This window comes from Dasypus novemcinctus, chromosome 9 (assembly GCF_030445035.2).
Source record: "Dasypus novemcinctus isolate mDasNov1 chromosome 9, mDasNov1.1.hap2, whole genome shotgun sequence".
Lineage (NCBI taxonomy): Eukaryota > Metazoa > Chordata > Mammalia > Cingulata > Dasypodidae > Dasypus > Dasypus novemcinctus.
The window spans coordinates 17319822-17391910 of NC_080681.1; positions in this window are offsets into that span (position 1 = coordinate 17319822).

Below are 72089 nucleotides of genomic sequence, written 5' to 3' on the forward strand. Positions count from 1 at the left end.
TGCATGATCTTGTGGAGCACTTCCATTGCCCCACAGTTACAGTGATTCCATCTATTCAATACCCCTTTCCCCTTCCCTTCAGGGCCCACAGTAACAATCAATCTTCATTATTTGAAGGACCATATTCAGAGATACTTGTAACAATTTTGTGGGCTTGATATACTTGACTGTTCTAACCTATTGGGAGCCACCAATTATCTTGAGAGACACAATTCCTTCTGTTTGAGAACATCAGTCTTCTCCAGGGTGTGGGTATACCATCACTCTCATTGTATGGGTCTCCACCTAATGATATAACCCACTATGACAAAATGAGCACTCACAACTCCCTAGAAGCCTGCCCTGTGTCAGATGTCCCCCTTAAGCATCTTAAACAGGTAACCTTCCTTATTATATTTTCTAAAGAATTTTCTCAACAGTATAGTTTCAACCACATACTGACAACCTCTTATGTTCAAATGTTCCCCACACCCCCCCCCCATGACTTGGGCCATCTTACTCATCCTCCCATCCTTAGCCCCCCTCAAGCCTGCAAAGCCCCACCCAAAAGTATCCCTATGCTCCCCATTTTATCCCTTCCTTGTACAAACACTTACCTCCAGCTTATCATAGATTTCACCCATGTAGGTGACAGCTCGCAACCTTCCTCTATCCCCCAACTTCCTTTAAGCCTATCATCCAGTCTCTAGTTCTCTGAGACAGCTTGGTTTACTTATTTCATAACAGAGAGGTCATGTAATATTTGTCCTTCAATGCCTGACTTGCTTCACTCAACATAATGTTCTCAAGATTCATCCATGTTATCATGTGTGTTTGTACTGTATTCCTTCTTATAGCTGAGTAGTATTCCATTGTATGTATATACCACATTTTATTGGTCCATTCATCTGTTGATGGGCATTTGGGTTGATTCCAACTTTTGGCAATAGTGAACAATGCTGCTATGAACTTTGATGTGCATGTATCGGTTTGTGTCCTTGTTTTCAGTTCTACTGGGTATATACCCAGCAGTGGAATTGCTGGGTCATATGGCAAATCTATAGCTAGTTTTTTGAGAAACCACCAAACTGTCCTTCAGAATGGCTGGATCCTTCTGCATTCCCACTGGCAGTGAATGAGTGTTCCCATTCCTCCACATCTTTTCCAGCACTTGTAGTCTTCTGATTTTTTGATAGTTGCTGGTCTCATGGGAGTAAGATGATATCTCATTGTTGTTTTGATTTGCATTTCCCTAATAGCTAGTGATTTTGAGCATTTTTTCATGTGCTTTTTAGCCATTATGTATCTTCTTTGGAGATATGTCTGTTCAAATCTTTTTCCCATTTTTAAAATGGATTGTTTTTCTTTTCATTTTCAAGATATAGGAGTTCTTTATGTATACAGGATATAAGTCTCCTATCAAATATATGGTTACCAAATAGTTTCTCTCATTGGATAGGCTATCTTTTCACTTACTTGACAAACTCCTTCGAGGTGCAGAAGGCTTTAATTTTGAGGAAGTCCCATTTATCTATTTGTTCTTTTGCTGCTCGTGCTTTCGGTGTGAGGTTCATGAAGCCATTTCCTATTACAAAGTCTTTTAGATGCTTCCCTACATTGCTTTCCAAGGTCTTTATGGCCTTGGCTCTTATATTTAAGTCTTGATCCATCTTGAGTTGATTTTTGTATAAGGTGTGAGCTGGTAATCCTTTTTCATTCTTTTACATATGGATATCCAGTTCTCCATTTGTTGAAGAGGTCATTCTTTCCCAGTTGAGAGATTTGGTGGCCTTGTCAAATACCATATGACACTATATATGAGGATCTATATCAGAACTCTCAATTTGGTTCCATTGGACAGTGTGTTTATCCTTGTGCCAATACCATGCTGTTTTCACTACTGTTCTTTTGTGGTATGTCTTGAAGTCAGGTAGTGTGATTCCTCCAATTTCATTTTTCTTTTTCAATATGTCTTTGGCTATTCGGTGCCTCTTTTCTTTCCAAATAAATTTCATAGTTTCTCTAGTTCATTAAAGAATGCTGTGTTGATTTTTATTGGGATTGCACTGAATCTGTAGATCAGTTTTGGTAGGATAGACATCTTAATAATATTTAGTCTTCCTATTCATGAAGAGGGAATATTCTTCCATTTATTTTGGTCTTCTTTGATTTCCTTGAACAGTGTTGTGTAGTTTTCTGTGTATAAGTCTTTTGCATCTTTAGTTAAATTTATTCCTAGGTATTTGATTTTTTAATTTACTATTGTAAATGGTATTTGTTTCTTGATTTCCTCCTCAGATTGCTCATTATTGGTGTATAGAAATGCTACTTATTTTTGTGCATTGATCTTGTAACCTGCAACTTTCCTGAACTCATTTATAAGTCTAGAAGCTTTTGTTATAGACTTCTCAGGGTTTTCTATGTATAGGATCATATCTTCTGCAAGGTGTGAAATTTTGAACTTCTTCCTTTCCAATTTTAATGTCTTTTATGTCTGGTTCTTGCCTCAGTGCTCAAGTATGTACTTCTAAGACTATGTTAAATAGAAGGGGTATTGGCATTGTAGAATGAATTAGGCAATGTTCCTTCTGTTTTGATTTTTTGGAAGAGTTTAAGCAAGATTTGTGTTAGTTCTTTCTATAGTGTTTGGTAGAATTCACCTTCTTAGTTGGGAGGTTTTTAATGACTGATTCTATCTCTTTACTTGCGATTGGTTTGTTGAGATCATCAATTTCTTCTTTCATCAATGTAGGCTGTTTTTGTGTTTCTAGGAATTTGTCCATTTCCTCTAAATCATCCTTCTTGTTGGCATATATTTTTTCAAAGTATTCTCTTATGATAGTCTTTATTTCTGTGGGGTCAATGGTGATAGCTCCTTTCTCCTTTCTTATATTGTGTATTTACATCTTCTCTCTTTTTTTCTTTGTTAGTCTAGCTAAGGGCTTGTCAATTTTATTGATCTTCTCAAAGAACCAGCTCTTGGTTTTGTTTATTTTTTCAAGTGATTTCTTATTTTCTATTTCATTTAGTTCTGCTCTGATGTTTGTTCTTTCTTTCTTTCTTCTTCCTTTAGGCTTAGTTTGTTGTTGTTTTTTACAAATTCCTCCGGGTGTGCAATTAGTTCTTCAATGTTATCTCTTTCTTCTTTTTCCATGTATGAATTTATGGCTATAAATTTCCCTCTCAGTACTGCTTTTGCTGCATCCCATATGTTTTGATATATTGTATTATCATTTTCATTAGTTTCAAGGTAGTTGTTGATTTCTTTTGAGATTTCCTCCTTGACTCACTGTTTTTTTAAGAGTGCTTTGTTTAACCTCCATATCTTGTTGCCACATCTGGGTCTCTAGTCCTTGCCGATTTCCAGCTTCATTCCACTGTGGTTAGAGAAAGTATTTTGTATGATTTTAATCTTTCTGAATTCATTAACACTTTTTTTGTGGTCTAGCATGTGGTCTATCTTGAGAAGAATGTATATCCTACTGCATTTGGGTGTAATTTTCTGTATTTATCTATTAGGTCCAACTCCTCTAATATATTGTTCAAAGTCTTTGTGCCTTTATCGATTCTCTTTTGAGATGTTCTGTCCAAAGTTGATAGTGGAGTATTAATGACCCCACTATAATTGTAGAGGCATCTATTCTTTCACTTAGTTTTTCCATTGTTTGCCTCACATATTTGGAGTTGTCCTTGTTAGGAGCATAAATGTTTATGATTGTTCTTTCTTCTTGAAAGATTATCCCTTTCACTAATATGTAGTATCCATCTTTGTCTCTCACAATTGTTTTGCATTAAAGTCTATTTTGTCTGATATAAACGTAGCTACTCCTGACCTTTTTTGGTTGTTGTTTGCTTGTAAGATTGTTTTTCAGCCATTCATTTTTGACTTCCTCAAGTCCCTGGGTCTAAGATGTGTTTCTTGTAGACAGCATATAGATGTGTCATGTTTTCTTATCCAATCTTCCAGTCTGATTTTCTTGATGGGTGAGTTTAATCCATTGACATTCAGTGTTGCTATTTTCAAGGAATGACTTATATTATCTGTATTTTCTTTGGATTTGTGTTTGTTATATTTTGTTTGTTTGTTTTTTCTCTTTGTGTCTTTTTAGTTGCTCTTACACTCTCCTCCAACTCTGTCTCTCTTCTTTTTTTCTTTCTTCTTGCAGAACTCCCTTTAGTATTTCTTAAAGGGCAGGGTTCTTATTGGCATACTCTGTTAGTTTTCATTTATCTGTGAATATTTTGAATTCTCCATCATTTTTGAATGCCAGCTTAGCTGGGTAGAGTATTCTTCATTGGAAATTTTTTTCTTTTAGTACCTTGTCTATGTAACACCACTGCCTTCTTCTTGTCTCCATGGTTTCAGATGAGAAATCAGCACTTAATCTTAAGAAGCCTCCTTTATATGTGATAGTTCTCTTTTCTCTTTGTTTTGAGCATTGGATAATTTGAAAAGTATATGTCTTGTGGCAGGCCTGTTGGGATTTATGCTGTTTGGGGTGCATCATTGTGCTTCCTGGACATGTACATCCATCTCCCTCTGTAGGTTTGGGAGGTTTTCAGCCATTATTTCCTCCATCACCCCTTCTGTCCCCTTTCCCTTCTCTTCTCCTTCTCGGATGCCTATAATGTATATGTTTGTGCTTTTGCATCGTCATTCAGTTTCATAAGTCCCTGTTAGATTTTTTCTGTCTTTTTACCAATCAGTTCTACCATCTGTTTGATTTCAGAGGTACTGTCTTCCACATCACTAATTCTTTCCTCTGCCTCTTCAAATCTGTTGTTATTTGCTGAGTGTATTTTTGATCTCTTGAATTGTTTGTTCATCGCCATCATATCCATTATCTTTTTGTGTATGATTGTTATTTCTTCTGTATTCTGTCCAAGTTTTCTTCATATTCTTAATTTCTTCTTTCACTTCATCAAATTGGTCCCTAATATATGTTTTGAGAGCTTTAATTACTTGTTCAATGTTCTGCTCCTCTTCCTGGTTTTTAGTTTGTTCATTGGATTTGGGCATGTTTTACTGATTATTAGTTTTGTTTGTAGTTTTTGTTGCTGTCTGGTCATCATTTTATCTTGATGTGTTTAATCAGTTGCTTAGCTTCTTTGTCTAGTCTTGGCGTTTAATTAATTGTTGTTTTTGCATGCTTGTTTACTCTTTTCTTTGTCACTTGGTCTTCTTATTCTATTTACTTGTTGTTGGCTAAGTTTACTTGAATGAAAATATTAGGGCCAGAGAAAGCAAAAGGAGTAAGGAAAGAAAATGTATAATGGTAGTCTTGATAGTAAATTTTAACAGAGGAACCATGTGTGGTCTAGGAGAATGGATATTAGACTCATGTAAGCTATGTAGAGTTACAACAGTAAGAAAAGTAGAATACCTATAATGAGAGAGTAAACTGAATATGGGGAGGACTATAGTATTAATTAAAAGGGCAGTGTGTTCAGGGAAGAGGTAAAGAGAAAAGAAAGGTCAATAATATAAAGAGTGACTAAAAGACAGAAAACATAACAAAGGTATTAGAAATAAAAAGTCAGAAAAATTTGGGGCCAAAAAAAGAGTGGTGTAATGTAAGAGAGACAATAAATGATGGAGGGTAGAATGATGGAGAGGAAAGGGGATAGGGTTGGTGGCCAAAATCAATACACACAGAAAAGAGGAAATGTAGAATGAGGAAGCACAGCAAATGTGATGTGCTCCTTGCAGCACCTAATATAAAAAATAAAATAAAAAAGAAGAGAAAGAAAGAAAGAAAAAAAGGAGGGAGGGGGGCAAGCAAGAAAAAGTAAAAGAGAAAAAAAAAATAAAGAAAAGAGCCTTGTGAGGATAAAGAGGAAGGAAAAACAAGAAGACAAACCAACAAAAAGACCAGACAAAGTTTTAAGCAAGGAATCCTCTTTGCAGTTAAATAAAATGCTTAGGAATCTGATATTCCCCCTTTCTCCCTTCCTCACTTTCCTCTTTCCCAGGGCAGCAGGAAAACTGCTGGTAGGAGGTCCATTAAAAGATTCAAGTGAGTCTTTGTTTACCCAGCTCTGCACAGAAAACAATGACTCATTTTTTTTTAAAGAGTTATTTTTTATTTAATTCTCTTCCCTTCCCCCTATCCCCCAGTTGTCTGCTCTCTGTGTCCACTTGCTGTGTGTTCTTCTGTGTCCGCTTGGATTCTTATCAGCGGCACGGGAATCTGTGTCTTTTTGTTGCGTCATCTTGCTGTGTCAGCTCTCCATGTGTACAGTGCTATTCCTAGGCAGGCTGCTCTTTCTTTCACGCTAGGTGCCTCTCCTTATAGGGCACACTCCCTGCCCATGGGGCTTCCCTATGCGGGGGACACCCCTGCGTGGCATGGCACTCCTTGCACACATCAGCACTGCACGTGGGCCAGTTCCACATGGGTCAAGGAGGCCTGGGGTTTGAACTGTGGACCTCCCATGTGGTAGACAGGTGCCCTCACCACTGGGCCAAGTCCACTTCCCAACAATGACTCTTAATTTCTAGAGAGAGAGCACCCACACCTCACCAGGAACCCCAAGTATGCTATTGGAAGCTTGGAAAGCTCATCCTACAGTCCCTTTCCCTTAGGTGTGCTACAGGAGGGCTAGCTGATTTTCTGACTCCACCTTCTCCCAGACCAAGTTTCCTATCCCAGAGTGTTTAGGTAAATTGGACTTTCTCAGCAGATTCACCACTCCTTTCTTCCCAGGCTCTCCCCAAGCCTGTTGATATGCTCCTCCAAGCATATAAAAAAAGAAGGGGGGCAGAAAATTGAACCCACATTCGTTTGTCCCCTCTGCAGCTCCCACTGAATCCCTCCCACTCACAGAATCAGTCCAAAACCAAAGGGTTAGTGTAATCCCAGATCGCTGTGAGCACTGGATTTGGGAAAGAAAGTCCAGGATATTGTGGACTCAGGGCATGTTGATCTGTGGAACATGGGCTACAGGGGCTTAGGGGACATAGACCTGGGGACCATGCATCTGGGTATCATGGGGCTTGGGAATGCTGCTGCACAACCAACAGTTTTCAGGGAACACTGTGACTGCCAGCCCTAGGGGGAAGAGTCCCACCTCCCCGCAACTTCCGACCTCTGTGCTAGTAATCTGCAATTCTACCTTTAGCAAGCACTACTTTTGTCACAGTCTCTCCAAATCGATGTCCATACACCTCCTGCCTTGCAAGCCCCCAAAACGGCCTGGTCCAGCAAGATTCCAACCCTACTCCACTGCTTCTTTGCAGGAGAGATTATGAGATGCATACACTCAATGCCATCTTGCCCCATCTCCTGTAGGCTTTTAATTGGAGAGCCTCTTGAGCTTCCCAAAAAAGAGATCCCAGTTGGGTGACCCACTTTAACTCTCTAGCTTATAATTAAATCCCTATTAAGAAATGTTCTTTTTTGTGTTGCTTTAGAAGATTCCAAGTAATCAAAATGTCACATTTGTGGACTTTGGGGCTAACCTATTTTTTCCTGTTCATTCACTTCTTCAAGTATCTTCACATCGTACCTGACTCAGGGCAGATCTGTGCAGGGGTTCCAACTTCCCAAGACTACTAACCCAAAGGAAAAAGGAGACACTAATCAAGAAAATTCAAATGCTTTCTACTCAATGACTTTTCTTCTCAATAGTTCACGATTTCCACAGGAGGGAAAGACTCTTGCACCAAGACTTGAGAAATGTAAATTTGTAATGGTTTACAGGTGTTTACACACATCATGTATTGGAGCAGTTGTAGCATGTAAGCAATATTCAAATAGCAGATTATTGGCAAAACAGTTTTGGAGGTCTGAAAGCTTTCATTAGAGGATTTTTAGGAGGTGAATACTGGAGAAAATGAAATGCTCTTTGGAGGAAGGTGGTTATGAACAAAATACCTGTGATTTCACATGTGGAAAATGTCTTTGTGTTTAAACTCTATGAAATTGGAACCCCAGTCTTTCCAGGGAAAGATCCTGAAAGGAGTGAAAATATGCCCTATGTACCTTATTATATCTCTTGTACTTTGTTAATTTGTTATCTTGTATTTTCTTTTGGTATTGACTATTAGGCTTTTCATATGCCAGTGGGAAGTAACTATTTCCCAATCTCTAAGTCTTACAGTATTCAATATTGTGCAGATATGCACTGGGAAACAAAGTATTTGCATAATGATATTTTAAGGCTGCAGTTAATTCTCAGGTGATTATGCATTACTCATAGTGTGGACTTTGGGTGAAATTTATCTTCTCTTCCTATAGTTATAGGTTATTACAAAATGGGTATTGTAAATTCCCATTCGATGTAAGGTAATTGTGTCATTACCAATATCAAATTGTCTTTTATATATTTACCATATATTTTTACCAAGCCATTTCTATTAATTACTAATATTTTCAAGATTGTATAGTGCCCTAAATCTTGCACATTAAAGGAAAAGTTGTTTAAATATGACTCATTAAATGAAAATTAATGAATAATTTTAACTAATTAATTACAATGTTTCTAAATTCCATATTTGCTATAATCTCCATGACACCAGACATGTGTACATGCTTGCTTCACATTTAAGTTTTAGTCTTTATCCTAGCTTGTGCTTCCCCAAATAGTTCTATATCTCTACCTTGAATTCTTCCCAAAGATTTTAAAGTAGGTTTCTATTGATTTCACTATGACTTAGATGACTTTCTCAAATTACTTTTCAAATCTTGGCTCCTAGAAAAATCTCAATAGCTTGATTTGCATTTTCTTTTCAAAGCATTTTGAAAATAATTTTGTTTGTTTTCAGTGCCAAAATTTGTTCTTATATTTGACAAAAAAGCCCACAAAAACCCACTAAAAACTAATTATATGACATTTGTTATAAACATAGGGAATAATTTTAGGCACATGTACCCTTTTACTCATTTTTTATTTGCTATTATAAATAAAAAAGCTATGATGAATAACCTTATGCATAAATTTCTGTGCATATTTCTTCTTAATTCCTTGAAATTAACTTTTAGTAGTTGTAACACCAGAACAAAAGTTTCTGTTTAGGCAAATTTTTATCTTGACCTAAATTTGATAGTTGAAAAATGGTCTCAATCTCCATCCCCCCTCCCCCAGCTTTACACAACAGCATTTTTTTGTTTATTTGGTGGAATTAAATGTTTGTGTATATTTACTGACCACTGGTATTTATTCATTTATGAATTGCCTGTTTATTATCTTTTCATCCATGGAACTATAGAATTTCCATCTTCTTTTTGATTTTGTAAAAGGTATCTATAAATTTGCATAATCCAATGACACATTCTTTTCTATTTTATTTGATCTTTAATTTTGTTTCTACAGCTTTTGGTAAACTTTACTTGGTCAAATCTATTAATCTGTTCTTTATAATGCCTTATTTTTATGTTAAATAAGAACTTAAAAAATCTCAAGATCAGATTAACATTTACCTATATTATCTTTTACTTTTCTTTATTTTTATTTTCCCCATTTTCAATCTCAATACAATTGTAATTTGTTTTGTTTTAATAAAGTTGACCCATTGTCCTGACATCATTTCTTTCTTCATTGACCTTCATGTAGAGTATACAATTAGATTTGCCTGTTGTAGAACTAGAGTAATTTTATCCTCTTACTTCTAATAGTCATTCACCTCTTTTTCTGGCACTAGCAGTTTTGATGCCTTGACTCCAACTAGTGCCCAGCATAAATCACAAGTACAGAATAAGGTTCCCAAAAGATGCCCGTGTGCTATATGGCAACAGGAACTTTGAAGATGAAATTAAAATTGGAGATCTTAATTGAGAGAAATTATCTTATCTTGGTGGGCCCAATGTAATCACATAGGCCCTCAAAAGTACACAGAGACAGAAAAAGTAGTCAGAGCAATATGATGGAAGAAGAGGAAGGAGAGAGTCAAAGCATGAGAGGAACTTGACCTTCATTGCTGATTTGAAGATGGAGATAGAGCCATGAGCAAAACAATGTAGGTGGCTTCTAGAAGCTGGTGAATGGCCCTCAGCTAACAGCCAGCAAGGAAACAAGAACTTCAGACCAGTAAGCAGAAGAAACTGAATTCTACCAACAACCTGAATAAGCAAGGAAAGAGATTCTCCTCTAGAGCCAGAAATGAATACAACTCTGCTTAAACTTGATTTTAGCCCGGTGAGATCTGTGCTGGATTTCAGATCTGATCTGATCTTATCTAACAATAAATTTGCATTGTTAAAAAACTGCTAGGTTTATGGTTATTTGTTACAACGGCAACAGGAAATTAATACCCAATGCCTTATGGTGTTGGTGGTAGGCATTTCTGGTTCAAATTCTGGCTAAGTCTTTCAATAGCTGAGCAGCTATAGAGTTTTATTTATCACTGTATCATGCAGCTGTTATGAGCCACAGAGAAGCTAGGATAATGATAATGATAACAATAACAATAACTTAACAATATAGCAGTATATTATACATATGCCTATATTTATTAAGCAATATAGGCAACATTTACTGTCCACTTACTATGTGCCATCTAATTTTCTAAGTATGTAATATAGATTATTATTCCTTTTAATCTTTTCATAAATCCCTGTTAGATGATGTTATTATAATCCCCTCCTTTTTCTTTTTACACCTGAAGAACAGAGTTGTGTGTTGTTTTTTAAAGAATACATGGCAATACAGAGAGACTGAGTAACTTGCCTAAGGACATTAGTCATGTAGTATTAGTACATCAAACCCAGGCAGCATGGTCCAGAACTTGCTAACTTAATCATTTTGCTGTAGCTGTTCAGTTGTTGTTGTTATCACCTTAATGATTAGACCTTGGCTGCTCTGTTGTTATCATTATTTTCTCATTTTATTATATTATTATTCCCATCCTAATTATCAATAAAAATCACATGGATTATCTGTATATGGGGTTTTGTGTGTTTGTTTTTAATGTTTTTTATTAGAGAAATTATAACTTCTCAGAAAAATCATGTAGAAAATACAGAGTTCCCATATAACTCCACATGCGCACATTTTCCCTATTATTAACACTTAACTTTACATTATTGTACTACTCATTTTACAAATGATGAAGCAATATTATAATTATACTATTAACTATAGTCTGTAGTTCACAGTAATGTTTACTGTTTTGTGTTGTACAGACCTGTTTTCTCTAAAGTTTTGTTCCAATAACATATACAACCTACATTTTCACATTTAGCCACATTCAAACAAATAATTCAGTGGTGTTAATTACATTCACAATATTTTTCAACCATCACCATCACCCATTACTAAAATTATTCTACCTCTGCAAACAGAAACTCTACTATTTAAGATTAACTTCCCCATTCCTAGTCCCACCCCAATCCCTGATAACCTACATTGTAGGTTTTGAATATATTAATTTGCATTTTCTACTTATTTCATATCAGTGAGATCATACAATATTAGTCTTTTTGTATCTGGATCATTTCACTCAATATAGCTTATTTTACTCAACCTTATTACATCAAGATTCACCCATGCTGCCACATGCGTCAGAGCTCCATTCCTTTTTACAGATAAATAATATTCATATGTATATAAACATATATATACATACACACATACATATACAACAGTTTGTTTAGTCATTCATCCATTGATGGACACTTGGGTTGCTTCCATCTTTTGGAAATTGTAAATAACACCCCTAAGAATACCAGTGAGAAAATATCTGTTTGAGTCCCTGATTGCAGTTCTTTTGGGTATACTTGTAGAAGTGGGATTGTCAGGTCATATGGTAATTCTATAGTCAACTTTCTGGGAAACCACCTGTATTAGTCAGGGTTCTCTAGGGAAGCAGAATCAACAAGGGATATCTGTCGATAGTAAGAGATTTATCACAGTCTCTCACACAGCCGTGGGGGATGCACAAGTCCAGGTTCTGCAGGCAGGCTGCAACCAGGAGCTCCGATGAAAGTCCAGTGAAGATTCTGGATGAGTTCTGGGAGATTTTGGCTGTTCAAAGACGAGCTGGGAAATTCTTTCTCAATACTGGAATCACTTCCCATTTTAAGGGATTCAACTGATTGGGTTAAGTGTCACTCACTGCTGATGGCAATTTTCTTGATTGATGTAATTATAACCAGCTATTTGCGGCAGCGGCGGTCTGAGCCTGGCCGAGGGACGGGCGGCCGTGGGCCAGGCGACTCTTCCCGGAGGCGAGGGCGAGGCGGGAGACTTGGCCGAGTCTCCGGTGGAGGCGTGCAAGGTGTGGAGGGCGGCGGGGACGAAGGAGACGAGACACCCTTGTGGAGCTGTAACAGAGCCATTTATTGAGGAATGTACAGAGATTATATAGGGCTGTGGCGGAGGGGCGGGCAGAGTTCTTGCTGGAATGCCGTATAAGGCGTGCTGGAGAGACTTTCGATGAGGATTGGTAAGGAGCAACACGGAACTGCTCGGAGGGGGAACGGGAAGGGGCGGGAATGGTGTCACAGCGAGGGGGGGCGGGAAGAGGAAGGGAAGGGGGAGTGGGGGAGCCGTCCGGATGTTGCTTTTCGGCGGGAACAGTGGGTGTAGCCTAGTTGATTGGGCGGGCTTTGGAGCCCCGTATACCAACGGTCCGAGGACGTGGCATCCGTACCGGCCGTCTCGTAGTGGGCCTGGGCAGGCTGAGGGCTTGCGCCCGTACCAGCCCTTCCCTTGACCACTGGCTCCAGGTTACGCGTCTACCTTCCGCCAGGGCTGGCCCCTACTGAGGAGGAGGCTATCCCACAGCTATTTATGATTTACTACTGCAGTAAAGTCAATGGTGACTAAAGTCTATAAATGCCCTTTTATTACTGTTAGCCCAGTGCTTGCTTCACCAAACAACTAGGCACAATTACCTGACTGAGTTGACACAATAGCCTAACCATCACACCACCAAATGCTTTGCCATGGTAGTGGCAGCATTTTAAATTCCCACCAATAATGAGCAAGTGTCCCTGTTTTTCCACAACCTCTTCAACACTTGTTACTTTCCATATAAAAAAAAATTGGAACATTTCTAGTGTGTGTGAAATGGTATCTTACTGTGGTTTTAATTTCTATTTTCCTAATGGAGATTTATGTTGAGCATAATATTGAGCATAATATTGGCCATCTGTATATCTTCTTTAGATAATTTTCTATTCAAGTCTTGCCCATTTTAAAAATTGGTTTGTTTTTTGTTGCTTTTGAATTATAAGATTTCTTTATATATTCTGGACATAAAACTCTTATTGGATGTTTGGTTTCCAAACATTTTCTCCTATTTTGTAGGTTGCCTTTTTATTTTCATGATGAAATCCTTTGATGCACAAAAATTTAAATTTTGAAAAAGTCCCATTTATGTGGTTGTTTGTTGCTTTTACATTTGAGGGAAAATCTAAGAAACCATTACCTATAATAAGGCTCAGAAAATGCTTCCTGATGTTTTCTTACAGATGTTTTACACTTTTGGTTCTTTTATTTGGGTCTTTGATCCACTTTGATTTAATTATTGTATATGATGTGAGGTAGGTGTCAACCTTCATTCTATTGCATATGCATATCGTTTTCCCAGTACCATTTGTTGAAGAGACTATTTTTCCCCTTAGAGTGGACTTGCCATCCTTGCCAAAAATCAATTGGGCTTAGTTGTGAAGATTTATTTCTGAACTCTCTATTCTCCTCTATTGGTTTATACACTGTTATTGTGCCCTTACCATGATGTTTTGATTGCTGTAGCTTTAGAATAAGTTTAAAAATCAGGAAGTGTGAATCCCTCAACTTTATTCTTTTTCATGCTGACTTTCGCTATTTGGGGCTTCTTACCTTTCTGTATAAATTTGATGATTGGTTTTTCCATTTCTGCAAAGAAGGCTGTTGGATTTTGATTGGGAGTGCATTGAACCTATAAATTGTTTTGAGTAGAATTGATATCTTAATCATATTTAACTTACACTCCATAAGCACATCAGGTCCTTCTATTTATGTAGGTCTACTTTTAGCCCTATTTCATAGTGTTCCATATACAAGTCATTTACAACCTTGGTTAAAATTATTCCTGGATATTTGTTTCCTTTAGTGATTGTTTTTTATTTTTCTTGATTTACTCCTTACATTGTTCATTACTAGTTCATAGAAAACTACTGTATTTTTTATCTGTACACCACCAGTTTGCTGAATTCATTTATTAACTCTACCAACTTTGTTGTAGATTCTTCAGAATATTCTATACATAAGATTATATCCGCAAATAGGGAAAGTTTTACTTCTTCCTTTCTAGTCTATATGCCTTTTATTTCTTTTTTTTGACTAACCTCTCTGGCTAGAATTTCCAGTACAATGTTGAATAACAATGGTGGCAGTGGGCATCCTGGTCTCATTTCTGAAATTAGAGGAAAGCTTTCATTCTTTCATCATTGACCATGATGTTAACTGTGCATTTTTCATATATGCACTTTATCATGTTGAGGAAGTTTCCTTCTATTCCTAGTGTTTTAAATGTTTATTATAAAAAAAGTAGACAGAATTTTGTCAAATGTCTTTTCTGCATCAGTTGATATAACTGTATTTTTCCCTTTGTTCTATTAATGTTATGTATTACATTAAACTGATTTTTTACTTTTGAACCACCTTTGCATACCTGTATAAAACTACTTGATCATGGTATATAATTCTTTTAATGTGATGTTGGATTCAGTTTGTTAGTATTTTTTTGAAGATATCTGCATCCTTATTCTTAAGATATATTAGACTGTAATTTTATTTTCTTGTGGTATGTTTACCTGGCTTTGTTATTAAGGTGATTTGGCTTTGTAATAGGAGCTAGTGGTCCTATTACACTAGTGGTCCCTCCTCTTCAAATTTTTGGGTGACTTTCAGCAGGATTGGTGGAAATACTTCTTGGAATGTTTGGTAAAATTCACCAGTGAAGCTACCTTTTTTGGAAGGCTATGGATGATTCAATCTCTTTACTTGTTCTTGGTCTGTTGAAGTCTTCTATTAATATTTCTTGAGTCAGATTAGGCTAAGTTTGTATATTTGTAAGAATTTATCCATTTCATCTAGGTTTTCAATATTTTTGGCATCCAACTGTATAATTGTATACAGTATACTCTTTTTTTAAAAAGTATACACTGAGAGTTTATTTTTATTTAATTTTATTCATTTTATTACCCTTGGCTACCTTCCCTGTTCTGCTTCTCATATTACTCTTTTCTATCTCAATAAAATTCTACTGGTATAGTTCAGGGTGTCTCCATCTCAGCAGTGCTGAAATTCAAGGTGAGATGTCAGTGTTGTCAATGCTCTCCTGTGCTTTGTAGGATGTTTAGCATCCCTTACGTGCACCCACTAGATGATAATAACATCCCCTGCTGTTATGACAAGGAAGGAGGTCTGGAGACAATACTAATTATCTCCTGAGGGACAAAATCAGTCCTAGTTGAGAACAACTGTGGTATTAGGTTGGTGCAAAAGTAATTGCTGTTTTGCATTGTTGAAATTTGTCCTTTGATATTGGCACACACTCTTAAATAAATGTAGTTATTTTATATATCATTTTAATGTGCATTTCTTGCTTTGTGTTTTTTTGCTAATTTATTACTTGCTGCTTATTTTATATTTATTATAGACTATGGAAATGATGTTAGACAAAAAGCAAATTCTAGCGAATTTTTATTTGAGTTCAAAACGGGCTGTAAAACAGCGAGTCAACTCACAACATCAACTATGCATTTGGCCCAGGAACTGCTAATGAACATACAGTGCAGTGGTGGTTCAAGAAGTTTTGCAAAGGAGACAAGGGCCTGGAAAATGAGGAGTGTAGTGACTGGCCATTGGAATTTGACAATGACCAGTTGAGAGCAGTCATTGAAGCTGATCCTCTTAAACTGTTAGAAGAGAAGTTGCTGAAGAACTCAATATTGACCATTCTATGGTGGTTTGGCATTTGAAACAAATTGGAAAGGTGAAAAAGCTTGATAAGTGGGTAACTCATGAGTTGACCAAATATCAAAAATAATCATCATTTTGAAGTGTCATCTTCTCTTATTTTACACAATAACAATGAACCATTTCTCGATTGGATTGTGACGTGCAAGAAAAAGTGGATTTTATACAACCAGCAATGACCAGCTCAGTGGTTGGACTGAAAAGAAGCTTCAAAGCACTTTCCAAAGTAAAACTTGCACAAAAATTGGTTATGGTCACTGTTTGGTGGTCTGCTGCCACTACAGCTTTTTGAATCCCAGTGAAACCATTACATCTGAGAAGTATACTCAGCAAATGGATGAGATGCACCAAAAACAGTAATGCCTGCAGCTGGCAATGGTCAACTGGAAGGGCCCAGTTCTTCTCCATGACAATGCCCAACCGTACTTTGCACAACCAAGGCTTCAAAAGTTGAATGAATTGGGCTAGGAAGTTTTGCCTTATCCGCCATAGTCACCTGACCTCTTGCCAACTGATTACAACTTCTTCAAGCATTTAGACAACTTTTTGCAGGGAAAATGCCTTCACAACCAGCAGGATGCAGAAAATGCTTTCCAAGAGTTCATCAAATCCCAAAACATGGATTTTTACACTACAGGAATAAGCAAACTTATTTCTTGTTGGCAAAAATGTGTCAATCGTAATGGCTCTTATTTTGATTAAGAAGGACATGTTTGAGCCTAGTTATGATGATTTTAAATTCACGTTTCAAAACCATAGTTCCTTTTGCACTAACGTGTGGGGAGCTGCCCAGAGCTACATGTATTTGCAGTCTCCAGCAACATGGCTGTTTTCATAAGTAAGCCTACTCCACCCCTGTGCTTCCGCCTTCTTCTGCCCCTTTCCCCAGTTTCCCGAGCAAAAAGTGTCGCGCCTGCGCAACAAGATGTTGAAGCCATGACCAGCATTGAAGACTCACAACCTATAGCAAGTGGTGTAACAGCATTTTATTGCCTTATATGGAAGAGCCGCTTCATCAGCCTATCACCCCCTGCTAATACCCTCCCCTTAGTATATATTCTGATGCTCTACCCTCAATAAATGGAGACTTGATCAGAATCCTGTCTTGTCTCCGTTTCTCTCGCCTCTTGTCCCCCAATTCCCACTCCCTCTTTCAGGTGCCGGTTCGTTTGACCTGCGGGCCGGGTCAATTGGCACCCGGACACAGGAACCTGAAAACGAGGGATCCAGTGAGGAACGCCGACAGACAGTCCGGCCGGACCAAGTGTAATGTCCAGAAATCAAAAAGGAGAATCAGAGAGTAATAAGAGGACGCCACGAGGGAACCTGCCTCCCAGTTGCGAAGCCTCGGTAAGTGATCGGCGAATATGGGACAAGCAATGAGTGAGCACGAACTTTTTATTAAGAGCCTCGGAGAGGCGTTAAAGGTGAGAGGAATAAAGGTTAAATTTAAGGAGCTAATAGAATTCTTTAGATTTTTGAGAGAAGTCTGTCTGTGGCTTCCTCAGGAAGGGACCATAAATGAAAGGTGGTGGAGTAGAGTTGGGGATGCTCTACAAGACTTTTTTTAAAACTTTGGCCCTGAGAGAGTTCCCGTAACTGCTTTCTTCTACTGGAATGTTATCAATGACCTCTTCGTGATCCGCAACACCAACGTATTGGCTGCACAAGTAGTTGCTAAAGGCGAGGAACTCCTAGCACAGGACAGGTCTAAATTCCCCCCGGCAAAAAGTCCTGCTAAATACCACCCCCCCCATTCAGACTCGGTGTCTATTAAAATAGATAGCGATGATGAGAGTGCCCCTTCCCCTTGCAAAAATAATATCTCTAAGGGAAGAGCTGGCCCTAATCAGAGGAGGAGAGTTATTAGTAATCCAAACCCTAATGCCCCGTGTACGGATTCCTGATAACTCCAACCCTGAGGCTGAAGAACGCTCTGTTGGTTTCCGCCCACCCCCATATGCACCCCCCGCTTCCGCCCCCGCTAGCCTAGACCCCAATGCAGATCTAAAGTATGGCTCTCTCTTTTAAAAGAGAGAAAGGATCTACAATCTCAATGCGCAGCTCTGCAGCGTCAGCTCAACTTAACCCCTCCTCTAAAAAATCCCCTAACTGCCAAGTTCCACAAACCACCCCTTTTTTCATTCCCTGTTATCGAGAGGCCTGGGAGCCCTAATGAGGCTGGTGAGGGGAGCGAGGTTGCTGTTGAACCTGAGCCTGAGCGCATCTATAACCCTTTCCCTTTCAAAACCTTGAAGGAGCTTAAGTCCGCGGTCACCACCTATGGCCCTACTGCTCTATACACCCTCTCTCTGTTAGAACACATTGCTGATGGGTGGCTCACCCCCCATGACTGGCACACCCTTGCCCGCTCTGCTCCCAGTGCAGGAGATTATCTCCTCTGGAAGTCAGAATATTGTGAGCTTTGCAAGGAAACCGCACAGCAGAATCTCAGAACTGAGAATGGGTGGACCGAGGACATGCTTCTCGGTGAGGAGGTTTTAAGCAGAACTCAAGTCAGTTGCATTATGATGCCGGACTTTTCGAACAAGTCCATGCCACAGCCCTTAAGGCCTGGAAAAGACTGCCTACCAAGGGACAATCCCTTACCTCCTTAACTTCTATCCGTCAGGGCCCTGAGGAACTAGTCACCGACTTCGTAGGTAGACTTTGCACCACCGCTGAGAGAATGTTTGGTGATGCAAATACTGATGCCGACTATGTAAAACAACTTGCCTTTGAAAATGCTAATGCAGCCTGCCAAGCAGCTATCCAGCCCTATAGAAAAAGGGAAAATCTGACTACATTAAGCTTTGCTCAGACATAGGCCCCACAAAGCAGCAGGGCCTGGCTATAGCTGCTGCCATAAGGGAGGCCACCTCTGAACAGGCCCAAGCCTTCGCACGACCTTGAGAGAAGTGCTTCCATCCCCGGTGCCCCGTGCACCTAGGGCCTGTTTCTCTTGCGGCAACCCTGGCCATCTAGCCAGAGATTGTCGTCGCCGCCCCCCTGCTAGCCAAAAGCCACCCCCCCTTCCCAACTCCTGCCCCCGTTGCCACAGGAGCAGACACTGGGCTAATGAATGCAAATCAAGAACTGATTCTTCAGGTCGCCCACTCCCTCCTTATCAGGGAAATGGGAGGAGAGGCCAGCCCCAGACCCCGACAAACAATCAGACTTATGGGGCAATCAGCTTTGTCCCCTGCCAGCAGCGATCTATTTCCGACCTCTGTAGAGCCACCTCAGGGAGCGCAGGATTGGACCTCTGTACCTCCTCCCACACAGTACTAACACCGCCTATGGGAGTTCAAGCCCTGCCTACAGGCGTGTTTGGCCCACTACCAAAAGGCACTTTTGACCTCATCATTGGGCAAGGCAGCTCCCTTATTAGTGGCCTCCACATTTCCCCTGGAGTCGTGGATAGTGATTTCACCGGAGAAGTAAAAATTATGGCTTCTGCTCCAAAAAGCATTATTTCCTTCCCTGCCAGACAGCAGTTCGCTCAACTACTAATACTCCCCCTAATACCCACCAACAACACTGCCATTGATAGTGACCGCAGGGGTAGAGCATTCGGCTCCTCTGATGCATACTGGGTACACCCATCACCACCCATAAACCTACTATGTCTCTTTGGCTTGACGGTAAACAATTCGAAGGCCTAATAGATACAGGGGCAGACGTCACCATCTTAAAAAAGGCTGATTGGCCATCCACCTGGCCCCTTTCTCCCTCCTTAACCAACTTACAGGGCATTGGGCAAACCCGAAACCCCAAAAGAAGTTCCAAGCTCTTGACTTGGAAAGATAGGGAGGGAAATCAAGGAACTATACAGCCCTGTGTCCTCCAAAGGCTCCCTGTCTAACTGTGGGGACGAGACTTACTTGCCCAAATGGGACTCTGTATGGGTAGCACCAACGATATATTCACAGCTCAAATGCTTTCCCAGGGATTTAAGCCAGGAAAAGGCTTAGGAAAGCTTGAGACAGGCATTACTCAACCGATACCGGCCACAGGACACACCCACAAAAAAGGCCTGGAAAATTTAGCCTAGGGGTCGTTGATCTTCCTGTACCCCATGCAGTCCAAATCACCTGGCTTTCAGATGAACCTGTATGGCTTGATCAATGGCCTTTATCCTCAGACAAGCTACAGGCCGCCCAGCAGTTAGTGCAGGAACAGCTAGCGGCAGGACATATTACAGAAAGTGACTCTCCCTGGAATACTCCTATTTTTGTCATTAAAAAGAAATCTGGAAAATGGCGATTATTGCAAGACTTAAGAGCAGTAAACAAAACAGTGATACCTATGGGAGCCTTGCAGCCTGGTCTTCCAACCCCTGTAGCCATCCCTTTTGGATATTATAAAATTATCATAAATCTAAAAGATTGTTTCTTTACTATCCCATTACACCCGATCAAAAATGCTTTGCATTTAGCCTCCCCTCTGTGAATTTCAAAGAACCTATGAGGAGATATCACTGGAAGGTTTTACCCCAAGGCATGACAAACAGCCCTACCTTATGTCAAAAATTTGTGGCTACCACCATAAGAGAAGTAAGGGCAATGTGGAAAGACCTTTATGTTATTCACTACATGGATGACATTTTAATGGCTGGTAAAAAGGAACAAGATGTTACCATGATATGAAAACAGCCTTAAAGGCACACGGGCTTCAAATTGCCCCTGATAAAGTACAATTACAAGACCCTTATACCTACCTGGGGTTTCATATGGCAGGAAATAAAATAACCACCTAGAAGGCCAACCTCAGACTAGATAGACTAAAAACCCTAAACGACTTCCAAAAGCTCTTAGGCAACATAAATTGGCTCCGTCCCTACTTAAAATTAACCACAGGAGACTTAAAACCCCTATTTAACATATTACAAGGAGACTCTAACCCTAACTCCCCTAGAAGTCTTACTCCGGAAGGACACCAAGCCCTTAAAATAGTCGAGCAAGCTATACAATCACAATTTGTCACTACCGTGGACTATAGCCAACCCTTGTTTTTTTGTCATATGTAAAACTTCTGTCACTCCCACGGCAGTATTCTGGCAAACAGCCCCCATAATGTGGGTGCACTTACCTGCGTCACCCACTAAAGTAATTTATCCTTACTACCAAGCTGTCGCAGATATTGTCTGCCTAGGGAGAGAACAAGGCAAACGTTATTTTGGTAAGGAACCCGATACCATTATTGAGCCCTATACTAAGGAACAAATCAGCTGGCTGTTGCAGACAACTGACAGCTGGCCTATTGCTTGTGCATCTTATGCCGGACAAATAGATAACCATGACCCCAATGATAAGCTACTACAATTTTTGAGTACGCATGACTTCATTTTCCCCTTCACCACTTCTCTCCAACCCATCACTGGAGCCCTATCAGTATTCACCGATGGGTCCTCCTCGGGAATGGCTGCTTATGTCTTTAATAACAAAACTGTCCGGTTTCAAACCCACTCCAAATCTGCACAGCTTACAGAGCTACAAGCTGTCATAGCTATATTCTCTGCATTCCGAGATGCCTCTTTCAATCTCTTCACAGATAGCGCTTATATAGCTCAGTCAGTCCCTTTGCTTGAAACTGCCGCTCAAATAAAGAATGTCTCGGAAGCGACAACCTTATTTACTCAACTACAATCTCTTGTTCAAAAAAGAACAAGATTGTTCTTTTTGATTGGTCACCTTAGAGCTCATTCCAATCTTCCCAGTCCCCTTACCCTAGGAAACCATTTAGCCGATCAAGCCACTTGGCTACTGTGCTATGTTAACCAGGGCATGCATAACAACTCGGATAACTTTAACAAGGCTGTTAAAGCTCACCAATTACATCATATTAATGCACATACTTTAAGGCTTATGTTCAAAATTACCAGAGAACAGGCTCATCAGATTGTTAAAGGATGCCCTTCCTGTGTAACCCTTTTACCTACACCTCATTTAGGAGTGAATCCTCGAGGTCTCATACCCAATGCCCTCTGGCAAATGGACGTAACTCATATTCCTGAATTTGGTAATCTAAAATATGTGCATGTTACTGTTGATACCTTTAGCGGCTTTATTTTCGCCACCCCACAAACAGGGGAAGCAGGAAAAAACGTTATTGCACATATGTTAACTGCCATGTCAGTATTAGGAATCCCACAACAAATAAAAACAGATAATGGCCCCAGTTATACCAGTCACATGTTTGCCACCTTCTGCCAACATCTGGGCATAAAACACATCACAGGCATCCCATATAACCCCCAAGGCCAGGGTATAGTCGAAAGAGCACATCTGTCTCTAAAAAACATCATAGAAAAAATTAAAAAAGGGGGAGTGGTACCCCGTCAAAGGATCCCAAAAAAATCTATTATACATTCTGCAGCTGGCCACTTCTGGCACCCTAATACCAGCACAAAACATGCCACAGTCCTATGGAAAGACCCAATGGATAATACCTGGCATGGACCCGATCCCGTCCTAATATGGGGCAGAGGATCAGTTTGCGTCTATTCCAAAGAACTGGATGCAGCCAGGTGGCTGCCGGAACGATTGGTAAAACAAATAGATAATAACAACCTATCCAGGGTAGAGAACTCTCCCTGAGATGAACTCTGCTTTCTTACAGGAGAGCAACCAACGCTAAAACCCATGCGGCTGTACAGCCCCCCTGGAATCCTTCTGTGACGCTGGCACTCCGAGTCTTTAGTACAACCTAAGGTTGTATCGGCCAACGCCACACACCACACCGCCAGCGCCAGCTGCTTGTGACTGAAGAGCCCATCCTTGATACAGCCCCCTCATGTTTCTCTCTCCCCCTCTTGCTTTCACCTCCCCAAACCTCCATTATGAAACTGCAGTAAGAAAACACGGTGCGTACCGCACCTCCCTCTGGCCTCCACACATTATAACCAAAATGGGAGCACCCTGACTGCTGGCAGCGGTTCTCAAATACATATGAACCCTGTCAGGTTCTGAGGTGATGAACTGGATAGCCAATGGCGGGCAACTGGGCGTGATCAGTTCCATGGCAGAGCCACCTAAGACAGAGACACAGCCTTTCGCCGCTGTTGCATTCTCCATGACGGGTAAGGCAATCCACCTAACCGTTTGCACGCCCTGACCTAAGACAGGCACAGTTCCCCCCGAACTCAGGGTGCTTCATAAAATATAATAAAGAAGGGGGACCTGTGGGGAGCCGCCCGGAGCTACGTGCATTTGCGGTCTCCAGCAACATGGCGGTTTTCATAAGTACGCCTACTCCACCCCTGTGCTTCCGCCTTCTTCTTCCCCTTTCCCCAGTTTCCCTGACAAAAAGTGTTGTGCCTGCGCAACAAGATGTTGAAGCCATGCTGAGCATTGAAGACTTGCAACCTATAGCAAGTGGTGTAACAGCATTTTATTGCCTTATATGGAAGAGCCGCTTCATCAGCCTATCACCCCCTGCTAATACCCTCCCCTTAGTATATATTCTGATGCTCTACCCTCAATAAACGGAGACTTGATCAGAATCCTGTCTTGTCTCCATTTCTCTCGCCTCTTTTCACCCAGTTCCCACTCCCTCTTTCAGGTGCCGGTTCGTTTGACCTGCAGGCTGGGTCACTAACCTAAACTTAATACCATATTGATTAGTTCATAAACTTTAGAGTTAGAAGACCGTATGTTGAAATATTGCCTTAGTCCTATCACCTGTTAAATATACCATATATATATACATATATATATATAAGATTTTTAGAGAAGTTGTAAACTTACAAAACAATCATGCATAATGTTCAGAACTTCCATACAACACTCCTCCACCGATACCTGACATTGTTGTGGAACATTTGTTACTGATTATGAGCGAATACTGTCATATTATTACCAATAACAATGGTCTCTAGAGTATATTTGGTATATTTTTTTCATACCCTCTTATTTTTAACCCGGTACCTTCTTGAACATTGATGAAAGTATATTACAAAATTGCTGCTAACCATTGCTCATAAATTGCATTAATTGTATTTTCCCATGTATCTCCATAATCTTACCACCTTGTAATTGTGATGTACAATTGTTCTAATTCTTAGAAGAACATTCTTTTATTTGTACTATTAACCACAATTCTCATTCATCTCTGGGTTTACTATGTTACTTAGTCCCTAGAGCATTCTCTAACTTTCTATCAATTGACATTTACATCCATAGACTACCCCTTTCAGACACAGTCCCATTTGTCAATCAGCTGTGTTAGTTCTACTCACTATAATGTGTTACTATCAACTCCATTTCCAAACTTCTAATTAAAAATTTTGCATACATTAAGCATCAGTACAGATTCTCAGTCCTCATCTTATATCCTAATATCCTATTGTCTAGGTTTTGCATCTATGTGCTTATTCTTCATATATAGTTCATATTAGTGAGACCATACAATATTTGTCGTTTTGTGTTTGGCTTATTTCATTCAGCATAATGCCTTCAAAGTTCATCCATATTGTCATATGTGCCCCAACTTCATTTCTTACAATAGTATAATATCATATCATATGTATGCACCACATTTTGTTAATCTGTTCATCAGTTGATGGACCCTTGGATTGTTTCCATCTTTTGACAATTGTGAATAATGCTGCCAAGAACATTGGTGTGTGAACATCTGTTTGTGCCACAGTTGTCAGTTCTTCTGTATATATTTCTAGAAAAGGGATTGCCAGATCATATGACAGTTTTATATTTACTTCCTGAGGAATCACTAAACTGTCTTCCACAGAGGCTGCACCATTTTACATTCTCTAAATCAGTGGAGTATTGTTCTTTCTCCACATCCTTTCTAGCACTTGCAGTTTTCTGAGTTTTTTTTTTTTTTTAATAATGGGCATTGGATGAGCTATGAGATGATATCTCCTTGAACATTTTTCAAGTGTTTTTTTTTACCCATTTTTATTTCCTCTTCGTTAAAATGTCGATTTAAGTATTTTGCCCATTTTTAAACTGGATTGCTTTTTTATTGGTTTGTATGGGTTTTCATATGTGTTATATGATCTCGCTATATAGCATGGAAATCAAACCCTTATCCAAATATGTTCACCTATTGAGGGGCTGCCTTTTTAGCTTCTTGACAAAGTCTTTGAAGCACAAATGTGTTAAGTTTGAGAAGGTTCCATTTATCCATTTTTTTCTTTGATTACTTGTGCTTTTGGCATAATGTTTAAGAATCCACTATGTACTACTATGTCTTAAAGATGTTTTGCTCCAAAGAGAGTTTTATGGTTCTAGCATTTATATTTACATCTTTGATTCATTTTGAGTTTATTTTTGCATAAGGGGTAAGATAGGGGTCCTCTTTCTTTCTTTTGGCTTTGGATTTTAGTTCTCTCAGCACCATTAGTTGAATAGACTGCTCTTGACCAGATGATTAGGTTTGACAGCCTTGTCAAAAATCACTTGATCATAGATGTGAGGGTCTGTTTTTGAACCATCAATTTGGTTCCATTGCTTTATATGTCTTTCTTTATGCTAGTACCATGCTTTTACTACCACTATAGCAAGGTAATATAAGTCTGGACGTGAGAGTCCTCCAACTTCATTCTTACATTTTTAAGATGTTTCTGGCTATTTAGAACCCCTTTCCCTTCCAAATAAATTTGATAATTGTGTTTTGCATTTCTTTTAAAAAGGCTCCTGGGATTTTTATTAGGATTACATTGAATTTGTATATTAATTTGGGTAGAATTGACATTTTAACAATATTTAATTTTCCCATGCATAAGCATGGAATGTTCTTCCATTTATTTAGGTCTTTCTCTTATTTCTTTTAGCAATGCATTGCAGTTTTCTGAATACAACTGCTTTACATACTTGGTTAAGTTTATTCCTAAATATTTGACTTTTTTAGTCGCCATTGTAAATGGAATTTTTTTTCCTGACTTCTTCCTCAGATTATCTATTCCTACTCTATAAAAACTCTACTAATTTTTGCATATCAATCTTGTACCTTGCCACTCTGCTGAACTCGTTTATTACCTCTAGTAGCTTTGTTGAGTTTTTTCCCCCTAGATATAGGATCCTATCATCTGCAAATAGTGAAAGTTTCATTCTTCCTTTCAAATTTGGAAGCCTTTTATTTATTTTTCTTGTCTGATTGCCCTAGCTAGAACCTCTAGCACTATATTGAACATCAGTGATGATAGTGGGCATCCTTATTTTGTTCCCGACTTCAATGGGAAAGCATTCAATCTTTCACCATTGAATACAGTGTTAACTGTGGGTTTTTCATGCATGCCTTTTATCGTGTTAAGAAAGTTTCCTTCAATTCCTGTCTTTTGTAGTACTTTTATAAAGAAAAATGCTGTATTTTGTGAAATGTCTTTTCTGCATCAAATGAAATGAACAGGTGATTTTTCTTCTTTGAATTATTAATGTGGTGTGGTACACTGGTTGATTTTCTTGTGTTGAACCTTCATGCCTGGTATAAAACCTACTTGATCATGATGAACAATACTTTTAATGTGTTGTTAGATTCAATTACAAGTACTTTGTTGAACATTTTTACATCTGGATTCATTAGGAAAGTGGGCTGATGATTTCCTTTTTTTGGTAATATCTTTATCTGGCTTTGGTAGTAGGGTGATTTTGGCCTCATAGAATGACTTTGGTAGTGTAGCAGTTTGATATGGTTATAAATTCCAAAAATAGATATTGGATTATATTTGTAATCTGGTCTGTACCTGGGTGTGATTGAGTTATGATTGGGGCTTTGATTGGGCCATGTCATCACAGATAGAAGGCATGGCAAAGGATAGAGTTGAAAGGTTTTGATGTTGGGGTTTGATGCTGAAACCTTAAGCTGGAGCCCTGTAAGTAAGCTCACAGAGGAAAGAGAAGCCAGCGCAGGAGGAAAGGATCCCTGAGCCTAGGAAAAAAACAAGTCCTGGAAAGAAAGGAAACTTGAACCCAGAGAGAAGCAAAAACCTGGAAGGGAGGAACCTAGGAAGCCTGAACACTCACAACTGTCAGCAGCCATCTTCTTCCAACATATGAAAATAGACTTTGGTGAGGGAAGTAATTTATGGTTTATGGCCTGATAACTGTAAGCTCCTACCCCAAATAAATACCCTTTATAGAAACCAACCAATTTCTGGTATTTTGCATCAGTACCCCTTTGGCTGACTAATACAGAATTTGGTACCAAGGACTGGGGAAGTGCTTTTTCAATTACCAAAATGCTGGAATGGTTTTATAAATGGGTAAGGGATATTTTTTGGAGGAATTGTGAGATGCTTGGAAGAAAAGACCAACAGTGCTTTAAAGAGACTGGTTCAGTAATATGAATGCTAAAGAGACTTTTTATAATGCCTTAGAATTAATGATGAAACTATTATTGGAAACTGAAGGAAAGGCAATCTGTGTTTTAAAGTTGCAGAAAACTCAGGAAGATTAACTCCTGGTGTTTTATGGGAGGCAGGATTTGAAAAGTAAGCCCAGAGAATGTGACTTGGTTTCTGCTTGCAGCTTATAGCAAAATACTAGATGAGAAAGATATCCTGAGGACTGAACTGTCAGGTTCAAAGAAAACAGAAACTGATTCTGGAAATTCCAAGCCTCTGGAAATCAGTCTCCCAGATGAAAGTACCCCATTGGAGGACTTACCTGAACTTGGAACTTTTAAATCAGGATTGAAGATGTAGTTATTTTTGAAAGATTTGTGTAAAGTCTTACTGTCTGATGGCTTGGACCCCTGCTTTTTGCATGCTAAACTAACAAGGTTTTTGAGAAAGCTGAATGAACAAAACCACTATCAGCTTGGACTAAAAGGGACATGGAAAGGAGATACTGAAGGAGAAACTGCTTTAAGAGGAAAACCATGGAAGCTGAGATCTGGAATTGAGACATCACCTTGGGCCAAGAGAGGAACGTCACCCATGTGTAATGAGAGGGTGAGTTTGCATGAGCAGCTGAAGAGGGCAGATGTTCCTACCCAATATTCTGTGAGAGTTTTGCCATCCCAGGGTTCAAAGAGTGTGGAAAACATTCCCCAAGGATTATGGCAGTGAAGGTCAGCACCCCACAGGTCTGAAAGGGGTGGACCTGTCCCTCATGGATTAGGGAAGGCCAGGTAGTCAACGCATTGCTCTGAGAAGGTTGACCCTGTATGCCAAATGTTAGGAAAGGCCAGGTGGTCAACTCATTGCTCTGAGCGGGTTGAGCCAGTATGCTAAAGGTTCGGGGGAATGTTGTCTTCACTTCACTGTACTAGGGGAGTTAAGACTCTAACCCAAAGATTGGGTAAGGTGTGGCAATCACCTCAACACTCTTGGAGGGTGAGGTCTGGAGCTTGGTCGACACCCAGATGTTTGATGAGGATGGAACCAAGAAAATGGCTGTTGGGCAAGCCTGTGGAAAGTGTGGGTTCCCATAAGGTACCAAGAAGAAGAAACCATCATCTTAAGAATGACTCTCAGACTGAAATCAAACGAAAGATGACTTGCATGTTTACTGAACTGTAAAGGACCCATGACTGTAACTCATGTTTTCCTCCCAATTTCTCCTTATTGTAATGAAAATGTTTATCTTTTGACTGTCCATTTGTGTATTGGAAGGAGATAAATGGTTTTGTGTGTTTCAGAGGTCTATAGTGAGACAGAACTTTGCCCCAAGACAAACTGTTTTTCTTTAAATTGATTGTGATATGATTTAGTACTTGTGTTGTTACTGATTTAAGATTTTTGTCAACTATTGTAATGTCTTTTTGGAATTCGGAGGATGGAGTGTAACTGTTTGATATGGTTATTAATTCTAAAAATAGATATTGGATTATGTTTGTAATCTGGTCTGTACCTGGGAGTGATTGAGTTATGATTGGGGCTTTGATTGGGCTATGTCTTTAGGGTATGGCAAAGGACAGAGTGGAGGGCTTTTTGATGTTGGGGTTTGATGCTGAAACCTTAAGCTGGAGCCCTAGAAGTAAGCTCACAGAGGAAAGAGAAGCCAGCCCCAGGAGGAAAGGATACCTGAGCCCAGGAAGAAGCAAGTCCTGGAAAGAAAGGAAACTTGAACCCAGAGAGAAGCAAGAAATGTAGGAAGCCTGAAAACTCACAGCTATCAGCAGCTATCTTGCTCCAACACATGAAAATAGACTTTGGTGAGGGAAGTAACTTCTGCTTTATGGTCTGTTATCTGTATGCTCCTACCCCAAATACCCTTTATATAAACCAAGCAATTTCTAGTATTTTGCATCTGCTCCCCTTTGGTTGACTAATACAGGTAGGATTCTTTCTTGTTCGATTTTTCAGATTTTGAGTAAGATTTGTGTTAAATCTTCCTTGAATGCTTGGTAGAATTCACCTGTGAACCATCTTGTCCTGTGCTTTTCTTTAGAGGAGCTGGATGATGACTGTTACAGTCTCTTTACTTGTTATTGGTTTGTTGAGATCTTTATTTCTTCTAGGGTCAGTGGAGGTGTTTGTATTTTCTTAAGAATTTTTCCATTTCATCTACATTTTCTTGTTTGTTCACAGTATACTTTTATGGTCTCCTTTATGTCTGTGGAGTCAGTAGTAATGTCCTCATTTTCATTTCCGATTTTATTTATTTTCATTTTCTAGCTTTTTTTTCTTTATCAGTCTAGCTAAGGGTTTGTCAATTTTGTTAATTTTCTCAAAGAATCAAGTTTTCATTTTGTTAATTCTATTGTTTGTTGATTGTTTTTGTTTTTGTTGTTGTTCTCAATTCACTTATTTCTGATCTGACCTTTGTTAATACATTCCTTCTGCTTGCTTTGGGAATACTTTGGTGTTCTTTTTCTAGTTTCTTCTATTGTGTAGTAAGGTCATTGCTTTTATCTCTTTCTCTTTTTTAATATAAGCATTGAGGGCTGTAAATTTCCCTCCCAGCACTGCCTTCACTGCATCTAATAGTTTCTGACACATTGTTTTCATTAATCTGAGATATTTATTGATTTCTCTCACACTTTCTTCTTTGACCTACTGATTATTTAAGACTGTGTTCTTTAATGTCCATATATTTGTGAATTCTCCCCTTTTCTGCTTATTGTTGATTTCCAGCTTTATTCCATTATGAAAGTTCTTTGTATATTTTGATCTTGTAAAATTTATTGAGATCTGATTTGTGACCCAACATATCATCTATCCTGGAGAAAAATTCATGAACACTTGAGAAAGATGTTCTTTTGGGGTGTAATTTTCTCCATATTTCTATTAGTTTTAGATCATTTATCATATTATTCAAGTTCTCTGTTTCTTTACTGATTGTCTGACCAGATGTTCTATCCAATTCTAAGAGTGGTGTTCTGAAGTTTCCCACTCTCATTGTAGAGACATCTATTTCTCAATTTTGCCAGTGTTTGCCTCATGAAATTTGGGGCATCCTGGTTAATAAATAAAAAAACATCTATTGTTGTTATTTCTTCCTGGTGAATTGCCCCTTTTGTTATGATATAAAGACCTTCCTTGTCTCTAATACCAACTTTACTTTTAATGTCTGTTTCATCTGATATAATTTTAGCTATTGACCTTTTTTTTTCTTTAATTACTGCATGCATGTAATATCTTTTTCCAGCCTTTTACTTTCAATCTTTATGTATCCTTGGATCTAAGGTGAGTCTCTTGTAGACAGTACTTTTTGACCTTTGGGTTTTAAGTCATAGTTTATTTTCAGCACTCTTTTTGCACTTTTGGTTACATTTACTGATATAATCTTCATTTCTCTACCCTCTCTTAAGCCGCTCTCTCTTTCTTTACTTTTCTGGCTGTAGCACTCCCTGTAAGATGATATACAGTCCACCCACAGCAATATTTCCAAATGGTTACTCTGCTCCCTTCAGAAAAGAGTCAGGACACACAAGGGGGCACAATTAGTTTCACATAGCATAGAAACTCGATGGCCGAGTTTCTCCTACAATGTTTAAAGTTGTCTTTTCTTGATTCAGCACTCACCCAGTTATTGGAACCCTTTATTTTTTTTCTAGAGTTTTGAGGAAGATGACTTTACCAGTTTTTGCTAGTTGTTCAAAGATTGTGTAGGGAATGACACCCTGGAATGTTGTACTCCACTGTGTTGGTTGACTCTGAGCTCTACATATGGAGTTTGTTTTGTTTTTTATTTTTAAAGCAGTTTTATTGAGATATATTCACATACTATACTTTCTATCCAATATGTATACACAATGGCTTTTTGTATGATGACAGAGTTGTACATTAATCAGCACAATTTTAGAACTTTTTAATTACTCCAAAAAGAAAAGCCCCATCCCTTTTGCAGTCACCTTTCAATCCCTCTATCTTTCCGCAGCACTACAAATCCACTAATCTAATTCTGTCTCTATAGATTTATTTGTATTTAGATTTTAAACAAATGGAATAGTACCATATATAGTAGTTTGTGTCTGGTTCCTTTTACTCATCATAATGTGCTTTTAAAATTATTGGTTTTTTCTTTTAATTAGAAAAGTTGTAGTTTTACATAAAAGTCATAGAAAAAAAACCAACATCTCCATATACCCTCCTATTGTTTATGCTTAGCATCGATGTGGTATCTTTGGTTACAATTATTGAAAGAATATTAAAAATATTATGGTTAACTATTGTCTATACTTTGCAGGTTTGAGATTTCTATTTCATTACATATTCTCCAACACTTATAGTTTTGGTTTTTAGTGTGGCCATTCTAGTGAGTGTGGAATGATATTTTATTGGGTTTTGATTTTCATTTAATCATAAATGATGTTGAACATCTTCCATGTGCTTTTTAGCTATTAGCATTTCCTATTTGAACAAAAGTTTATTCAAGTCTTTAGGTCATTTTTTTTTATTGGGTTGTTTGTTTTTATTGTTGAGTATAGGATTTCTTCAACTATTCTGGATATTAAACTCAGTTGAGTAAGGGGTTTCCAAGTATTTTCTCCCAATGAGTAGGCTGCATTTTTACTTTCTTGACAAATACCTTTGAAGCACAAATGTTTTCAATTTTGAGGAGTCCCCAGTTATCTTTTTTTTTTTTCCTTCCATTTCTTATACTATGGGTTTAAAGTCTAACAACCTATTGACTACCACAAGATCTTGAAAGATGCTTCCTTACATTTTCTTCTAGGAGTTTTACAGTCTAGTCTCTTATATTTAGGCCTTTGATACGTTTTGAATTAGTTTTTTGTGAAGTGTGAGAAAGGGCATCCTATTTCATTCTTTTGGATATGGATGTCCAGTTCTCCCAGCACCATTTGTTGAAGACTCTATTTTGCCCTGGTTAATGGACTTGGCAGCCTTATTTGATATTGATTGGCCATAGAGGTGAATTTCTATTACTGAGTTCCCATTTGATCCCATTTGCCAATATATCTATGTTTATGCTAGTTCCATGCCCTGTAGCTTTGTATTATGCCTTAAAGACAGGAAGTGAGTCCTCCAACTTCATTTCAAGATGTCATTGACTATTCAGGGCCCCATAAACTTCCTACAAATTTGATAAATGACTTTTCCATTTCTTCAAGGTTGGAATTTTGATCTGGATTGCATCATACCTATAAATCATTTGGGTAGAATTGACATGTTAATGATATTTAGTCTTTTAATCCATGAACATGGAATAACCTTCAATTTATTTAGGTCTTCTTTGATCTCTTATAGCAGTGTTCTGTAGTTTTCTGTGTAAAAGGCCTTTAAATAGTTGTTTAAATTTATCCCTAGACATTTGATTCTTTTAGTTGCCATTTCAAATGGATTTTTTTTTTTCTGGATTTCCTCCTTGGATTGCTGATTACTAATTGTAGCAGTATGAAATTATTTTGTGAATCCCAAAAAGGGAAAGATTATGTTTTTTAACTGATCTATTCCTGTTGATGTGATGCCCTTTGATTGCATTAAATTAAGTTAAAGGTCCTTTTATTAGGTTAATTTATAAGATCGCTTTAGGGTTTATTGTTTGGAATACATCAGTGAAACATGATTCAGGTTGAGTTTCTGCCACCTTGCTACTTCTGATATAAATGAAAACACAGAGAAAGACAGACATACTTGGAAAGGAAGCTAGCATGTTTGATCCTGCCATGTAAGAGAGAGGACTAGAGGATAACTTAAACATGAAGCTCCAAGAGGCTTGGCCCATAGAGCAGTTCAAGAGGAGATGAGCCCAGTATATGCCTGATAGCTTACCACTGAGCCCTGGAAGAAAGCGGAACATCCGTGACTGATATAGGTGGCCCAGAAAGATACGAGCTTTAAGCCTGGCTGCCCTCCACTGAGCTCAAATCTTGGCAGAGAGAGAAGTGGCTGTTTTGCTTTAACATGTGGCAGCAGCTGACTATGGTTTCTGATGCTATCATAATTTGGATCTTTCATAACCTCAAACTGTAACTTTTTACCTCAAGTAAATCCCCTTTACAAAAGTCAAGCCATATCTGGTACTTTGCATCAGCAGCCCTTTGGCAAAATGAAACACTATGGTATAGAAACACTACTGATTTTTGCATGTTGATCTTGTATACAACCATTTTGCTTAACTTGTTCCTTAGTTCTAGTAGATTTGTCATAGATTTTTCAGGACTGTATATATGTATAGAATCATGCCATCTGCAAATAGTGAAAGTTTTCCATCTTTCTATATAATTTGGATGCCTTTTATTTCTTTTTCTTGCCTAACTACTCTAGCTAGAAATTCTAGTAAAATGTCGAATAGCAGTTGGTGACAGTTGGCATCTTGCCTTGTTCTAGGGCTCAGATGGAAAGCTTTCAGTCTTTCACCATTAAGTACAAAGTTCACTGTGGGTTTTTCATACATGTCATTTATCATGTTGAAGAACTTTCCATGTTGAAGAAGGAAAGACCCATATGTTTTCCCCCTTTGATTTATTAATGTGGTGTACTACATTAAGTGATTTTCTTGTGTTGAACCACCCTTGCATACTTGGGGTAAAATCGACTTGATCATAATGTATAATTCTTTTAATGTGCTGTAAGTATTTTTTGAGAATTTGAAAATCTATATTCATTAGAAGATTTTGTTATTAGTGTGATTTTGACTTCATAGAATGAGTTAGGTTTCTTGGAAGAGTTTGAGCAGGATTTGTGTTAATTCTGCTTGGTAGAATTCACTTGAGAAGCTATCTTCATTGGGAGGTTTTTGACAACGGATTTAATCTCTTTACTTTAATTGGTCTGTTGAGGTTGTCTATTTCTTTTAGAATCAGTGTAGGTTGTTCATATGCTTCTAGATTTTTTTCCATTTCATCTATATTCTAATTTGTTGCTATATACTGGATATATTCATAGTATCCTTTTATGATCATTTTTTATTTCTGTGGGGTCAATAGTAATGCCCTCCCTCTCATTTTGGATTTTATTTGTTTTTGTCTTCTCTCTTTTTTCTCTGTCAGTCTAACCACGGGTTTGTTAGTTTTATCCATCTTCTCGAATAACCTACCTTTTCTTTTGTTAATTGTATTTTTAAAAAATTCTCAATTACATTTATTTCTGCCCTAACCTTTGCTATATCTTTCCTTCTGCTTGATTTAGAGTTAGTTTACTATACTCTTTCTAGTTCCTGCAGGTGGGCAGTTTAGGTCTTTGATCTTTCTTCTTTCTTCTTTTTCAATGTAAGCATTTAGGGTAATGAATTTCCCTTTCAGTGCTGTCTCCACTGTATCCTATAAGTTTTCATAATTTGTATTGTTATTTTCATTCAACTTGAGAAATTTGCTGATTTCTCTTGTAATTTCTTTTTTGACACACATTATTTAAGCAGGTGCTGTATAACCTCTCTATATTTGTGAATTTTCAGTTCTCTATCTGTTCTTGATTTCCAGCTTAATTCCATTATGGTAAAACAAACTGTTTTGTGTAGTTGCAGTCTTTTTAAATTTATTGAGATTTGTTTTATGATCCACCATGTGGTCTCTCCTTGAGAATTGTCCATGAACACTTGAGAAGAACACATATCCTGTTGTTTTTGGTTGCAATATTCTGTATATGTCTGTTAGATCTAATTCATGTAAAATATTACTCAGTTTCTCAGTTTCCTTATTGATCCTCTGTCTAGCTATTCTATCTATGAATGAGGGAGGTATATTGAAGTCTCCAAATATTATTGTAGAGACATACATAGCTCCCTTCAGTTTTGCCAACTTTCGCCACATGTATTTTGGGGCACTCTGTTTAGGTGAATAAATATTTATTAATGTTTATGATTGTTGTTTTTTTCTTGGTGGATTATCCCTTATATTAATATATAGTGCCTTATTTATCTCTTCTAACAATTTTGCATTTATAGTCTGTTTTATCCCATATTGGTATAGCTATCCAGCTCTTTTTTGGTTACTGTTTGTGTGCAATATCTTTTTCCAGCCTTTAACTTTCAACCTATACGTGCCTTTGGGTCTAAAGGGAGTCTCTACTAAATAGCATGTAGACTGTGCATTCTGTTTTATCCATTCTGCCAATCTGTGTCCTTTGCTTGAGGACTTTCATCCATTAACATTCAATGCTATTACTGTAAAGGCAGTCCTTACTTCAATCATTAATCCTTTGGTTTTTATATGTCATGTCTTGGTTTTGCCTTTCTTTGTACCTTTTTAGTTGTTCTTACTGATAAGGTTCATTTTTATACTCTTTTCCAATTCTTTCTGTTGTACCTTTCCCTTTCAACTTGTGAGACTTCTCTTAGTATTTCTTACAGGGCAGATTTCTTATTGATGAATTCTACATTTTCTGTTTATCTGAACTCTCCTACACTTTTGAAGACCAATTTTGTGCATAAAGAATTTTTGGATAGCACTTTTTCACTTTTAATGTCTTAAACATATCACAACACTTGTAGCAGCTTAATATGTCTTTGAATTCCAAAAATAGATATTGGACTATGTTTGTAATCTGATCTGTACCTGGGCATGATTAAGTTATGACTGGGACTTTGAGTCCCCACCCCTTGGCAAGTGGGAACTCACAGATAAAAATACATGGCAAAGGACAAAGTTGTGGGTTTTTGATGTTGGAGTTTGATGCTGAAGTCTTGAGCTGGAGCCCCAAGAAGTAAGCACACAGAGGAGAAAAGCAAGCCCTGGTAAGAGAGGGCCTGAGCCAGGAGAAGAATACAGAAGAATAGAGAAAGCTTCTTAGACACGGCAGAAACCCCAGGGAGAGAGAGAGAGAGCCATTCACCTGATAGTCTAGAGCTGACCTTGTGGAGAGAGGCAAAGTCTAGAGAGGCTCATAGTCTACAGCTCACCTTGTGGAGAAAACAGAGGAGCTAAGCCCAGAGGAACTCAGAAAACCTGAACCCTCATAGATGTTGGCAGCCATCTTGCTCCAACACATGGAAATAGACTTTGGCGAGGAAAGTAACTTATGCTTTATGGCCTGGTAACTGTAAGCTCCTATCCCACATAAATACCCTTTATAAAAATCAACCAATATCTGGTATTTTGCATCAGCACCCTTTTGGCTGGCTAATACAACACTGTTTTCTTACCTTCATGGTTTCTGAAGAGAAATTAGCATTTAATCTTACTGCAATATTCCTGTATGTGATGAATAACATTTCTTTTTTTGCTTTCAGGATTCTCTCTTTATCTTTGGCATTTGATATTTTGATTAGTATGTGTCTTAGAGTAGGTTTGTTAGGATTTCTTCAGTTTAGAGTACTTTGTGCTTCTTGGACAAGTATATTTATGTCTTTCATAAGAATTGGGGAATTTCTAGCAAGTATTTCCTCAAATATTCTTTTTACCCCTTTTCCCTTTTCTTCTCCTTCTGAGACACCTATGACTCATATACTTACATGCTTTATGCTATCTTTTAGCTCCCTAAAACCCTGCTCATTTTTTTCCCATCCTTTTCCCTATTTGTTCTTCTGTGATTTCAAATACCCTATCTTCTAGTTTGCCAATTCTTTCTTTTACCTATTTAAATCTGCTGTTGCAAGCTTCTAGAGTCTTTTTATTCTCCATTGTGCCCTTCATTTTCATAAGTTCTGTTCTGTTTCTTTGCATGTTTTTAAATTTTTCTTTATACTCACCTAGTGTCATCTTAGTATCCTTTATCTCATTTCTTCATCTCCTTGAATCACTTCAGGAGATTTTTTTTAAACATCTTTGAGATTAGTTGTCCCAAAATTCTGTGCCTCCCCAGAATTTTTATTCTCTTTTTGTTCATTTTATCTACTTGTGCATGCAGAACAAGTTCTAGAAGAAGTTCAACCCAGAAAGGAATTTTAAAGAGTATTTTTCAGTGAAAGTGACCAAGGACCCATGAAAGGAGCACAGACCATTTCCAAAGGGCTCTGGAAAGAGGGTCAGGAAAGATGCCAAAGCACCTTTCTGTCCCTGAAGCTACCTTTCCTGGCCTGCCCAGGAGGAGGCACACATCAGCAAACTCTTCCCCTCAGCTCTAAGGAGGTGCTGTGTCCTTAAACCAGCACTGGCCCCACCCTTGCCAAGTTTCGGGTGGAAACAATGGCCATGCCACTCATTATCCAAGGTAGGCTAAGATTGCAGTTCCGAGCCAGGACCCAGCAATCTAAATTCACTGAACAAAAGTCATGATCAAAACTCGCATTACTTGGCTGTGCCACCCCCCTTGCCCTGTTCTTGGGAGGAGAGCTTCCACATCTCTCTCTGTCCTCTGGAGTCCCAGGGACCAGACCCAAGTAGTCACAACCGAGTGAGTTACTTATAGCATTTTACTGAAGCTTCTCATTCTCCCTGTCCTGCTGTATAGTGCTCCTCTGGTCTGTTAAGCCCTAGAACAGTTATTTTATATCATTTCTACTAGTTTAGTAGCTATTTTGGGGGAAGAGTGAGTCCTGGAGCTCCCTACTCTGCTACCATCTTGGCCATTGGCCATGGGATCAGAAGGACAAAAAAGTGAATGGGGACGCTCACATGGTTTGCCTTCCCCTTTGTTCCACTCAGTCTCGGGCACTTGGAGCATTCTGGGGTACTTGGGAAGATCTGGGATGTTCTTGCAGGCAGATTCTGCAGAAGTCAATGCAAGCTACATATGGGGTTTTGATCTAGAACAAAGATTTCCTTTGAGTCTACTCCACATTCTGATCAAGGAGCCAGTTCGGCTAAAAAGAGCCTTTAAACCTAGTCTAGAAGTCGGCAATTTGTCCAGGATTTGAGAGACCCTCTTTTAAACACAGCAATTGTTAAACTGCTTTGTGAATTTTGAATTGTTTATTCATTTTCCGTCATCTCATTACATAATTGATCTCTCTAATATTGCACAGCATTTTTGTTTGTCTTGAATATAAATAAGAATATAAATCAGATTAATTTGAACAGGTTAGACTGATAGCTGTCAAATTATGGAAATATGGGACAGATCATTCAAATATGAGGCTTTATATCAACTTTTAAAAAAGGTTTTATTATGAAAAAGTCAAGAAAAATGAAATGCTAGATTTTTCACTTGTGTCCAGAGGTTCTGTATGTTTTGTTCATCAGCTTCGTGGCTTTTACAACATATTTTCTCTGTTTTCACAGTTTCTCTCTATGGGATTTGTGGCTGACAAGAGTATAAGCGTGTGAGATGTGAGACAGTGAGAAGCAGTGACCAGCTGTTCAATATTATGATACCACTGAAATGAATAAATCTATCTTCCTGTGGGATACAAAAGGTACCTTGTCTAAAGCAGCAATGTGTACAGAAAGGAGATACCTGGAGTGCTATGTGATGCAGTGACAAGGACAGAGTTGAAACTGCAAATGAATTCTCAGTTGGATAAGACCTCTGTCTCCCACTAAGTAAATAACTGTACCCAATTGGCCTTCAGCATCCCACAGGTGGTGCTTGCATTTCACTTACTGAAAGGGCAGCAATCACATTTCTCCCCAGTTTGAATAAAAAGGATAATTGGGAGGCCTTGAGGTTGGTAAGAGAGGTGAAAGAAGAGAATATTCCAATCAAACCTGTAAGTCTGAAAGCTTGGGCCTAAGAAAACAATATTATTTGCCTCTGTGACCTTTCTCCACCATGCTTAGTACTCCTCTAGCTTTTCAATTCATGTTTAATTTCTTTGGCATTCTGCTTACTTGGCTCCTATTATTTATCTGTGCTACTTACTTGTTTTCAGTCATGGGCTGTGATAACTCAGCAAAATCCCTAGCTTAGAAATTTCAACATCCTTCTAATCAGCCTCCTAACTTAACTTTACCAACCCATTGTCCACTACAAAGCCACTCAGATGTTTCTTAAGAGCAGGTCTGATTGTGACCCTTCTCCTCAGCCTTTAGGCCAAAATCAGAATCAAAATCAAAACCTCTCAAAGACTTAAATAGGTATTTCTCCAAAGGGGAAATACAGATGGCCAAAAAGCACATGAAAAAATGTTTAATATCACTGGTTATTAGGGAAATGCAAAACAAAATGACAATAAGATATCATCTCACACCACATAGAATGGCCATTATCTAAAAAATAGTGAGCAATAAGTACTGGAGAGGATGTGGAGAAATAGGAACACTCCTTCGCTGTTGGTGGGAATGTAAAATGGTACAGCCTCTGTGGAAAACAGTTTGGTGGTGCCTCAGGAAACTAGAAATGCCATATGATCCAGGAATTCCTCTGTTAGGAATGTATACAGAAGAACTGAAAACTGTGATATGAACAGATATTTGCATAATCATGTTCAGAGGAACATTATTCACAGCTGCCAAAAGGTGGAAACAAACCAAGTGTCCATCAACCAATGAATGGATAAACAAAATGCGGTGTGTACATACAAAGGAATACTATGCTGCTGTAAGAGGAAATTCAGTTGGGTCACATATGATAACATGGATGAACCTTGAAGACATTATGTTAAGTGAAATAAACCAGGCACAAAAGGAAAAATATTGCATGTTCTCACTAACATGAACTAAATATGAAGAACTAAATATGGAGTTAAAACCTAGAGTAAAGGTTATTAGAAGATAAAAGGAGGGCTGAGAAAGTGGACTGATACCTAATGTATGTAGAAGGTTTAATTAACTTGACTATAAAAGTGTAGGAATGGATAGAGTTGATGGCAACACATGATAGTGAGTAGAACTACCACAGCTGGTCTATCAATGGGATTGTGGCTGAAAAGGGTAGTCTAGGGATGTAAACGTCAACTGAAACAAAGCTAGAGAATAATCTAGGGACTGAATAACATAGTAAACCCAGCGAAGGTATATGAGAATTGTGATCAATAGTACAAATACAAAAATGTCCTATGAACTAAAAAAATACACATCACTATTGCAAGGTGGTAAGAATGTGGGGAAGTGTGGAAAAATACAACTAATGTAACCTATGAGCTATAGTTGTTAACTATATACTGTAATATTCTTGCATAAAAGACAAAGATGTACTGTGTTAATAATAGGGGGGGTGTTGCCGCCTTTCTCCACCCCTCCTCCCCTTCCAGCCCCCGCCGTCCTTCCCGCCAGTCCCGCCCATATTGCCAACCCACAATCTGCCCTCTTCCCCAGTAACTGCTTACCTCAGGTCTATCCATCAGCTTCAGCCTGTCCACAGCCGCCCCTTAGCCAACCCTCCCTTCATCACGCCCCTCCCTCTACCCAACCCTATATAGCTAAGTGTACTTCCGTAATAAAGCAGACCTGTTCCTGCGCTCAGGCGGTCTCCGTGGTTCTTTCCTAACCACGCGTCCCCCACGCCTGGAGAACCGGTGCTCCCTCTCGGGGCACCCCCCCGCCGGCTGATCGGCAGGAGCAAGCCCCCCCGACTCTTGGGCTTGAGCGAGGACGAAACCCTCTCGCTCAGCTACAGGGGGGTATGGAAAAAAATATACCAAATGCACACTATAGACCATAGTTGTTGGTAATAGTCTGATATTATCTCATAATTTCTAAGAAGTGTTACACAACAATGTAATGTGTTAGTGGAGGGGTGTTGTACGGGAATTCCACACAAGTACATTATTATTTTGTAAGCTGACAATCTGTCTAATAAATATGTTAAAAAATATTTAAAAAATCAAAGCCTCTGTATATTAGTCTTTCTACTCTGAGGAAAAAAAAATTCACATTTTTAATACATCCTCAGGTATTTTTATGACTGATATGCCTGTCCTTATTAATGTTCCTAATCTCATCTTTTGTTGCAAACTACTTTCCCTGCTTTACTCTCTGCAAGCTATGCTCTTGTCACGATGGGCTACAATCTAGTTTCAGCGTTTCCTGCCTGTGCATGCTTCCACATGCTTGCCTTAGGCCCTCTCTCTGCTTGCAACATTACCCATTACTGCATATTTGCCTTTACTTGATAATTGCCTCTTCATCCCATGGACCAAAGTTTCTGGGTTTCTTAAACCCTAGGATGGACTGAAGTAATGTTTTACTGTGTTCCCATTGTGTTTTTTATCTCCCCTATTTTAACATTCTTCACAGTGAATAGTATTTGTCTATTTTCTGTCATCTCCCAGTTGGCTGCAAGTTTTCTGAAAATATGGCTTACCTCTTGTGCACCATTCTCTCTTCATTTCTCAGCTCAGTGTCTGGCACATTGAACAAAGAATGTCTCTTTTTGTTAAATCTTTATGTTAATCTGGTATATTCTTTATGCTCAGTGTGTGGAGAAGGATTCAAGTTGAATAGCCAAATCTAAATTCACAAGGTAAGAAATGCAAAGTCATTTTAAAAACATCCAATGTCCTCTTTATGAGGCTCCAAGCTTGATTGTTACTATTGATCAAATCTCAAAAAATCAAATATCAAATAGTTGAAATCATGAATGAACGATTCTTTTCTGAAATGCATTTTCCAATATATTAACTATATTTCTACGTGAGTAAGAGCCTCAAAATTTCCCAATCTGGTAAAAATTGTTAGCATCATATCACATAATTGCTATTTTCAAAACCTAAAAATGTATGTCTCTTCCTTAGAAAGCAGACTGATATTCCTATATGTATGTAGGTAGAAACGCATGGTTGTATCTGTCTGTCTCTGAATGTTCATGGTACTTTCACATGCATTATATTATTTAATTGTCACAATACTTCCTTGAGGTGGATTGTTCAGTTTCTATCTCTATTTTATAGAGGAGACAACTGTGACTCAATATGACTAGCATTTAGCCTGTTTCACCACCCAGTAAGGAACAGAGTAGAGCCATGTGACTCTATGTTGAGTCTAATTTCTTTTCAACTTCTGTTTTCAGAAGGCTCAGGTTAAAGAACTAAAATAGTAAAGACTATAAACCCCATTTGAGCAATGCTCATGTGTGTTTCCTTCACCACGATATTCCCAGTATCCATCACTGGACCTGACAAAAAGGTATTTAATAATTTTTTATTAGAGGAATGAATGAATACATAGTTGGAATTCTTTTCATTACCTTTTAAAAACATATATATATATATATATATACATATAAACATAAAAATCATATAATAGAAATCATACGATATTACCTTTTAAGTCTTCCATCTTTGCAAATGGTGCCCAGAGAAATGGCCTCCTATGGTATCTGACGTGGAAGCAGCAAGGTGTGGTGGGATGAGATAGACTCCAAATTGAATCCAGGCTTTACTACTTGTTTTGTGCTTTTTGACCTTTATCTTAATTCTAAAACTTTGTTCTGTCATCTGGAAGTTTTATTATCTAGCTGGAAAATAAAGGATATATTACTGTTTTATAGGATTTCTGTGCGAAGTAAATACGATTATATACGAAAATTATCTACCACAGAGTCTAGCATGTAGAAGATGCTAGATAAATAGTATTAGTTATCTTCATGCTGTCTTAGAGAAACATTAATCTATATCCATTTACATCAGCATTAGACCAGTGATGCAATTTTTTTTCCAAACAGTCATTGCACATCTATAATTCTGGAATATTTGATTTATATATGCCCCTGTTAGCTATTTCTAAGCAGTTTCCAGATTTTGCATATCCCCTGAGTTTAGCTCATTCTACTATATCGGTTGAAAATAAATTTTGAAAATCGTCCTAATATAGTTCAACAATCTTTCAAGCTGGCGAATTTAGTTGTGAATTTTAGCTAGGAAAAATATGTGTAGTAAAGTGTTTTGTGAAACCATACCTGATGGGAGAGAGGATGTTAGAAGTTAAGCTCTTGATTTTAATATATTTGGGCGTTAAGCTACCTTTTGTATTTTGTTTGGTATGCTAATTTTCCCTGAAAGCATCACACGAATTTTGATTGCATGAAGCCTTCTCTAAAGGTTTCTTGTAACCATGTGAGCACCAAATATCAGTTCTACCATCCATTCTAACTACTTAAGGATTCATAAAATAGCATTCGTTTTGCTTTTAAACCAAAATTATTCTAGGCACGCATAAGGTTTAGGGGTTAAGAAAAGATAATGATATCCTTCTTGATTCTTTTGTGTTGCCATATTAATTAATTTATTTCATTTTTTCCCTCAAAAGCCTTTTTTAAGAGTGAAAAAGGAGAAAATGTGTTGCAGACAATTTTCTGCAACTGATTATTGCTGCTTGTTAAGTTTCGGAGATTCTTTTCTCTGGTGAAAACGTGTGGAATTCTAAAGCAAAGCATCATCTACACCAACCATTTCTGGTAAGTCTTTGTAGTCAGACTGACCCTGCTTTGAACAGCTGAATAATGGCTCCAATTTGTTCGCTAAGATTCTTCAACTGTTCTGAGTCTCAGTTTCCCTGTTGGTCAAAAGCAACAATTAATATCTCTCTAACCAGTTTGTTGTACAGAGGATATAATATATGTAGATCTCTCTGTGTGTAGCAGAAGCTCTATAAATATTAATCTCTTCTCTGCTTGCTTTCCTCTGTTAAGTATTCCTTAACCATCTACATGCTGCTGATAGGTTTATTTCTAGTAGTAATGCCACTTTGCATTAATGTACCACTTTAAATTTCACAAAGCACTCATCCTTGCTACCTCTTATTCTTCATAACAAACCTGAAAGGCACAATGATTACCAGCTCAATTTGAAAGATGAGAAAATTTATTAAATTGTAAACTTTATGAGCACAGTAGCCTACGATTTTGGCTCTTTTCTCTGTTTCTGAGGCAGAACTTGGCATGTAAAAGGATCTATCTAAATATTTTCTGGATTAAACTGATAGGTAGGAAGAGAAGTAACTTGTCCAAGGTCACACAGAGAAAGATAATGGAAAAACTAGGATAGGGTGCTTTTGAATTTTAGATTTGCCCTTTAGATGAGTGGTGAAGGATATTTTAATGTTTTTTTTCAAAAGGATCAATTCAGGAAAAACAAAACTGTCTATATGCCAATTTTTTTTCCAATTAAAATGAAAATAGCTTTATTGAATTTCAAAGAAAAGTATATTCTTTCTACTAAGATTATTTACTTCTGCAGTAGAAAAATGCCAATGAGAAATATTAGACCTCCTTTTCACCACTAAAATGTTAATATCTGGGTTCATTTGAGAAGAAGCCACTCAGAGGCAACATTCCAATTTTTTCCTTATATTTGTAGAGCACTTTAGCATTCACAAAGTGCTTTCACAGGCATTATCTAATTACATTCTTGAAACAATCCCAGAAAGGGGTATTATTACCAACCACACATTATAATGGGAAATACCAAAGTTGAGAGAAGGGAAATTACTTGCCTAAGAGCACACAACAAGCGTATGATGACAAAGGCTAGGTGCATTGGTGAACACTTAGCCTCTTGGCAGTCGTTTTTTTTTAAAGATTTATTTTATTTATTTATTTCTACCCCCTGCTTCATTGTTTGTGCTCACTGTCTGATTTCTATGTTTGGTCGTTGTGTGCTCTCTCTCTCTCTGCTCCTCCTCTCCCTGGAGGCACCAGGACCTCCCATGGAGGAGGGAGGCATCCAATCTCTTGAGCCACCACTGTGGCTGCTTGTCATTCTCTCATCGTGTTTCCTCATTGTGTCTCCTTGTTGTGTCATCTTGTCGCATCAGCTCACTGTCTTGCCCATCTCCTTTAGGAGGTATCGGGAACTGAACCTGTAACCTACTGGGTGGTAGGTGGGCACCCAACTGTTTGAGCCATGTCTGCTTCCCTTTTGGCGGTGTTTTAGGTACTGAGGGGTAATTATAAAATAGAACTCCCTCCCTCTCTAAAAAAAAAAAGAGGCTTTCATTTCTCTCTCACACACTCTCGGCCTCTGTGCACGTGGCTCTTAAATTTATTTTTGGATCCAGCTGAGCACAGGAGCCTGGGGCTTAGCCCATCCAAAAAGGACATTACCTTATTACTCTGGAGGCTTTCTGTCTGAAATTATCCACGTTGTATGAGCTGGAGGATTGCAGTGAGAATTAGGCTGTGAACGACACAGTGAAGCCTGGTGGTCTTCACAAGCTCTGCGTGACCTAGTTGGGCGGTTGATGCTCGTAAAGCCAGAGAGTTGTGCTGACTTATGGAATGCTGATGATGGGGAGCTTCTGATGTGCAATGTTAGCAATCAAGTTTTTTTCATTATTCAAAAATAATAAAAAGTTTGCTTTTTCATATTCATGTAGTGATCTTTCTTTCCCACGTTATCCATCTTATTTGTTAATCCATTCCTCACTTAATTTTGTTTGCCTGCAACTGGAGATTGCAGTGAAACAAGCTTATTTAACCTGATTGCACACTTATGGACAAGTGAACAGAGTTTTCCCCACCATCTCTCTTCAGGAAGCCGCTTCAAAGAGTGGAAAGACTTCTGTGGAAATGTGTGAGGCATATACGTATGCCTAGGCTGGGGAGGAGGAGGAGTGAGTGACAAAGGCACAGGTCTCATGGCTTTCTGATGATATAACTGTCCCCCTGAACATAGTCTCACCCACTGTTCTCCTTCTTCATCTCCCTTGTGTGGCTTCTCATTTGTCACAGCTACATTAAGTAAGAATTAATTTCGAGGGTGTTTTTTGAACATTTCTCTTTTTTTATTCTGCATCTGCTCCCTACCTCATTTACACTTCACAGTTTATCTGTTGTAAGTGACATCATTTTCCAAATTCCTTTGAAGAATGCAAGAGTTGGCTACAATTGTGATACCAATGATATATTTTGGGGGATAAAGAACAATTACGGAAAAGTTATTCTGGCCTCAAATGACTTCTGCTCTGGAAGAAATTCATAGTTGGCATTATATTTGATTTTTTGATTTCTGACTCAACAGAAATAATCACTGACTTCTTTTAGGTACAGTTTTTGGCTGGAAAGAACTGCTAAATTTTTCTGTTTGTTCTGTTACTGATGCTGCTGAGTGAGAAATTAGACCCACTGTAGTAGGTGCAATTTCATTGGCTGAGTGAATACATTTAGAAATCATTTAGACTTGAATACATATATTTTTCTTTTCTTATTTTTTTAAATATGCATTTCCAAAATATTGCTATGGTCTTTTATCAAAAAAGTAAAAATGCAAAGTTAAATCAATATATTCATTTAATTGGAAGTCTTCATATTTTACAATTTGCTAGTATTTTGTAACTTTTATGTATTCACTCTTTGCCAACTATATAACAAAAATTTCTCCAATATATTTCTATTTAATAGGAATCAAGATCCCCAAAACCTATGCTCAAGTACTGAATTTCCCACTAAGATAATCAGTTTAACTAAATGAGAAAATCTTATGTTTTCTTTTCCCCATTTGGTAACTCAGCTTACTGTCATAGACAGAATTCAATCTGACATTGTTCACATTCAGCAAATATTTATGATGCACCTACTGCCAAGGCACAATGTTTAGACTTTAGAATACTAAGATGGGAACCTAGAGTAATGCAATAGGTTCTTAACTTGTTTCCTTGTTTACATTCTGTCTGTATGTCCACCCAATCAATCCTCTACACTGACAATTCCTTTATGAAGCCATTTTGATTCCTCACTAAACTTATTTAAACTTTTCTACATCTATGGCACCATGTTTATTCTTGTTTGATGATATATATATATGTGTGTGGGTGTGTTGTCATCAGATAGATCTAGTTACAGATGTGTGGCAGGTACAAGTACAGTGTGGCTGCTCTTGTTTCTAATTTTTAAGTATGTATATTTTATGTAAAACAGACACACAGAGAACAGCATAAATCCTAAATATGCTGCTCAATAAATTTTCACCAAGTGAACTTACTCATATAACCACCATCCAGAGCATGAGATTGAACATTATCAGTTCCCAATCACAGCTGGTTCACCAAAAGTAACACCTCCCTGTTACCAATTACCGTTGATGAGGTATAGCTTTGCATACCTAGCTTCTTTTGCTCAATTTTATATGTTAGTAAACTAATTATTACTAGTGCATTCATTATTACTGCTGTTTGATATCCCATTATATGGCTATGCTATAATTTATTCATTCTACTGTTGATGAGCATTTGTTTTTCTTGCTTGCCTTGTTTATTACTTTAGAGCTATTACAGAGTGCTGCTATGTACATTCTATGTACATTGGGACCGATGCATATGTATCTCTGTTCATTCATTTATCCTCCTTGGACTGTAGAATTGCCAGTGTGGAATCACAAATTCTTTTTCACGTTTTTCAATTCAGGAATGTGCTCTGGAAATATTTGAGTTTTGAAAGCAGATCAAGGGAAGCTCTCAAGCTTGTCTACTTCCCAATTCCAAACGGAGGGCTTTTAAGTCTGTCTTCCTTCCTCAGAAGTGAGCAAGCTAAAATTGGTTCACAGTTTAAACAAATAAGCAACCCCAAAATTCTGAAGCATCAAAGAAAAGTAATCTAAACTGTCTGAAAAGTTTTCACATGAAATACTAGAAACTTTTTCTAAAACAGACCATACAAATCAATGCTTAGTGAACTAAAATTGGGCTTTACCCATGAACTCAGAGAAGACTAAATGGTTTCTAAGATATAAGAAATAAAAATAACAGTGAAAATGTTGTAAGTAGTATAGCAGAACTGCCATTAAAGAAAATCAGGTAAGGGAAATAGAAAGTAGGCTGGAGTCAATTTCAGTTTATATAAATAATCTCAAGAGAAGAAAGATAATAGAAATATACTATATAAGTAATAGGATCCCCCAAAGAATAATGCACAGAAAAGAGGAGTGAATCAATGAACAAGAACATAATAGAAGAAAACCTTCTAAAAGTAAAGTAAAAGTAAGTAAATAAATAAATTCTCAAGACTGGATCTAATGTATTCCATGTAAAATGTTTACGTGTAAACCACCACCAAAATTTTTTAACTTTCATTGCCAATAGGCAATGAGATAACATAAGAAACAGATAAATACTTATTAAATAACTTACCCAAATACTTTTTTCTGAATAAAGCAATGGGAGATGCATTCCTGATTTTTAGAAGTAGAATTCCACAGTTTATGCCCAATAACAACATCTTCTTTCTGTTTGTATTCCCTTGCACCATTTTGTAGCAACAATGGAATATCTACTAAATGTGGCTATTGATTTTGAAAAGAAACAATTAGTTTTCATTAAATAACAGTCAAGGTAGGAAAAAAAATGATAATAATAAATTAAAAATCTGAATAACAAAATAAAATAAGAGCTAGTAGTGAAAAATCATAACTGCTGTAAAAGCTAAAGCAAAATAGTGCACAAAAGAAAATAATTTAAATACAATGCACTTTGGGTAGTGGATGTTGCTCAAGTAGTTGGATGCCCATCTTCCATATGGGAGGTACCAGGTTCAGTTCCTGGTGCCTCCTGAAGAAGATGAGCTGATGCAATGAGGTGACACACAAAGCTGTCATAATGAACTGACAAGTGAGCAGACACAAAGAACAGACACAACAAGCAGGGAGCAGATGTGGCTCAAGAAGTTGGGCACTCACCTCCCACATGGGAGATCCTGGGTTCAATTTCTGGTGCCTCTAAAAAAGATGAGCAGACAACAAGCAGACAATGAGCAGATACAATGAGCAGAGAAAATGAGCAGACACAATGAATAGAGACAGTGAGCAGACAGACAAGGGAGCCAACTTGGGGAGGAGAGCAGGAATAATGTACTTTACCTTTAAGATAAAATGATGTATAGGTAGGAAATGCTGGAAGTTAAGATAGAAGTTATAAATGTATTATAAACTTTTTCTTTTCTGAAGACAGTAGGTAAAAAGACTAATTTTCATGTTTTAAAACTGGTAATATATTTTAAATAATTAATTGTATTGTTAAGAAGGAAACATTAAAATAAGGGCATAAAATAGGATTATACAAGATGACACCTGAGTGATAAATAGAATAAGTTTAAGTGACTTAAAAATCTCTATAAAATATGACAACTCAAAAACAATTGGTAAAATACACAACAGAAGACTTTTAAGTAGTAAAAATCTATGTATAAAACTTGTGTGCTATAGGTAAAAATTTCTCAGAATCAAGATTTTCTTTTATAATGTTTTTCCCAAATAGAGATATCATATCAACAGTTTTTAGGCTATTTGAAAATATAATAGTGTTTTTATCTAGTTGTAACTCATCCCTGAATTCAGAGAATATTAAGCTAAACTCACAGCTTTCTAACCTGAGTTTTATCAGATTCAAAGTAAAAACTTTAAAAATAAAAGAAATAATCTAAACATTCAATTTAAAATCATAGAAGAGGAAGAATAAAAATAATAGGAAGCAATTCTTCAACTTTTATTTTCACCATAATAGTCAAAGGGGACTGGTTTGTCTGTAAATATTGATCAAAGTACCTGGTTAATTGCCTTTAAATCACTTTGTAAAGTACATGTGCAATAAAATTGGACAATGTTGATGTTAATCCTTATTGAGATTTCCAAAATATAAATTGGGGTTGTTGAAACCTATATAAATTGGGGCGGCTCTTAAGATTAGCAGCACAATAGGCTAAATCTCTGTCATAAGTCAGAGGTACTGATTGTATGTCATAAGATGCTTAGTATTTGTAACTAAATATGTTATGTAATGTCTTCCTAGGAGAGTGATCATTTTCACAGTTACTATGAATGAAAACTGCCAAGATAAGAGTTATACTAAGAAGATTCCATATGTATCATATTATATTTATTTCATGAATTTATTTGGAGTATAACAGACAAATCTGACATGAGACAGAGTCTTCTGAAAGCTGTGTTTTCCTTTGTTTATAGCAATTGCAGGAATTCCGGGAGTACTGATGAAAATAAATGCGGTAATATTGGAAATAAAAGTTAGAAATCCATTTTATGCATCAGGTTCTTGAATAGCTTTCGAATGTTTGTCATGCTCAGTTTCATCAACCTCAGTGCACAATTTAAGTGTTGGAAGAATCATTTCACATCATATTTGATTTAAACATCTGTCCTGGGTATTTCCCTGGTTGCAAATGTATTTGACACTATCACAGATAAAATTTTTATTTGGTAACATATTAACCTGTCATTTCCCCATGCTTTGTTTTAATATATTGAGATTGATTTTACATACAATTCATGCCAGTCTTTCTAAAATATGTTAATCCATAATCCAAAAATATAAGCAATGAAATTTAATAAAATATTTTTCAAGTGATAATATGCTTTTAGTCCTCACCTAAGAAGTAAGTTTGACAGGTCATTTGTCATAGAGATTTTGAAACAACAGATCTTGAAATTATCTTCACTCTGTTTTTGTTTTGTAATGTTCTTTATAGTCAAAGTCTATCAGGTTGATCAGTTTTCTTGATGTGTTTTCTCTTATCTCTTACTCAGATAATATTTTTCACTCTGTCTCCAATAATATAAATATATTTAAGTACACTGTTAATCCTTTTCGATATTTTAAAAACTACTTTTCATCCACCATATAATCTAGGCTAGATTTAATCCCAGCTCCTTTGTTCCTACACTTTCATATTCAAATACAGGATTTGCTTTGGGGAGTAAAACACTTTTTAAAGAGGATAAACATATTCCATGTAAGTATCTCCTGTGTGAAGGAAATATATAAAATGTTACTCTCTGAGAAACTAGTAAATGCACATATAAAGAGTATGGTTAGAACCTCAGCTCGTAGTCATTATTTCATTTAGGGAATACATGAATATTTTCAAATATTTGGGTGGGGTAGAGAGGGAGCACTGAGAGGGATGACCTCTTGGAGAGAAGCCAGAATTCTGATTTTATGTGATTCTTATGTAAACTTGGGAATTTTATGAAATTTAACCCATAATCTTATATTTGACTCGTTTTTCTTTGAAGTTAGTTTCCCCAGCATTTTCGACAGAGACTTGGTTTGGGTAGCTTGTCTGTCTTCATGTATCTTTTTCTTCTCTGTGTGTATGTTTGGTGTCAAAAATATGATATTATCTGTTTTCCAGGATTTTATTACTCTGTCAGCCTTCCCCATGAAATTCCTTCCTTCCTTTGCTTCTGCTGTCCTATCCTGATCAATTCTGATCCCACAATTAGTGGGCACTCCTTAATGTGCACCACTCTTCTAGTAAGGAAACTTGATGGGTCAGTTCAGAGTCCACTGGGGATGGACTGTTCCAGCCCTCTCAGACCGCTTTGCTGTGTATGTCTTGAGTTCACTCACCTATTATTATGGTGGGCACCACTCAGTTTTAGCGGTGGACTCAAGTTCATCTGCTACATGCCAGTGAGTACCTGTTGGCTATTTGGGATTCACTTGCTCTGTGTTCTGTCAGGTACCCATCACTTCTATTGGCTCCCCTGCCAGTTGCCATTCTTGTGGTTTTTGGCAACTTGTTCCCACCTACTGGTGGTATGTTGAGGTTCTTGAGGGTATCTTATCACCCAGTTTTGTGATAAATCTGTCTGTGTATATTTTTACTTTGTTCTCTAGTTACACTATTCATTTTTACGTGGAAATTCAAGAAGATGCAAACTTGCCACCATATTCTAAATCTGCGTTTTTAAACAGCTCTGCAGATGATGCTTACATGCCATGCTGTACCTCATGTTATGTCAACTTCTGTGCCTTTCCCATCAACTAACTTCAGTCTGATTCCGTAGATAGGAGATTCCATATATAGGAAAGAAAAGCTGAATGATTATTAGGCAGCAAAGGTCTGGCTGTCCTCAGCAGATCTATTGTCCAACCATGTTTAATCAACAGTGCGTGGGACAGGAACTCAGACACATTTCTGTGCAGACCCTGAGCATTATAGATCTACAGAGAAAAAGGAAATGGTTGTGTGATACTTATAATTTTTAATCAGGATTTCCTCTGAAATATTAAACTATGCGACTGAAATTGTAAAGAGCACATATTAGGTTGAACAGTGCCCCCCAAATTTATGCCTTCTCTTCACAGAATGTGACTTTAAATGAAAATAGCATATTTGCAGATGTAACAGGTCAAGTTAAAATGAGGTTATACTGGATTAGGGCAGACCCTGTATCAAGTGACTGCGGATTTAGGGTGGCAGAGATTAGAGTGATGCAGCTGGAATTCAAGGAGCGCCACGGATGGGCAGCAGCCACCAGAAGGTAGGGGAGAGACGAGGAAGGATTCTTCTTTAGTGCCTTCAGAAGAAGCGTGGTCCTGCCAAGAGCTTGATTTCAAACTTCTAGCCTCCAGAACTGTGAGATAATCCATCTACCTTGTTTTAAACCGCCCGGTTTGTGATGGTTGGTTTCAGCAGCCCTGGGAAATGAAAAGGGAGCATTTAGACCTCCTGCTGTTGTCTCTGCCGGGAACAGCCCACCCCCCACTATCGAGCTGACTGAGTCCACCTCGTTCTTCACAGGGCAGTCCTGATCCCTCAAAGGGAGACTTCTCTGACCAATCCCTCTCCTTCAGTCTCGTTTAAAGCTTTTTTGTTAATCTACTTCATTTAAATTTTTTATCTTACTGTCTTTTTCCTTATCAGAAATTGAATACATCAGAAGAAGAACTGTATCTTTTCTCTCTATTTCTGCAGCACAAAACACAATATTGTTCATTTAAAAGGGGCTACTGTTTAATGAATGAAAGGACGAACACAAATCATAAATATTGTTACCACTTAGCATTTATCCTTACTGTTAATGGTAAGCTGAATAATGACCATGAAGATGTTTATGTCCTAATCTCAGGAATCTGTGAATATGTTACTTTATATGGCAAAATGGATTTTGGATATGTGAATAAGTGGAAGACCTTGAGATGGGGTCATTATCTTGGATTTATTACATTGTTGTAAATGTAATCGCGAGAGTCTTTTCGAGAGGGGGCTAAGAAAGTCAATGAGGAATAATATGCGGCAGTGCAAGCAAGAGGTTGGAGTGATTCCTATAAGGAGCCATAAGCCCAAGAATGCAGGTTGATCCTAAAAGTTGGAAAAGGTAAGGAAATGGATTCTCCCTTGAAAACTCCAGAAGGAACATTACCCTGCTGGCATCTCAGTGTTAGATTTCAAAACTTTAGAGCTGTAAGCAAATGCATTTGTCTGTTTTAAGCCACTAATAATATTTCTAACAATTTATTACAGCAGAAATAGGAATTAATACATATTTAGGTACCTGGAAGTGGGGTGGTGAAGTAACAAATATCTAAAAATTTTGAAGTGCTTTGGAATTGTGCAATGGGCAGAAACTGGAAGAAACTTGAAAACCATGATAGAAACAGCTTAGATTGCCTTGAGTAGACTGATGACAGAAATTTGAATAAGAAGTTAACGAACTGGGAAATCCTCTACCTGTCTAGACTGCAAAAGATGCTAGAATTAGAAGATCCACTTTTAAGAAAGCATGGTCTGGAGGGAAAGTGGAGTGTACGACTGGATAATCTTTTGCTAGTACCTCAAAAGGATAACTAGGTCAAACCATTCAGTCATTCAGAGGGCTATTTAAAGAGATTAGGCATGTGGTTTACGGGTCCTCTCAGCATTTCAGAAAAAGTCAGGAATAGAGATGGGATTATCCAGGAAAGATCTGTGAAAGAACATCTTGTCCATGGAGTGAATCGTTGAGATATGCGTGCAAGACCCAAAGGGCTTTTTAGAATTGTATGCAAGCAGTAATGCAGCCAGCTTAGAATGAATGGAGACTGCCCTAAATTTTACAGATAGGAAACAGGCTGACAAAATTACTTAGCTGTAAACCTATGCTATCCTTCATGAAAAAGAAAGGATTGTTCATAGTAGGAACTTCAAGCCCAGTAGGCAAAGCTGTGAACCACAGAAGATCATGCCTGGGCCTTGAAACTTAATGAGATTTACTCAAGTGGATTTTAAAATTGTTTGGGTCGGATGACTCTTTTTTTTCCTTTCTTTCTCTCCCTTTTTGAATGAGAATGTCTATAAATGTTGTCCTATATCTGTGAACTTTGATGTTTGGTGGCAGATTACTTGAATTCCAGTTTCCAGAAGTAATAGGAATCAATACTATTGTATTTCAGTTGTAACCTCTGATTGATAAAGTATAATTCTAGATTATATAAAAGTTAACTGGCTTAAGTTTCATGTTCTTGTAGATAATATATTCCCAGTAAATATTATAAGACACTTTTCCTTTTAATAATTATATTTATTTATGAGTTTTCCACAGGTACTTAGGGATAGATTCTAGTATCATAAATACCGTAGTCACTCCCAGAAGTTTCTTTTCCTATGAAATGTTTTGCCACAGCCAAGCCTTTATCTTGTTTTTCACTGTTACTTTGTATTCTTAGTGTCTGACCTTCAAAGACTGAGGCATCTCCCAATATACATTAGACCACAAAAAGGCACTTAATTGTATAACCAGTGAAATCAGTGTCACCACTAATCTTTTATCTAATGACAAATTTCTAGGCTATGTGCACTTTGATGATAATGATGAAAGGGAATACTTTTTATTTTATTAATCCACTATGCACAGTCCAACTTGAGAATACCAACCTGAATTAGTTGTAATTATAATAATAAAAAAAAACTTGCTTCTTTTTTTTTCTTTCTTGATTGCAGATACATTAGCATTACTTTGCCATACAATGTCACTCCACTTTTCCTTCTCTTTTTTGAATGTGTACTGTGGAAAAAAAGAATGATGCACCTAGTAATATTTTATCCATGAAAAGGACATTCGTTTTTCCTTTTTGCTTTTGTTATGTTATGGGCTGTGTTGGAGATAATGGATTACAGTGAAGCCATCTTCACTGTGATTCATCAATCTTGAGAGGTGGGGGCAACATCCACTGTTCTCTTAATGATTGGTTTCTAAGTGACATGGCCTTTTGTGCCATGAAAAAAGAGGCTAGTTTCTAAAGCTTAAGAATTACATTTAGAAGAAGACAGAAAATGCACTTATTGTCAATGAGTAAATTAAAATGACAAAAAGTATGTGCAATAGTTTAGGCTTCATCTTTTTTTGGAGAAATGAAGAGCAGGATGGTTTCTCACAGAGTCACATAACCATATCCCTTTTACTTGCAGATATATGAAGCAACAAAATCAGCTTATAATTTTGAAGATTTTGCATTTTCAAGACCATCTCTGATTTTACATCACTGCTTCATGTGAGCCACTAATCTAAGATCTGTAGCTCAACTCTGTCAGCAAGATTTAGTTATAAATCTGATTTATATGTTATTCAGTTTAAATAATTAGATAATTGACAGGACAATTAAAACAGCTGGATTACCTCTTTAATATGTTCATCTCCAAAATTTTAAAACGCGTTAATCATGATAGACCCAGTCACATACTAATGATGCTAATCATTGTTTCCTTAGTGAGTTTTAAAATTCACATTATCCATTTTTCCATTCTAATAATGCATCCTTTTATTAGCATCATTTTAATTAAGTTTATTAGAATCAGAGAATATAGCCAATTTATGTTTAGGATCCCAAAAATAGTCTTTTTACTTTCAGGATCTAAAAGGACTCCAGTATTTGGGTTCTGGAAGAAGCTTCACTGATCTCTGAGACAACTAATTGATCTCTCCAATAACTATAATACATCTTTGCACAATTCCTCCCTGCTTTGTCTCCTGTTGGGCTATATTTTTGTTGTCAAAGCAATGTTAACAGTCATATATCCCCTACTTACTATTTTATAAAAGGAGAAGTTAAATAGCTAGGTGGGAAGGATTGGGATAAAGCACTGAAAGTTGAATACCTACTCATACCTCTTCTGGTAACTGACTCATTTTTACAACCCTTTGGAGTTCAGCAAAATGTCTTAATTATTGATGGAAAAACTGGAGAGATTATTATATTAATTAGTCATTGTTTTTAAAGAAATCAGTTTGTTTCCATTAGGATTTCTAATTTATACCCTTGAGTAGATAATGTATAATTACATAGTACATCTGATGAGTGAAAGAAATGAGATGGAACCCATGACCATCCTGATGAGGTAGCCTGTAACCTTATGAAGCTAAGCCCTCTGTGAGTCTTCTAGTTTTATTTGAGAAAGCGCACTTTTATTTCATTATTTACACTCTAGAATATTTCATTATCCTTGAAGATTGGAATGATCTACCAGTGATAGATGATTTTAATAGATCTAATAATCTTCTAATTGCATGTTTCTTTTTACAAATTCCAAATCAAAGCAACCCAAATTGTTTCATGAGAAACTTAAAATAAATTAAATATTACTTCCTCTATATACCCAAAGAAAGGTTTTTAAACTTCCTCTTAAGATGGTAAGAGAAATAGTTTCTTCTTCTTAAGCTTATTCATAATAGGCTATTGAAAATGAGGAATTTTATCTTTGGATGTCTAATGAAAAATGTATTATTTTTTCATGTATTAAAACGAATATTCTCCCAGGGTCTTTTGGGTAGGAAAAGCTGGTGGCAAAGTGGCTAAGGATTTCACTTTTGGTGTCAAACTGCATTTAATCTAGGCTCATTCATTTCGTTTAAGTCGATTACTTCATCTCTGTTTCTATTTCAGTAAATGTGAGATAATAAAAATATCCACCTCATTGTTTTTGTGAGGACCAAATGAGATAATCCATATAAAACATTCCTCAGTGTCTGGCACAAAATAAGCACACAATGTGTTAGATGTATTATTATTCATGATAACACAATTCTTGGTCATATACTGGTATTACAAATTTGGTAGCAGAATGTGGGATATTCAGAATAAATATCCTGGAATCAGCCAAATTCTCGTTCTCTTCTATGAAAATACAAATTCATAAAACCGGAAATAAAGGAAAAGACATTGAATATCTATATATAACTTTTTTTTTTTCCTTTGAAAATTGTCTTTAATATCTGGGCGGGAGGATCCGAAAATTATACAATTCCAGGAAATTTACTCTAATTATTTTGTAAATTAGAACAAAGGAAGAAACATGTAGAAAATTCATCCGGAACTAAATTTTGAAGTCATTTGTACTGCTTTGTAAATTAGTCTGAATAACTTAATTTGCAAAACTAATACATTTGCACTTTTTCACCATCTGCTTTCAATAGGAATTGAAGCTATGGAATTCCTGACTTTGATTTAAGGATCTTCCCATGGCTTAGAGAGATAGACCAAGTTGCATATAAAATACACATTCTGAGAAATTCTCAGAGCTTATGAGCTTAACCTCATATACCTAAATTTTACTTCCTCCCATCAATTCTATGCCCTTGATATCTTTACTACCACTGTTACTATAATTGATTGAATACCTTTATTGTAATACATGTTTTATGTATATCACCTATTTATTCCTCACAACACTTTACATTGGGTATTATTCTCATTTAAAAAATGTGATCACTACAGGTTCATTAGAAACTTGTTCAACATCATACATATTGGGACCAGGCTCCAAACTGGGCCTGTGTAATTCCAAAGCAGCTTAACCAAGATTCTATAGGCACCTCTTGGAGTTCACTGCTTCTGTTCCAGGCCACTGCAGTAAAGTGAATATCTCAGTAAAATGAGTCACACAAATATTTTGCTTTCCAAGTGCACACAAAAGTTATTTTTACACTATACTACAGTCTATTATAAGTGCAGTAGCAATGTATCTAAAAACGTACATACCATAATTCAGGTGAGACAGAGACACAAAGTGAGCATATGCTGTTGGAAAAACGGTGCTGATTGACTTGCCACTGACATTGAATTAAAACAAACAAGCAAACAACACAATATCTGCAAAGCACAATAAAGCAAAGTATAACAAAATGAAGTATGCCTGTATATGCCAGGAGTACCATTAGCCATTGCAGAGAGAGATGAGCCAGATCAATTACTCCCTCTAGGTCTAATTGTATGATCTAGTGATAGAAGATACTGATATTACAGAAAAATTGCAGAGAGTAGAGTGATACCTAAAGTTTTGGAGAAAGCATTCAGAAACATTTTCATAAAAGGTGGCAGTTGGGGCAAGTCTTGGCAGATAAGTATATGATTTCAGAAAATAAAGGTTACAGCAAAATTGTGTAAGACTTGGAACTGGGCAAAAGAGATTGTACGTTTTCATTTCGGAGTAGTGCTGAGAGATAGCTAGTGGGTCAGGGCTGCGCTTTTGATTGACTTCCCATGGACTAGGATATTTTCAACTCTGTAGGGGTGGAAGGTAACGTTTAGAAAACTGGGGGTAATACAAGATCCTCATTCATGGGAATGGAAATGAATTTTGTCTAGTAAAGACAGAATTGACTTCTATTCAGCAAAAATGAAATCCTAAATATTGTATTTTATTGCCCTTCAATATGCCAATCTCTCTCTCTCTCTCTCTCTGTATATATGTATATACATGCTGAGTGCACATTTTATATAGTTCTTTATTCTTCAAATTCTCCTTTGAAATGGCATGAACATCTTACCGTTCCCCCATTAATTAATGAGTTAAATAAAATATTTTACAATTGAAGCATTTGAGTTTGTCTTTAGGATTAAATAAGATAAATGTATAAGGCCAGGATTTTTTAAAGTAATGCTTCCATAATTTAAGTGGCCTTTTGTCTGTTATTTTATTGTCTGAAGTTGAAATAAAGTTAAAATATTTTCTCAGGTGTCCGTGTTATATTTGCATAGGAGCCATATTTTTAACCTTTAAAAGCTATATTTTTAGTAATATGGTATGGAAATTTCCAGCAGAACAACCACTTTAAACAGCAGAAGAGACTCAGAACATTTTCACAGAATTTCCTATAATCTCGTGCTTTTACACACATATAAAATATATTAATAGGAGAGAAGGTTGGCTTAGAGAATGCATGAAACAGGAGAGGCAAACATAACCCAGCTTTAAAAGTTCTTGAATGTGATAATTGCACTATTATGTATGTATAAACACTACGTTGAGTTAAAGGGACACAGGGGAAGCAGATTTGGCTCAACTGATAGAGCGTCCGCCTACCATATAGGAGGTCCAGGGTTCAATCCCAGGACCTCCTGACCCGTGTGATGAACTGGCCCACATGCAGTGCTGATGTGCGCAAGGAGTGCTGTGCCATGCAAGGGTGTCCTTGCCTAGGGGAGCCCCACGTACAAGGAGTGTGCCCCACAAGGAGAGCTGCCCTGTGCAAAAAAAGTGCAGCCTGCCCATGAGTGGTGCTGCACACATGGAGAGCTGGCACAGCAAGATGATGCAACAAAAAGAGACACAGATTCCCGGTGCCACTGACAAGAATGCAAACTGACACAACACACAGTGAATGGACACAGAGAGCAGACAACACGGTGGGAGGGGAAGGGGTGAGAAATAAAAAATGAATCTTAAAAAAAAGAAAAGGGACACAGTTTGAAATCAGAAAACAGCTACAATTTAAGGCAAATCCCATAAGTATTCTGGACCTTCTTAAATAATAAATCATATTCAAAAGTTTCAATTCAGTAATTAATATGTTCCATTCCAGCTAATAATCAGAATTGCCAACTTCATTTTAAGCTTCTCTGTGACATGACTTGGTCCTGTTGCAAGGATGGGGAATAGGAAAAGAGAAGGTTTGATATGGTAGCAGTTTGATATGGTTATGAATTCCAAAAATAGATATTGGATTATGTTTATAATCTGGTCTGTAACTGGGTGTGATTAAGTTATGACAGGACTTTGATTGGGCCATGTCATTAGGGTATTGAGATAAAAGGCATGGCAAAGGACAGAATGGAGGGTTTTTGATGTTGGAGTTTGGCTGTTGGAGTTTGATGCTGAGGTCTTAAGCTAGAGCCCTGGGAAGTAAACTCACAGAGGAAAAAGGAAGCAAGCCCCAGGAAGAGAGGAACCCTGAGCCCAGGAAGAAGCATCTCTGGAAAGAAAGGAAGCCTGAACCTAGAGAGAAGCAAGATCCTGGAAGAGAGGAACCCAGGAAGCCTGAGCCCTCACAGACATCAGCAGCCATCTTGTTCCAACATGAGAAAATAGACTTTGGTGAGGGAAGTAACTTATGTTTTATGGCCTAGTATCTGTAAGCTCCTACCCTGAATAAATACCTTTTATAAAAACCAACCAATTTCTGCTATTTTGTAACAGCACATCTTTCGCTGACTAATATAGAATTTGGGACCAAGGAGTGGGGAAGTGCTTTTGCAATTACCAAAATGCTGGAATGGTTTTATAAAGGGTTAAGGGGTATTTTTTTGAGGAATTGTGAGATGCTTGGAAGAAAAGGCCTAGATTGCTTTGAAGAGACTGTTGACAGCAATATGGATGTTAAAGAGACTTTTTATGATGCCTTAGAAATAAGTGATGAAATTATTATTGGAAACTGAAGGAAAGGTGATACATGTTTTAAAGTTGCAGAGAACCTAGCAAGATTAACTCCTGGTGTTTTATGGAAGGCAGAATTTGAAGATGGTGAGCCTGGGCATTTAGCTGAAGAAATTTCCACACTATACCTGGGTAATGTGGCTTGGCTTCTGCTTGCACCTTATAGCAAAATTCTAGATGAGAGACATATGCTAAGGACTGAACAGTCAGACACAAAGAAAACAGAAACTCCTGGAAATTCCAAGCCTCTGGAAATCAAGCTTCCAGATGAAAGTGCCTGATTGGAGGACTTAACTAAACTTGGAACTTGTAAATTAGGTTTGAAGATGCAGTTATCTAGGAAAAACTTGTGGAAAGTCTTACTGATTGATGGCTTGGACCCCTGCTTCCTGCATGCTAAACCAACAAAGTTTTTGAGAGAGCTGTATGGACAAAACCACTGTCAGTCTGGAATAAAAGGGACATGGAAAGAAGAGGTTGAAGGGGACATGATTTCAAGAGGAAAACCATGGAAACTAAGATCTGGAATAAGGACATCACCTTGGGCCAAGAGTGGAACCCTGTCCAAGTGTGCAGAGAGAGTGAGTGTGAAAGAGCTGTTGAAGAGGGTGGATGTTCCTGATCAACGTTCTGGGGGAATTTTGCTGCCCCAGGGTGCAAAGAGGGTGAATCACATTCCCCAAGGATTAAGGTGGTTAAGGTCAGCAAGCCACAGGTCTGAGAGGGGTGGACCTGTCCCCCAAAGGTTAGGGAAGGCCAGGTGGTCAACTCATTGCTCTGAGTGGGTAGAGCCTCTTTGCCAAAGTTTAGGGGGAATGTTATCTTCACATCCTGTACTAGGGGGTTTAAGACTCTAACCCAAAGATTGGGAAAGGTGTGGCAATCACCCCAACACTCTTGGAGGGTAAGGTTCGGAGCTTGGTCAACATCCAGATTCTTGATGAGGGTGGAACCAAGAAAATGGCTATTGAGCAAGCATGCAGAATGGATGGATTCCCATAAGGCACCAAGAAGAAGAAATCATCATCTTAAGAATGACTCTCTGACTGAAATCAAATGGAGGCTACCCTGCAGGTTTATTGAACTGTAGAGAACCTGTGACTCATGTTTCCCTCCCAAGTTCTCCTTATTGTAATGAAAATGTTTATCCTTTGTCTGTCCATTTGTGTATTGGAAAGAGATAAATTGTTTTGTAAGTTTCAGAGGTCTATAGCAGACAGGACTTTCCCCAAGACAAACTGTATTTCTTTAAATTGATTGTGATATGATTTAGTACTTGTGTTGTTACTGAGTTAAGGTTTTTTTTTTTTTTTAAATATTGTAATGTCTTTTTGGAATTCAGAAGGTGGAGTATAGCATTTTGATATGGTTATGAATTCCAAAAATAGATACTGCATTATGACTGTAATCCATTCTGTACCTGGACATGATTAAGCTATGATTAAGGCTTTGATTGGGCCACGTAATTAGGACATTGAGTCCCCCTTGGTGGGTGGGAACTCACAGATAAAAGGCGTGGCAAAGGACAGAGTGGAGTGATTTTGAAGTTGGAATTTTGATGTTGGACTTCAATGCTGAAGCCTTAAGCTGGAGCCCCAGGAATTAGGCTCACAGAGGAAAAAGAAGCAAGTCCCAGGAAGAAAGGAAACCTGAGCCCAGGAAGAAATAATTCCTAGGAAGAGAAGAGACCTGAACCCAGAGAGAAGCAAGACCCTGGAAGAGAGGAACCCAGGAAGCCTGAACTCTTACAGACGTTGGCAGCCATCTTGCTCCAACATGTGAAAATAGACTTTGGTGAGGGAAGTAACTTATGCTTTAGGCCTGGTATCTGTAAGTTCCTACCCCAAATAAATACCCTTCATAAAAACCAACCTATTTCTGGTATTTTTTATCAGCATCCCTTTGGCTGACTAATACAGAAGGTATGGCCATTCTCTTCCTATTTCTTCTGTCTAGCATTAGTGCTTCTATTTTTCCTCTCCCATTAACTAAATCCTGCATGGCTCCTACTTGGTTGGATCTATCCACATAGTGGAGAGTTGGTACTCTCTTGGCTTGTTAAGTATCTGAAGCTACTCTTTACCATAGGATACTTTATTTAACAAATCAATTTTATTTATGTGTGTATTAATAAAGCATACAATTCATCAAAAGTGTACAATCAATGGTATTTGGTATAATCAAATATTTGTGCATTCATCACTTCAATCATTATTAGAACATTTTCATTATTTCAATAATACTGATAATAATAATAATAATAATAATGAAACAGACAACAATAGACAAACTAGAAATTTCTTCACCTCTCAATCTCTCTATGCTTCACCTACTGTAAATAGCTGCTATTTCTGGCTATTCTTTCAATTTGTTAATGTGGTGTGTTACATTAATTGATTTTCTTATGTTGAACGAGGCTTGCATACTAGGAATAAATCCCACTTGGTCGTGATGTATAAGTCTTTTGCTATGCTATTAGATTCTATTTGCAGTATTTTGTTGAAATTTTTTATTCTATTTCACTAGAAAAATTCATCTGTAATTTTCTTTTCTTATCTTTATCTTGCTTTGGTATTAGAGTCATGGTGACTTCATAAAATGTGTTGGATAATTTTCCCTCCTATTCAGTTTTTTAGAAGAGCTTAAGAATTGGTGTTAATTCTTCTCAATATGCTTGGTAAAATTCACATGTGAAGCCATATGTTCCTGGAATTTTCTTTGTTGGGAGATTTTTGATGACTGATTCACTCTCTTTAAATGTGGTTGGTTTGTTGAGTTCTTCTATTTCATGTAGGTCAATGTAGATTGTGCATTTCTAGGAATTTGCCCATTTCATCTAGGTTGTCTAGTTTGTTGCCATGTAGTTTCTCATAATATCCTCTTTGTTTTTAAAAGATTTATTTATTTTCCCTTCTCTCTCCCCTCCCTTGTCTCACCCTGCTGGGGTTTTTTTTGTTTGTTTTTGTTTGTTTGTTTGTTTTTTGCTGTCTGTGTCCATTCACTGTGTGATCTTCTGTATCTATTTCTCTCTTTCTCTCTCTCTCTCTATCTCTCTTTCTTTTTTTCTTTTTGGTCTTCTTATCTTTCTCCTCTAGGATTCAGATGTGGAGAGAGGTTCCCTGTCAATTGCGCTACCTCAGTTCTTGGTCTCTGCTGCTCTTTGCTTTGATTCTCACCTTCATCTCTCTTTTGTTGTATCATCACCTTGCTGTGTGACCCCACTTGTGCAGGCACTGGATCACCATGCAGACACTGGCTCACCATGTGGGCACTTTCACCTGGGCACTTGGCTTACCAAGCAGGCACTTGCATGGGCACTTAGCTTACTGTGTGTGCACAGGTTCACCATGCAAGCGCACTTTCTCTTCTTCTTTTTCACCAGGAGAATGAATCTCTTTCCAGGGAATGAATCTGGGTCCTCCCATATGGTAGGCAGAGGCTTATCACTTGAGCCACATCTACTTCCTATATCCTCTTATGATCCTCTATTTCTGTGGTGTCAGTCATAACTTTGTCCCTTTCATTTCTTTTTTTATTTGTATCTTCTCTCTTTTTTCCATTGTTAGTCTAGCTAGGGGCTTTTCAATTTTATTGATCTTCTCAAAGAATCAGGTTTTGGTTTTGCTGATTTTCTCTATTTTTATTGTTCTCAATTTCATTTATTTCTGCTCTAATATTTATTATTTATTTCCTTCTGCTTGCTTTGGGAATGATTTGCTGTTCTTTTTCTAATTTCTGCAGTTGTTTGGTTAGGTCTTTGATTTTAGCTCTTTCTTCTTTTTTAATATAGACATTTAGGGCTATAAATTTCCCTCTCAAGACTGCTTTCACTGGATCACTTAAGTTTTGATAAGTTGTCTTCTTGTTTTCATTCATCTCAATATGTTTACTAATTTCACTTGCAATTTCTTCTTTGACCCGTTGATTATTTATAAGTGTGTTGATCAGCTTCCACACATTTGTGAATTTTCCTCTTTCCTGTCTATTATTGATTTCCAGTTTCATTCTATTATGATCTGAGAAGGTGCTTTGTATAATTTAATCTTTTTATGTTTATTGAGAGCTGCATTGTGACCTGGAGAAAGATCCATGGGCACTTGAGAAAAATGTATAACCTGCCGAGTTAGGGTGAAATATTCTGTATATGTCTGTAAGATCTTGCTTGTTTATCATATTATTCGATTTCTCTGTTTCCTTGTTGATCTTCTGTCTAGTTGTTCTATCTAATGATGTGGGTGGCATGCTGTAGTCTCCAAAAATTATTTGTAAAAATGTCTCCCTTCAATTTGCCAGAGTTTGCCTCATGTATTTTAAGGCACCCTGGTTAGGTACATAGATATTTATTACTACTCTTTCTTTCTGGTGGATTGTCCTTTTTATTTATATATAATGACCTTCTATATCTCTTATAACATTTTGCATTGAATGTCTGTTTTGTCCGATATTAGAATAGTTACCCCTGTTCTTTTTTGGTTACTGTTTGTATGGAGTATCTTTTTCCAACCTTTCACTTTCAACTGGTTTGTATCCCTGGGTCTAAGGTGAGTTTCTTAAAAGCAGCAGATGGATGGCTCATGGCTCATGTTTTTTTATACATTCTGTCAGCCTATATATTTTGACTGGAGAGTTTAATCTATGGGCATTCAATGATATTATTGTAAATGAATTATTTACTTCCACCGTTTTATTCTTCAGTTTTCACATGTCATATCTTATTTTCATCTGCCTTTTTACTACTTTGATTATCCTTTCTGCTATTCTTTCTTCTATACTATCTTGCAAACCCCTCTTTCATGTGTTTTTCTTTTAGTCTGTAAGTCTTTTAATATTTCCTGTAAAGAAGGATTCTTTTTTACAAACTCTCTTAGTTTCTGTTTGTTTGCATATTTTAAACTCACCATGATATTTGAAGGTAATTTTGCTGGATGAAGAAGTCTAGGCAGCGTTTTTTCTCTTTCCGTATCCTGATTATACTTCTTGCCTCCAAGGTTTCTGATGAACAATCTGCACTAAGTCTTACTGGGCATCCCTTGTGTGTAATGGTTTACTTCTCCCTTACTGCTCTCAGAATTTTCTCTTTATCTTGGACATCTGACATTCTGAGCAGTATATGTCTTAGAGTAAGTCTATTTGCATTTATTCTGATTGGAGTGTGGTGTGTCTCTTAGACATGTAAGTTCATTTCTTTCATGAGAGTGAGAAATGTTCAGCCATTATTTCCTCAAATTCTCTTTCTGCCCCTTTTTCTCTCCCTTCTCCTCCCGGAACTCCCTGACACATATGTTGTTGTCTTTCACGTTATCTTTCAACTCCCTCAGCCCCTGCTCAATTTTTTTTCCATTCTTTTCTCTCTGTGTGTTTTTCTCTCCTCAGTTTCGGCTGTTCTGTCTTCTAATCACTTATTTTTAATTCTATCACTTTGAGTCTTCTTTTGTATGCCTCTAATTTTTTTTTTTTTTTTTTTTTTTGAGGTACTGGGGGCCAGGGATTGAACCTGGGGCATTGTATGTGGGAAGCAGGAATTTAACCACTGAGCCACATTGGATTCCCTGACTTGGTTTTTTCATTTGTTTTGCTTGTTGTTCGTTTGGGGGGTTTTTTGGTTTGTTTTTCAGACAGTACTGAGAACTGACCCTGGGACCTCCCATGTGGAAGGCAAGCACTCAACTGCTTTAACTACATCTGCTCCCTAGTGTGTTTTTATGTCACCTATCATTCCCATTAGTTCTGGAACTTTTAAATTCAGGGTTCAAATTATTCTTTGTGGTTACCCAATGTCTTCTTGACATCCTTTATCTCTTTAACCATAATGCCTTTCAACTCATTAATTTGATTTTGGAAATTTGTGTTCATCTCTTTGATTAGTTGTCTGAAATCCTGCATCTCTTCTGGGGCTTTGATATATTCCTTTTCTTGGGTCATTTCTTCCATTTTCTTAGTATGGCTTGTAATATTTTGCTGATATCTAGGCATCTGATTAGGGTGGTAAATTTACTTGGATGTTCTATTTCTCTCTCTTTCACAGGGTTTTAGTGGTGGAAGTCTGTATGTTACTGCTGTTCTTTGATTCTTGGTTCAACCTGTTTTTGGATATTTAGGATTGTCCCTGATATTTGCTCAAATCTGGACCCTGGATCCAGTAATGGATTCTGGACCCACTTCCTAGGGCCTTGTGAAGGAAGTTTATAAAGATTGGAAAAAGTCTCTCTTAATTTATTTTTAATTCTTTCATGTGCACTTCTTTGGCTTGCCAGCAGTTGGTGAGCTTTGGAAGCCCTCGTGGTTCGATGCCTGGTTCTAGTGTGTTTGCTGCAGCAGGGATGGGCTCAATATGACAGAGTTTATTGCTTGGAGGTTAAGAGACTTGTAATTCAAACTTTCTCAGAGGCAGTTCTCTAACCTTTGCTGGCAGCCCCCTCTCTTTTCCCAGGTTGGAAATAATTCCACTCCCCTCTGTATTCTCAACAACCAGTCCTGATCAGCAGGTCAGCACAGTGGGACATTGAGAGGGTCAGATCATTATTCCATGGCTGGCTCCCAAGGCAAACAATGGTGCAACGTCCCACCCCCCAGCTGGAAAGAGCTCCTTTGACACACCAGACGAAACTTGGGAGTCAAAAGTTAAGTCAGCCTTAGGTCTTGCCCCTCTTTCTCCCCATTCTTGGGGAAGTGGAAATCTGAGGCCCCCTTTGCCTGAGGCCTGAGAATTTAAAAGTTTCTATAGGGTGTGGGAGGGTTCTGGCATATGCAGCTGCGGCTTTTAACACACAATTTTGCTGTCAATTATTTTCCTTTGCCCCTCTCTCCTCTGGGCAGTTTCTAGTTTTCCCCTGGTGTCCTATATCCTAGAAGATTTTTTCTAATCTATTTCTGCCTGTCCTGTAGCTATTATTTTGGGATAGAGGAGAGTTCTGTGTTTTTCTCTTCTGCCATCTTCCTGGAGGTCTGGCCATAGGACATTTTTGAAGTTAATTTAGAGAACTTTCTGTCACTGAGATTCTCTTACCTACAGGTCCTTTAATACTGTGAAGTTTGTCATGCTTTGAATGGCTACCATAATGATTTTCTTTAAAGCATGCGAAGTAGTCAATAAATATTTGCTATTATTTTTGTAAATTTTTTCAAATTTTGAAGTATTTTCAACTTATGATTGCAGCCTCAGTAGAGAAATAGATGTATGTTTTAAAAGCTCTATTTCTCTATTTCATTTAATCTCGACTATCTTAACATTGATTTTAACAAATTTAGAATGATATCAAAATAGATATATGAATACTACTTTAAATGGCTCTAAACATTTATAGAAAAATACTTCGTCAAATCACACCTGGTTTCTAGCATAGTGATCTCGACTTATCAGACACATTTTTTACTTTTTTTACTACCAAACTGAAGGGAATTAATTTTGTTTGCTCTTTTTTTTCAATTCCCAGGCACCAACATAACTAGTTCAGTAGATTATTTTTGCTGTTCAAATGCAATTTGGGGTTTGAAGGAAAACAATGATAAACAGATTGAGTGTTAGGAAGTTGATAAGCTTATGGTTTTCTTGTCTAAATACATGTGGAATGTAAAATGTCCTTAAAACTCATCTTTTAAATCTACACATAAATGGTTCCAAAAAATACCTAGTGAGATGGTAACGGACATTCACCAGTGGCCGACATAGTCTTCATTAGAATGTGACAAGCCAGTTGACCACATTTTCTTTAAAACTTTTTATTGTTGTTGTTTTCTACTGTGGCAGTTTGAAATTATTTTATAAATCTCAAAAAGGGGAAGATTATGTTTGTGCACTAAATCCATTCCTGTGGCTATGAGATGCTTTCAGTTGCACTATGTCAGTGAGGTGTGACTCAGGTTGAGTCTCCGCCTTCTTGGTGGGGTTGTTTTAAATGGGGACACACAGGGAAAGTGAACTTTCCATATTTGAACATGCCATGTGAGAGAAAGCAGAAGCTCAAAGCTGAGGCCCAGGGAGAGATGGGCCATATGCCTAATAGCCTTTGGCTGAACTCGGGAAGAAAGCAGCCAAGCCGGAGAGAGGAGGTGGGGTAAGAGAAAAGCCCCACGCCTGGTTGCCCAAAGCTGAGCTCCAAGAAACAGTACAGCTAGGAGGGGAAGGCAGAGACCTAGGCACAAATCGCTGTCATCTTGCTTCAACGTGTGGCAGCTGACTTTAAAGACAAAGCACCTCTTATGGTGACTTGGCACAGCCTTGCAACTATAAGCATTGAACCCAAATAAATATCTTTTATAAATACAAAACCATTTCTGGTTCTTTGCCCTGGCAGCCCTTTGACAAACGAAAACATTGCCCCTTACTTCTTTTTTAATTCTGCGCTCTAGAACTGTTTTTGTTTGCCAGACTGCTATGACGAATACCACATAATGGGTTGACTTACACAACAAGCATTTGTTGTCTCAGTTTCAGAGGCTAGAATTCCAAAATCAAGGTCTCAGCCGAGCTATGCTCTCTTTTCTGGTCTTTGGCATTCTGGTTCATTTTGCCACAATCCTTGGGTTTCCAGAGCTTGCACTTCTTCCTCTGTCACATGGGCTCTCTCTTTGTTCTTCCGGTTTCCACTGACTTCCAGCTTCTTCCTGGTGGCCTATACTGGCTGACTGTGGTTGACTTTGTTTTGCTTATAAAGGACTCCAGTAATATCTATTAAGGTGCACTTTGACCCAGTTAGGTCACATCTTAATTAAAAATAATGTATTTTTAAAATTAAGATTAAGATGAAGAACATGTCTTCGTTGGGGTACATAATTCAGTCTATTGAAACAACTTGCCTCCAATCTTGCTTTTTGTTTTCACATACTTGTTGCCAGAACAATCCCCTAGCTGGCTTCAAGTATAATGTACATATAGATATCTTCATCTCTTAGGTCGCTCTTTTGGATGGCTTCAAAAAGCCATATCAGTCACTTTTCCATTGTTCCGATCTCTCAATTACTGAACCTCCTAAATTCCAAGGAACTTTTCCAGCCTTCCTCTTTAGTAGCCCACTAATACCTTTTAGTTGATCATCAAACAAACAAAAAAAAACAAAACAAAGACACCTTCTACTTTTAAGACTTGATCTCTGAATCTTTGCTATAAGGAATTCAGCTTAAAAACTCTGTCACTTAACTTTTATAGTCCATATAAACCTTTAGTTTGTGAAAATATTGCCCAATCATGGCTGTGGAGTGATGCTTAGAAAATCCAGTCACAAAACTCCACTATATGTTTATGCAGTCTGATCTCATATGGGCACAGTAAATTGCTTGGCAATCCCTTTAATCACCTATAAGCTCCTCTGAGTCTGTTCCAAATCTTTTCCAGTTGTCTCAAAGCCCCAAGTATGTATCAACCTTTGGCCTTAATAGCAGACATTACATCTTATGCTACTGAAAATAGTAAGACCATCTAGCAGTGGTTCCTCAAACCTCACTCTTCTCTTATCTTTTTGTTTCTTCACATGTTTTCCTTCTGTCTAGGATGAAGTATATCATTTCTTTTCTGCAAGCCCCCTTAGTTTGTATGCTATTTTAGCAGTCCATTTTTCCCCCTTAACCTACATTGTCTGACTCTTATCCAACAATTTTGAATTTTTCTTTCCAACTCTTTCTTCCACTTATACATATGAATATACTTATTTTTTCCATCCTAAACCAAAGACAAGAAAACAAAGCACTTTTGTATATAATATTATTCAATGAACTAATTTGAAGGATTATACTATCTTCCTGTCTCTCAATAGCAATACTCTACTGTGTAGTAACTTTCATACTCACTTTTCATATTTTTCAAACTAAAACATGTACTAACATTAGATCTCAATATTAGGCAAAGCAATTGAACATGGTCTGACATTTACTTGAACTGCTTCCCAATTTTTACCTTCTTTCACGAAGTTTAGAGTGAACATGAGGTGAAGATGTGTGAATCTTTCATTTATGGAACAGATTCCCACATATCTGGGAATTAGGAAAAGAAAAGATAGCCATCTCTGTCCTATTATTTTGGATAATATAGCATTATTTTTATAACACTGCTTACACATTCTCTTGATGCTTTCTCCTGTCTTCCTAGATATTTGTCTATTTTACCTGCTCTGCATCCTCCAGTGACTCTTCTTCTTCTTTCTTGCTCTAAACAATTGTTTTCCACAAGGCCCTTTCTCCAGGTTTCCTCTTTTCTCCTCTTCTTTTCCTTCATGATTTTAATGATTTCCACAGTTTTAATTTCTATCAGGGAAAAATTACCAATATATCTATAACTCAAATGATGTTTTTTTTTTCTTTTTAGGTCATCTGAAATACAGAGTGATCTCAATTTCTGGCCCACCTCAAACTCAACATGTTCAAAATGGCACCTATCACAATCTGCCCCACTTGTGCACCTCCTCCTACCACCCTTCCCTTCGTAATGGAAAAGCTTAAGTTTCCTCAGTGTATGGAGCCTCTTGGTCATCTTTAACTTTTCCACATCCTCTAAGTGTTACTTCCAGAGTCTTGTCTAGGTGCTGTAAGTTTTACTTGGTAATAATGATGTGGCTCTCCTCAAAAGGTGTAGAAAATTTCTTAGTTAAATCATAAAACAGATATTATAGAATAGGACCTAGGAGGTAATCCTTTTTTAAACAGAATCTGTTTTATTGATAGATATTAATTATGCATAAGTTCATCCAAAATGTACTATCAATGGTATTTGGTATAATCAGATGGTTGTGCATTCATCACTTCAATTATTATAGCATTTTCATTATTCCAATAATAATAATAATAAAAACAAAACTCAGACAAAAAACTCATCACCTCTCAATCTCTCTATGCTTCCCCTGCCATATATAGCTTCTATTCTGTTTCTACGTCTCTAGTTTATTTGTTTTTCTATTTTGTAAAAACAGTCTAAGACATGCAGATTAATCCTCAACTTTCCATTCTCTACCCTTCTTCTATTTTCTGGTGACCTAGCTTCTAATTATTAACTCCATGAGTTTTCATAATATATTTAGTTCATAATAGCACAATCATACAGTATTTGTTCTTTTGTGTCTGGCTTGCTTTACTCAACATAATGTCCTCCAGGTTCATCCATGTTTTCATATGCTTTATGACTTCATTTCTTCTTACAGCTCATGTCATCTGCATACACCACGGTTTGCTTATATATTCATTGACTGATGGACACCTCAGTTGCTTCCATCTTTTGGTAATTGTAAATAACAGTTCTTTGAACATTGGTGTGCAGATATCTGTTCATGTCATTGCTCTCAGTTTTCTGGGTATATACTTAGTAGTGGTATTGCTGAGTCACATGGAAAATCTATATTCTACTCCCGTAGCAACTGCCAAACTCTCCTCCACAGTGGCTTCATCATTCTCCATTGCTATCAGCAGTGATTAAGAGTTCCTATCTCTCCATATCCTCACTAACACTTGTGGTTTTCTGGCTTTTTATTAGTGGCCATTTTAACGGGTTTGAAATTAGAGTTCATTGTTGCTTTGATTTGCATTTCCCTAATTGCTAGTGATGTTGAAATTTCTTCGTATGTTTTTCACAATTTGTATTTCTTCTTTGGAAAATTTTCTATTCAAGTATTTTGCCCACTTTTTAATTGTGTTGTTTGCCTTTTTATTGTTGAATTATAGTATTTCTTTATATAGCATGAATATCAAACCCTTATTGGATATGTGATTTCTATATAGTTTTTTCCATTAAGTT